Raw genomic sequence first — 72,089 nt, 5'->3', positions numbered from 1 at the left:
TCTTCTCTTATCTTCATTACGGGTCAAATATCGCCACTATTAATTAAACATATAATCTCTGAATTATTTAAACTTGTTCAGAGAATACAAGTCCTCAAATCACCTTTATATGGATAGTAAAGGTAATTTCAAAGGTGTGCATAGATACAAGAAGAAATGCAAACGACTGACTAACATCACCTGTAAATATAGATGCAGAAATTATAAACAAAATGTTATAAAGCCAATGCAGAAATATGCATGCTTACAAGCATATAAATGCATGTGTGTATATATAAATGAAGAGACAAGCTGCATCACACACTTATCCAATTTTTTTTAAAAAAGGAAAAATTATATAAGTATTTGATAATGAAAGAGACATCAACAAAACTCAACAATAACCTAGAACTTTAAAAAATCTTTTTAGCAAACTAATAGTAATAGGTGGGAATTCCTCTGGGTAAATTGTTCAAATGTATCTCAGCACATTTATTTTCAAAGAAGTATGAGAAACATTGCCTATTAAAAATAAAAACTGAAAATGGATACCTAGCAACACCACTTCTACTCAGTATTGTCCTGAAGGTTGTAAAAGGCACAATAAAGGGAAAAAAAGAAAGAATGTAAAGTTTGGAAGGAAGAAAACTAAATGTCTTTATTTGCATATTAAAAGATTGCCCATATAGACAGTCCCATAGAACCACAATTACTAGAACTTATAAAACAGATTAGCAAGGTTTCTTGATATAAAATCAGCAATTGGTAATAAAGTTTGTTCTACAATTTTAGCAATAACCACAAATCATTCCATGCACAAAGAAAATTTGCAAACTATTATATATAGAATGCAGAAACAAGATCCTAATGTTCAGCACATCAATGTGTATTAATATATACATATTAATATATAGTATGTTAATATATACATATTAATATATATTTATATATAAATTATTGTTCAGTCACTAAGACATGCCTGACTCTTTGCAACCCCATCAACTGCAGCGTGCCAGGCTTCCCTGTCCTTCACTATTTCCTGGAGTTCGCTCAAACTCATGTCCATGGAGTCAGTGATGCCACCCAACTATCTCATCATCTGTAACCCCTTCTTTCTCTTGCCCTCAGCATTTCCCAGCATCAGAGCCTTTTCCAATGAGTCAGCTCTTCACATGGGGTGGCCAAAGTATTGGAGCTTCAGCTTCAGCATCACTTCTTCCAGTGAATTATCAGGGTTGATTTCTTTTAGGATTGATTGATTTGATCTCCTTGCTGTCCAAGGGACTCTCAAGTGTCTTCCCCAGAACAATGATTTGAAAGCATCAATAGCCTTCTTTATATGGTCCAAATCTCACATCTATGTGGCCCACTGGAGAAGGGAATGGCAAACCACTTCAGTATTCTTGCCTTGAGAACCCCATGAACAGTATGAAAAGGCAAAATGATAGGATACTGAAAGAGAAATTCCCCAGGTCAGTAGGTGCCCAATATGCTACCAGAGATCAGTGGAGAAATAACTTCAGAAAGAATGAAGGGATGGAACCAAAGCAAAAAGAATACCCAGCTGTGGATGTGACTGGTGATAGAAGCAAGGTCCGATGCTATAAAGAGCAATATTGCATAGGAACCTGGAATGTCAGGACCATGAATCAAGGCAAATTGGAAGTGCTCAAACAAGAGATGGAAAGAGTGAATGTCGACATTCTAGGAATCAGCAAACTGAAATAGACTAGAATGGGTGAATTTAACTCATATGACCATTATATCTACTACGGAGGGCAGGAATCCGTCAGAAGAAATGGAGTGGCCATCATGGTCAACAAAGAGTCCGAAATGCAGTACTTGGATGCAATCTCAAAAACGACAGAATGATCTCTTTTCATTTCCAAGGCAAACCATTCAATATCACAGTAATCCAAGTCTATGCCCCAACCAGTAACACTGAAGAAGCTGAAGTTGAACGGTTCTATGAAGACCTATGAGACCTTTTAGAACTAACACCCAAAAAAGATGTTCTTTTCATTATAGGGGACTGGAATGCAAAAGTAGGAAGTCAAGAAACACCTGGAGTAAAAGGCAAATTTGGCCTTGGAATAAAGAATGAAGCAGGGCAAAGACTAATAGAGTTTTGCCAAGAAAATGCACTGGTCATAACAAACACTCTCTTCCAACAACACAAGAGAAGACTCTATACATGGACATCACCAGATGGTCAACACCGAAATCAGATTGATTATATTCTTTGCAGCCAAAGATGGAGAGGCTCTATACAGTCAGCAAAAACAAGACCAGGAGCTGACTGTGGCTCAGACCATGAACTCCTTATTGCCAAATTCAGACTTAAATTGAAGAAAGTAGGGAAAACCACTAGACCATTCAGGTATGACCTAAATCAAATCCCTTATGATTACACAGTGGAAGTGAGAAATAGATTTAAGGGCCTAGATCTGATAGATAGAGTGCCTGATGAACTACGGAATGAGGTTCATGACATTGTACAGGAGTCAGGGATCAAGACCATTCCCATGGAAAAGAAATGCAAAAAAGTAATGGCTGTCTGGGGAGGCCTTACAAATAGCTGTGAAAAAAAGAGAAGCAAAAAGCAAAGGAGAAAAGAAAAGATATAAACATCTGAATGCAGAGATCCAAAGAATAGCAAGAAGAGATAAGAAAGCCTTCTTCAGCGATCAATGCAAAGAAATAGAGGAAAACAACAGAATGGAAAAGAATAGAGATCTCTTCAAGAAAATCAGAGATACCAAAGGAACATTTCATGCAAAGATGAACTCGATAAAGGACAGAAATGGTATGGACCTAACGGAAGCAGAAGATATTAAGAAGAGATGGCAAGAATACACAGAAGAACTGCACAAAAATTATCTACATGACCCAAATAATCACGATGATGTGATCACTGACCTAGAGCCAGACATCCTGGAATGTGAAGTCAAGTGGGCCTTAGAAAGCATCACTACGAACAAAGCTAGTGGAAGTGATAGAATTCCAGTTGAGCTATTCCAAATCCTGAAAGATGATACTGTGAAAGTGATGCACTCAATATGCCAGCAAATTTGGAAAACTCAGCAGTGGCCACTGGACTGGAAAAGGTCAGTTTTCTTTCCAACCCCAAAGAAAGGCAATGCCAAAGAATGCTCAAACTACTGCACAATTGCACTCATCTCACATGCTAGTAAAGTAATGCTCAAAATTCTCCAAGCCAGGCTTCAGCAATATGTGAACCGTGAACTTCCTGATGTTCAAGCTGGTTTTAGAAAAGGCAGAGGAACCAGAGATCAAATTGCCGACATCCACTGGATCATGGAAAAAGCAAGAGAGTTCCAGAAAAACATCTATTTCTGCTTTATTGACTATGCCAAAGCCTTTGACTGTGTGGATCACAATAAACTGTGGAAAATTCTGAAAGAGATGGGAATACCAGACCACCTGATCTGCCTCTTGAGAAATCTGTATGCAGGTCAGGAAGCAACAGTTAGAACTGGACATGGAACAACAGACTAGTTCCAAATAGGAAAAGGAGTATGTCAAGGCTGTATATTGTCACCCTACTTATTTAACTTCTATGCAGAGTACATCATGAGAAACGCTGGACCGGAAGAAACACAAGCTGGAATCAAGATTGCTGGGAGAAATATCAATAACCTCAGATATGCAGATGACACCACCCTTATGGCAGAAAATGAAAAAGAACTAAAAGCCTCTTGATGAAAGTGAAAGTGGAGAGTGAAAAGTTGTCTTAAAGCTCAACATTCAGAAAATGAAGATCATGGCATCTGGTCCCATCACTTCATGGGAAAGAGATGGAGAAACAGTGGAAACAGTGTCAGACTTTATTTTTCTGGGCTCCAAAATCACTGCAGATGGTGACTGCAGCCATGAAATGAAAAGACGCTTACTCCTTGGAAGGAAAGTTATGACCAACCTAGATAGCATATTCAAAAGTAGAGACATTACTTTGCCAGCAAAGGTCTGTCTAGTCAAGTCTATGGTTTTTCCTGTGGTCATGTATGGATGTGAGAATTGGACTGTGAATAAAGCTGAGCGCTGAACAATTGATGCTTTTGAACTGTGGTGATGGAGAAGACTCTTGAGAGTCCCTTTGACTGCGAGGAGATCCAACCAGTCCATTCTGAAGGAGATCAGCCCTGGGATTTCTTTGGAAGGAATGATGCTAAAGGTGTAACTCCAGTACTTTGGCCACTTCATGTGAAGAGTTGACTCATTGGAAAGGACTCTGATGCTGGGAGGGATTGGGGGCAGGAGGAGAAGGGGACGACAGAGGATGAGATGGCTGGATGGCATCACTGACTCGATGGATGTGAGTCTGAGTGAACTCCGGGAGTTGGTGATGGACAGGGAGGCCTGGTGTGCTGCAAATTATGGGGTCGCAAAGAGTCAGACACGACTGAGTGACTGATCTGATACATAACTACAGGAAAAACCATAGCTTTAACTAGATGGACCTTTGTCAGCAAAGTGATGTCTGTACTTTTTAATAGGCTGTCTAGGTTTCTCATAGCATTTCTTACAAGGAGCAAGGATCTTTTAATTTCATGGCTGCAGTCACTGTCTGCAGTGATTTTGGAGCCCCCCTCCCAAAATAAAATCTGTCACAATTTCTTCTTTTTTTCCCATCTATTTGCCATGAAGTGATAGGACTGGATGCCAAGATCTTTGTTTTTTGAATGTTGCATTTTGAGCCAGTTTTTTTTTTTAATTTTCCTTTTTCACCCTCATCAAGAGACTCTTTTTAGTTCCTCTTCACTCCTGTCATTATAGTGGTATCATCTGCATATCTGAGGTTGCTGACATTTCTCCAGGCTATCTTGATTCCAGCTTGTGACTCATCCAGCTTGGCATTTCACATGATGTACTCTGCATATAAGTTAAATAAGCAGGGTGACAATATATAGCCTTGATATACTCCTTTCTCAACTTTGAATAAGTTCATTGTTCCATGTCTGGTTCAACTGCTGCTTCTTGTTCTGCATACAGTTTTCTCAAGAGACAGGTAAGGTGGTCTAGTATTCCTATCTTTTTAAGAATTTTCCACAGTTTGTTGTGATCCACAGAGTCAAACACTTTAGCATGCTCAATGAAGCAGAAGGTTTTTTTGGAATTACCTTGTTTTTTTATGACCCAACAGATTTTGCCAATTTGATCTCTGGTTCTTCTGCCTTTTCTAAATCCAGTTTGTACATACTGCTGAAACCCAGTTTGAAAGGTATTTGAGCATTGCTTTGCTAGTGTGTGAAATGAGTGCAATCATATGATAGTTTCAACATTCTTCAGCACTGCCTTTCTTTGGGATTAGAATGAAAACTGACCTTTTCTAGTCCTGTGGCCACTGCTGAATTTCCCAAATTTACTGGCATATTAAGTGCAGTGCTTTAACAGCATCATGTTTCAGAATTTTAAATAGCTCAGCTACAATTTCATCACATCCACTAACTGTTCATAGTAATGCTTCTTAAGGCCCACTTGACTTCTCACTCCAGTATATCTGGCTCTAGGTGAGTGATCACTTTACTGTTGTTATTTGGGTAGTTAAGACCTATTTAAAAAAAAAAATATATATATATATAGAGAGAGAGAGAGAGAGAGAGTTCTGTGTATTCTAGCCACTGCTTCTTAATCTCTTTTGTTTCTGTTAAGCTTGAAGTTTCTGTTCTTTATTGTGCCCATCTTTGCATCTCTAATTTTCTTGACGATATCCCTCGTTTTCCCATTCTCTTGTTTTCCTCTATTTCTTTGCATTGTTCACTTAAGAAGGCTTTCTTATCTCTCCTTGCTATTCTCTGGAACTCTATATTCAGATAGGTATATATTTCCCTTTCTCTCTTGCCTTTTGCTTCTCTTCTTTTCTCAGTTATTTGTAAGGCCTCCTCAGACAACCATTTTGACTTCTTGCATTTCTCTTACTTTGCTATGGTTTTGGTTACCACCTCCAAATATTACAAACCTCTGTCCATAATTCTTCAGGTACTCTGTCTACCAGATCTAATCCATTGAATCTATTTGTCATCTTTACTTTTTAATCATAAGGGATTTGATTTAGGTCATACCTGAATGATCTAGTGGTTTTCCCTACTTTTTTCAATTTAAGCCTGGATTTTGCCATAAGGAGCTGATGATCTGAGCCACAGTCAGCTCTAGGTCTTGTTTTTGCTGACTATATAGAGCTTCTCCATCATCAGCTTCAAAGACTATCATCAGTCTGATTTTGGTATTGATCATTTGGTGATGTCCAAGTGTAGAATTTTCTCTTGTGTTGTTGGAATAGAGTACTTGCTATGGCCAGTGTGTTCCCTTGGCAAAACTCTTGTTAGCCTTTGCCCTCTTTCATTTTGTACTCCAAGGCCAAACTTGCCTGCTACTCCAAGTATCTCTTTGCCTTCCTACTATTACATTCCAATCCTCTATGATGATAAGGACATCTATTTTTTGCTGTTAGTTCTAGAGGGTCTCCCCTAGTGGCTCAGATGGTAAAGAATCTGCCTGCAATGCAGGTGACCTGGGTCAATCCCTGGGTCTGGAAGATCCTCTGGAGAAGGGAATGTAAACCCACTTCAATATTCCTGCCTAGAGGATTCCATGGACAAGTGATCCTGGTGGGCTACAGTTCATGGGGTCACAAAGAACTGGACATGATTGATCACTAACACTAGAAGGTCTTGAATATCTTCAGAGAATCACTCAACTTCAGCTTCTTCAGCATTCGTGGTTGGAGCATAGACTTGGATTACTGTGACGTTGAATCATTTGCCTTAGAAATGAACTGAGATCATTCTGTCATTTTTGAAAATCACCCAAGTACTGCATTTTGGACTCTTGTTGACTCAGGGCTACTCCATATCTCTTAAGAGATCACTTTGGCTTCCTTGATAATAGTGGGTTTTGCTTAAACCAAATCATGGAGAAATTCAAATCATTTCACAGGACCTCTATTCCCTTTTCTTTCTGAGGCTTATACACAAACTCTACTGCATACCCATTTGTAAAAGGGGCTGGAGGATGGGAACAAGCTGCTAGCTTCTTTAAGAGAGAGAGATGGATGGGAAGAAAATATGTTGGGTTATGAGATCAGCTGTATGACTGACTTGACTATGATGGGGATGTATGGTGATGAAAATGTAGAGAAATCATAGTCTTATTAGTAATTACTGCATAGACAAAAGCAGAATCAGAAGTTTTTACTGAAACATCCCATCATTGCCTAGTAGCAAGGATACTATCTGAATTCCAAGAATTTTATGCATTCATACCTTTCTGCAGTGCCAGTTTCTTCATATCATTCCAGCTTTTTGGTTTTATTAGCCCTGCCTCAAGCCTTTACAGGATTCCCAGGTGACACTAGTGGTAGACTCCACCTGCCAATGTAGGAGACACAAGGATGAGGGTTTGATCCATGGATCGGGAAGATCACCTGGAGAAGGAAATGGAAACCCACTCCAGTATTATTGCCTGGAAAATTCCACGGGCAGAGGAGCCTGGCAGGCTATAGTCCATGGGGCTGCAAAGAGTAAGACACACCTGAGCATGTGTGCACGCGCACACACACACACACCCTTTTACACTGCAATCTACTTGTCATTCACTCTTTGCTACCTACTACTTCATTTCTCAAGCTGCAGTTTGAAGTCAATATAACAAACATTAGTCCCTGGCACATTCTGTATACTCAGATCTAAGCTAGAGGGCTCAAGGGGATTGAGATACAGTTGTCCTCAAAGAACACATGGTCTAGAGGGGAAATACACTTTATCTACTCATCTTGACTTTGAGATATTTAGACTAGCATCACAGTGTTTGAAATTTCTGTATTGACATCAGTAATATTTCTTAAGAAATATTCCTGAGTAAACTCAGCTTGGCATTCTCAAGAGACACTCCAGTTATAAAGAGTGAAATGTTAAATAAAAATGACCATGACAGAAACTAATTTTATTTCTTTTAGATTTCTGATGTAGCATGATGTAGACAGAACTTAGTAAATCTGATGGATAATTAAGAACAAGAATTAGATATGACCAGCACAGAAAAAAATATCTTTAGGTCGACTTTTTCTTCCAAAGCATTTCATCACCATTTATTGTCTTATTACTCCCTCCATTTTATGTAATTCCTTTTATAACACCCTAAACATGTTAGCTAGAAAAGAAAGATGAAGACTGTATGGACAATTTCTTGGATTTTGGCATGACTTTTCCACTCTGTAGTAGGAAAGAAATGTACAAATATATTTATATCCTTTGAAAATATGAAATTTGTCATTTGTTACCTTTTAGAGAATATTTTTGTATATAAACTATAATTTTGCAGGTGGCTTTTAATAAAAAGTAGAAAGCTAAAATTAAGCAAAGTGAAAAAAAAGCCACAAAAATTTGTCTTTTCTTTAAGCATTTATGATCAGGAAAAAAAGAAAAAGTAAGTTACCATGAATGTAGTAACAGTATTAGATTTTTAAGTTTTCCACCTTCATCATTTTAAAAGCCATCATTTTTAGCTATTTACATTCATTTTTTGTTCACTTAAAATTTCTTTGAAAATTACTGACATGAATGTAAGCATACTGTGATTTTTCTTAATTAACAGGAATTATTACTGAAAAGGCATAGAGATTTGTGGGAAGGAAAAAGAATGGTAAATTCTAGATAATTTTCATACATATCCCTAGCAAAGCTTAACGTTAATTGAAGAGTCTGGTTAATGTCCAGTGTAAACTTAATGTCAAGAAAAACCTATAAACTTTGCTCCCCATGGATAAAGGCTAGCTATTGAATACTGCCCAACTTTATCTGTTACATTTTTGTATAAAATTATAGTTTTTCAGGATCCCTTAACTTATTTGGGTTTCATTATATATGTCCAGTACTCTTGCCTGGAAAGTCCCATGGGCGGAGGAGTCTGGTAGGCTGCAGTCCATGGGGTCACTAGGAGTCGGACGCGACTGAGTGACTTCACTTTCACTTTTCACTTTCATGCATTGGAGAAGGAAATGGCAACCCACTCCAGTGTTCTTCCCTGGAGAATCCCAGGGACGGGGGAGCCTGGTGGGCTGCCGTCTCTGGGGTCGCACAGAGTCGGACATGACTGAAGCAACTTAGCAGCAGCAGCAACAGCATATATGTCTACCTCGATTATTAAATAAAAGAGTATAAGAGTGAAACAGTTATGAATTAATAAGGGAAAAAGACTTTATAATATGATGTAAACAATAACATTATTGAAACTTCCTCTTCCCATTTTACAAAAGCTAATTAGAAATAATGCATTATATGTCACTGTAAAAGAAACATCAATTAGCTGCTAGCATTGAGCATGGACAGATTGTGGTACATGTTAGAGTGTGTGAGTTTTAAAATTATGTTCAGAATACAGAAAAAAGTTTGTAAAAATAACAAAAACTAAAGCAAATGATTCTACAAGATTATTTTACTAATTTAGACAATTTCTGTCTCTTGGCTATATTTAATTCAGTACTTTCACTTTATAGCTCAATATTCTAGATAAGTCTACCTTTGGATTTTGTGACACATAAATATAGAGTATTATATTGGAAATCACATAACAGTTGTTTGTTCAGTTTGGTGTTTGGCCACAATTCTTAGTATTAATAAAATAAAATATTCATTATAGATAGTTCCTGAGAGACCTGGGGCCTGTATTGTGGAGCCACAAAGTCTGATTAAATGCAGGAAAGTACATAGCATTACTATGGGCTCTCAGTTGGCTACAAATCCAACTCGTCTTCTTTAACAGCTTAGCTTTTATCTCCTGTAATATGTCCTCAATTTGGTCACAGCATTGAAACAAAAGAAGCAAATCTGAAAACTCAACTACAAATCAATTCAATTTACTGTATGTCTTTAGTGGCTAAATTGCAGGATAATGCTCCTATTTATATAAAACACATACACATAAGTCAGCAGTGTGCTTTTACTTTGACATCAAATCAAATTATATGGATATTTAACTGAAAAATAATCCTATTCTAGTGAATTTTAAATTCAAGATACTTTTGATGAAAATAGATTGCTCTTATTGACATTTATTATTTTCAATTCTGAGTCACATTAATGTAATTCACCATCTAAAATTTCAATCCTATACATCTTTAACATGCATAAAACTGTTTAGCTGTGAATGTATTTTTATAAAACTATATGTTCTATACATGGTTTTGAAGTAAAAGGCAATATTCTTACCTTTGAGTCTAGCATGATTACTTGAAAAGAATATGATGCTCATTTATTTAAGATTAGTTAGTTCTTTAATATTCAAGCATAGTATCATACCAGTCAATTGCCAGGAGAAAAATGCTCTGGATATGGGCCTGCAGTTGAGGAGCTGCAAGAAGGGAGGCAGCCAGGATTAATAGATTTTTGGCAAGATGCATCAAGGAATTAGGAATTCTCACTCAAGCCACCTTACCATACCTGGGAAGTACTGTATTTGCACAGGGAGGTTTTTCAGATCAATGGGACAGCACCTGCTGTACTTTGCTTTGAGGTATGGAATTTTAGTTCCAAGAAGTGCTAACAAATATCTTATATCAAAGAGTGAACCAATAATGAAAGAAAATTTCCAGAGGGCAATGTTTTGCTCCCATAAATTCTGGGCTGTAACCAGAATGTAATTATATTTGAAAAAATTAATTTGTCCAAAGTGTGAAACCGGAAAATGTCTTATGCTGCAAATTACCTGGTCACTTAGTAAATGTACATGATATAAGCTTTATCATTTTACATTTTAATTTAAATACAAAATAGAAAGAACGTGTGTTCAAAAGATCCATATTTGGTCTACTCATTTTACCTCTCCAAGATCCATTTTCCTAAAGGCTAAGATAGAAATAATATCTATCTTATAGAACGAGTACATGGATCAGTAACAATGCCTGTAAAATTTCCTACAGTGTACTCAATGGAGATGCTAGATCAATAGGAAAGAATTTGTTTCTGTCCAAATCCTCAAATAGCATTTAAAAGGCACGTGAATATGAACACTTTACTATTTTCTGTTTACCTTGGCCTAATGCTTATTCTGTGACTCCTCTTCTACTAATGTAGACAGCAGCGATGTGGAAATATCAGTTCTATTATCTTCTTTCCAATCAGATCAGATCAGATCAGATCAGATCAGTCGCTCAGTCGTGTCCAACTCTTTGTGACCCCATGAATCGCAGCATGCCAGGCCTCCCTGTCCATCACCAACTCCCGGAGTTCACTCAGACTCACGTCTATCGAGTCAGTGGTGCCATCTAGCCATCTCATCCTCTGTCGTCCCCTTCTCCTCTTACCCCCAACCCCTCCCAGCATCAGAGTCTTTTCCAATGAGTCAACTCTTCTCATGAGGTGGCCAAAGTACTGGAGTTTCAGCTTTAGCATCATTCCTTCCAAAGAAATCCCAGGGCTGATCTCCTTCCGAATGGACTGGTTTGGATCTCCTTGCAGTCCAAGGGACTCTCAAGAGTCTTCTCCAACACCACAGTTCAAAAGCATCAATTCTTCGGCACTTGGCTTTCTTCACAGTCCAACTCTCACATCCATACATGACCACAGGAAAAACCATAGCCTTGACTAGACGAACCTTTGTTGGCAAAGTAATGTCTCTGCTTTTGAATATGCTGTCTAGGTTGGTCATAACTTTCCTTCCAAGGAGTAAGCGTCTTTTAATTTCATGGCTGCAGTCACCATCTGTAGTGATTTTTGAGCCCAGAAAAATAAAGTCCGAATGCTAAAATTCTTTCTACTTATTCATTTAATAAATACTTAACAATGCCTACTGTGTGCCAGTATTTGTACCAAGCAAAACAGTACAAAGATAATTAACTGTGCTCCTGTCACAGTAAAGTTTACTGTCTACTCAGTAGAGCCAGGAATGTAATTGCACATCCAAATATTGGTTTTGATGCTTAATAATCAGTAGCCACACAAAATAGTAGAACAAAATACTATATCCTACAATATGAAAATTCTGATTAGAAATCTCTCTCTTTTGTTTTTGTGTGTATGGAGAGAGCAGGGGAAGAGGGCAAGGATGAAACACCAAGGAACAAATATGTGGAGCAAAGCAGTCAAAATGTCATTGACCCTATCATTCTCCATATATATGAAATAATGATCAAATAAAAATGTAGCGGTATACAGCAGACAACTGGGAAAATATTATCATTATATAAAATGAGGAGGAAGAAATAATTTAAAAAAAAAGATCACTATTAAACTACTTGGCAAAATAAAACTGAAACAATAATTGGATGACTAGTAATGAAAGTGCCTGTTTGTAATGGCTTCACCAAATTTGAAGTTGAGTTTACTGCATCTGACCTTTCACGTCTATAGTGTATCTGTTCTCACTATGTTTTTACATATAATTAAAAGTTTATTCTTTGGGTTACTAGTATTTATGAAACTGGAAAATTTATGCCCTGTAATCTTCTGGTTTAATTTTGCTTTTTACAGTTTATTATGAAGAAGGCTAAGTGCCAAAGAATTGATGCTTTTGAACTGTGGTGTTGGAGAAGACTCTTGAGAGTCCCTTGGACTGCAAGGAGATCCAACCAGTCCATTCTGAAGGAGATCAGCCCTGGGATTTCTTTGGAAGGAATGATGCTAAAGCAGAAACTCAAGTACTTTGGCCACCTCATGCAAAGAGTTGACTCATTGGAAAAGACTCTGATGCTGGGAGGGATTGGGGGCAGGAGGAGAAGGGGACAACAGAGGATGAGATGGCTGGATGGCATCACTGACTCGATGGACATGAGTCTGAGTGAGCTCTGGGAGTTGGTGATGGACAGGGAGGCCTGGCATGCTGCGATTCATGGGGTTGCAAAGAGTCAGACATGACTGAGTGACTGATCTGATCTGATCTGATGGTATACCTGATGTATAATAAACTCATAATTTTAATATACAAATTTGATATGTTGGAATACATATATGTTATACATCCTTGAAACCATTATGACAATCATGATAGTGAACATATCTATTACCCCCGAAAGATTCCTCATGCTCCTTGGTAATCCCTTTCTCAAGCTCCTCCTCCCCACCATGGGCTACTCTGACCCATTTTCTCTCACTATATGTTATAGTGAGAGAATTGCATTTTCTAAAATTTAAATAAATAATCATAAAAATGTATTCTTTATGTCTTCTTTCATTCAGCATAATTATTTTGAGATTTACTCACGCTGTTTTTTTAATAGCTTATTATTGTGTTACCCGGTAACATTCCTTTGTATGGATATGCCATATTTGTTTATATATTCAGCTGTTGATGGATTTTTGGATTGTTTTGAGTTTGAGGTTACTCTGAGTAAATATGCTGAATAGATACACAGATACAAATCTCTGTATGGACATATACTTTCTTTCCTTTAGGGTAAATGGCTAGCAGGAGAATAGCTGGGTCATTTGGTGGTTATGTTATTAATTCTTCAAGAAACTGCCACACCGTATTCCAGAACTGCATCTTACATTCCCGCTAGCTGTGCATGAGAGCTTCATTCACTCCACATAGTTGCCAGTACTTGGCTTGGTAAATTTCTAAAATTCTCTCTATTGTAAGAGATGTGTAATGGTATCTCATTATATTTTATTTGGCATTTTCCAATTAGTAATTATAAGAGATTCTCAATTCTCTTCATATAATTATTTGCAACCACTACATCTTCTTAAATAAGATGTCTGTTCAGATTTTCTGCCAAACTCTTTAGTGGGTCATTTTGTTTTCATTCTAATGTGTTCTGAGAGTTCATTTTATAATCTGGATATAAGTCCCTTATCCAATATCTAACTTGAAATTATTTTCTTCTAGTCTGTGGCTTTAAGAGCTTGTAGCCTAACTCTCTTAAAAGACTGTTTTGGAGATCAAAGTTTGTAAGTTTAGAGAAGTATAATTGTAAGAAATTATTTTCTTCTAGTCTGTGGCTTTAAGAGCTTGTAGCCTAATTCTCTTAAAAGACTGTTTTGGAAATCAAAGTTTGTAAGTTTAGAGAAGTATAATCTATGTTATAAACATAGATGCAAAACTTCTAAAGAAACTTGTAAAGAAAATTCTAGCTAATTCAATCCAACAGTATATAAATAGAATAAAATATTATGACCAGGTGAGACTTTTAAACATCCATTTTTATTTAAAGTAAAAAATAAATAAATTAAAAATCCTGAAAGAGAACATGAAAGAGAATGTCTTTTCTCTGATAATGGGCACCTACGAATAATGTTGTGTTTCCCAGATGGTGCTGGTGGTAAAGAAACTGCCTGCCAATACAGGAGACATAAGAAAGGCAGGTTGGATTCCTGAGTTAGGAAGATCCCCTGGAGGAGGGCCTGGCAACCCACTCAAGTATTCTTGTCTGGAGAAACCCATGGACAGAGGAGCCTGATGGGCTACACTCCATAGGATCACAAAGATTCGGGCACGACTAAAGTGACTTAGCACGTACATGCACCAATAATGTTAAACGTCCTGCTTAATGTTAAAAATATGAAATTCTTTGCCCCTAAAATTGAGAATGAGAAGAGGACGACTCTTCTCAGCACCCCTATTCAACATTGTACTGAAGATTCTAATCCATGAAATAAGGCATAAAATAAGTGACATGCAAATTTAGGAAAAGCTACTAGAATAAGCAAGTTTAGCCAAGTTGCAAGATAAGACATCATGATTGTAGTCATGATTTAATTTCATTTGAAAGCAACATTTTTAATAGAAGAGAAATATGATTCTGCATGTGTGTTAAGTCATTTCAGTTGTGTCCAACTCTTTCCAGCCCCATGGATTGTAGCCCTCCAGGCTCCTCTGTCCATGGGATTCTCCAGGCAAGAATACTGGAGTGAGTCACTATGCCCTCCTCCATAGGATCTTCCTGACCCAAGGATCAAACCTTTGTCTCCTGTGGCTCCTGCATTGCCGGCAGATTCTCTACTGCTGAACCACCTGGAAAGCCCAGAAATATGATTACTTTAGAATAAATATAGCAAAACATGTGTAAAGTTTATACATTTAAAATTACAAACATAGCTAACACAATTTAAAGAAGACCCAATTAAATAGTAAGATTTTATCATGTTTCTAGTTCAGAGCACTCAGTACGATGATAATTTTTTTTTTTCTCCAAAATGTGTCTCTAGATTATATCTATAGATTCAACACAATCCTAATAAAAATCATAGCAGAATTTTTTGTAGAAATCTATACTTTTGTTTTAAAATTCATATGGAAATACTAAGGATCTTGAATAGCTCCAATAATTTTGAAAAAATTGGAGAGCTGGAATAAAGCAGCAACACTATTAAAAAAAGATGTGGGTTTTGGCTTAACTATAGTCAAATAGATCAAATAACAGAATAGAGAACCTAGTGATAGATCTGCATACAGGCATACCTCAGAGATACTGTGGGTTTCTTTCTGGACCACTTCAATAAAGTAAAGATTGTAATAAAGTGAGTCACAAAATTTGTTTGGCTTCCCAGTGCATATATAAAAGTTGTGTTTACACTGTAGTACAATAAAGGTGGAATACTATTATATCTAAAAATAATATACTTAGTTTAAACATTCTTTATTGGTCAAAATGCTAACCATCATTTGAGTCTTTACTGAGTCATAATTATTTTGCTGGTGGAAGATCTTGCCTCATTGTTAATGACTGTGACTAATTAGGGTGGTGGTTGCCGAAGGTTGAGGATAGCTATTTATTAAAATAAGATAGCATAGAAGTTTGTCACATAGATACTTAATGTGGCAGATCTATCTCTTCTTTTCATGAACAATTTCTCTGTAGTGTAATAGGCTATTTGAGAGAGTTTACTTACAGTAGGACTTCTTTCAAAATCAAGTCAATCCTCTCAAACTTGCTGCTGGTTTATCAATTAAGTTTATGTAATATTCTAAATACTTTGCTGTCATTTCAACAACTTCATAGCATCTTCATCAGTAATAAATTCCACCTCAAGAAACCACTTTCTTTGCATATTCGTGAGAAGCAACTCTTCATCCATTTAAGTTTTATCATGAGATTACAGCAATTCAGTCTCATCTTTAATGTCCACTTCTGATTCCAGTTGTCTTGCTGTTTCTACCATATCATCAATTCCTTCCTCCACTTTAATCTTGAACCCCTCAAAGTCATCCATGAGAGTTGGGATCAGCTTCTTCCAAAATCCCATTAATATTGATATTTTCACCTTTCCCCATGAATCATAAATGCCTTTAATGGCATGAGAATATGGATGTTGTGTTATCAGGCATGAAAATAACATTAACCTCATTGTGCCTCTCCATCAGAGTTCTTGATTGACCAGGTGCAATGTCAATGAACAGTAGTATTTTGGAAGGAAATTTTCTTTTTTTGAACAGAGGTACCATTTCACACCAGTCAGAATGGCTGTGATCCAAAAGTCTACAAACAATAAATGCTGGAGAGGGTGTGGAGAAAAGGGAACCCTCTTACACTGTTGGTGGGAATGCAAACTAGTACAGCCACTATGGAGAACAGTGTGGAGATTCCTTAAAAAACTGGAAATAGAACTGCCTTATGATCCAGCAATCCCACTGCTGGGCATACACACTGAGGAAACCAGAAGGAAAGAGACACGTGTACTCCAATGTTCATCTCAGCACTGTTCATAATAGCCAGGACATGGAAGCAACCTAGATGTCCATCAGCAGATGAATGGATAAGAAAGCTATGGTACATAAACACAATGGAGTATTACTCAGCCATTAACAAGAATACATTTGAATCAGTCCTAATGAGGTGGATGAAACTGGAGCCTATTATACAGAGTGAAGTAAGCCAGAAGGAAAAACACCAATACAGTATAATAACGCATATATATGGAATTTAGAAAGATGGTAACAATAACCCGGTGTACGAGACAGCAAAAGAGACACTGATGTATAGAGTCTTATGGACTCTGTGGGAGAGGGAGAGGGTGGGAAGATTTGGGAGAATGACATTGAAACATGTAAAGTATTGTGTAAGAAACGAGTTGCCAGTCCAGGTTCGATGCACGATACTGGATGCTTGGGGCTAGCGCACTGGGACGACCCAGAGGGATGGTATGGGGAGGGAGGAGGGAGGAGGGTTCAGGAGGGGGAACACATGTATACCTGTGGTGGATTCATTTTGATATTTGGCAAAACTAATACAATTATGTAAAGTTTAAAAATTAAAAAAAAAAAAAAACAGTGGGTGAGCTTAAAACATTCAGTATATGATATTGCAAACTGATGTATTGTCATTCAGGCTTGTTCTATTTATAGAACACAAGCAGAGTTAATTTAGCATCATCCTTAGGGACTCTAGGATTTTTAGAATGGTAAATAAGGACTGGCTTCAACTTATAGTCACCAGCTGTACTTATCCCTAACATGAAAGTCAACCTATCTTTTAAAGCTTTGAAGCTGGAGACTGACTTCTCCTCTCTAGTTATGAAAGTCTTAGATGGCATTTTCTTCCCAAAAAGGCTGTTTCATCTGTATTGAAAATCTGTTTTTTAGTGTAGCTACCTTCTTTAATGATCTTCACTTGATCTTCTGGATAACTTGCTGCAGCTTCTCCATCAGCACTTGCTCCTTTACCTTGTACTTTTATGTTTTGGAGATGGCAACTTTCCTTAAACCTCATGAACCAACCTCTGCTAGCTTCAAACTTTTCTCCTGCAGCTTCATCACCTCCCTCAGCCTTCATCAGATTAAAGAGTTAGGGTCTTGCTCTGGATTAGGCTTTTGCTTAAGAGAATGTTGTAGCCGGATAATGTCCTAGTCAGACAACTAAAACTTCCTTCATATCAGCAATGAGGCTGTTCTACTTCTTACCATTTGTATGTTCACTGGAGTAGTACTTTAATTTCCTTCAAAAACTTTTCCTTTGCATTCACAACTTGGCTAACTGTTTGGCACAAGAGGCCTAACTTTCAGCCCATCTTGGTTTTCAACAATTCTTCCTCACCAAGTTTAATAATTTCTAACTTTTAACTTGAAGTGAGAGATGTGGCTTAAATACTTAGAGACCATTGTAGGGTTAGTAATAGACTGATCGCAATAATGTTGGGTCTCAGGAAATTGGGAGACCAGAGGAGAGGGAGAGAGACAGAGGAATAGCTGGTCAGTCAAAACACACGCATTTGTTGATTAAGTTTGCCATCTTATATGGAAGTGATTTGTGCCACCTCAAATAATTGCAATACTAACATCAAATATCACAAATCATAGATCGCTATGACAAATATGATAATAATGAAAAGCTTGAAATACTAGAAGAATTACTAAAAAAGAGGCAGGAAATGAGAAAATGCTGTTGGAAAAAATGGTGCCAATAGACAATAAACTTCCTTGACATAGAGCTGTCACACAGTATCTGCAAAGTGCAATAAAATAAAAGTGAAAGTGAAAGTCGCTCAGTCAAGTCTGGCTCTTTGTGATCCCATGGACTGCATAGTCCATGGAATTCTCCAGGCCAGAATACTGGAGTGGGTAGCCTTTCCCACGACATGCCAGAATACTGGAGTGGGTAGCCATTCCCAAGAACAATTTATTTCTGAAAACACTAACGGAATTCAGTAGGAAAAGGTAACTATTTTCAACAAATGATACTGGAACAATTGGAAGTCTGATTTTAAAAAAGAGTTAATACAAATTAACTTCAACTTGTACCTTGTAATTAATCATACATGTAAATGTTAAACCTAATATTATAAACATTCTAAAATAAAACATAGGAGTACATTTTCAAATTGTTGCTTATTTATTTAATTTTGGCTGTGCAGGGTCTTCCTTGCTGCGTGGGCTTTTCTTTCATCGCGGTAAGCAGGGACTGTTCTCTAGTTGCAGTGCACAGTCTTCTCACTGCAGTGGCTTCTCTTGCTCTGGAGCACAGGTCCTAGGACATGCAGACTTCAGTAGATGTGGCACATGGACTCATTAGCTGTGGCTCCCGGGCTTTAGAGCCCAGGCTCAGTAGTTGTGGCACATGGAGTTAGCTGCTCTTGTAGCATGTGGAATCTTCCTGGACCAGGGATCGAAACTTTGTGTCCTGCATTGGCAGGTGGATTCTTGACAACTAAGCCACCAGGAAAGCCCAGGAATACATTTTTCAACCTTGGTTTATGTCAAGATTCTTAAGGTACAGCACCACAAATTTCATTATAGGAAAATATTGATGAAATGACTTCCTGAAGATACAAAATGATACTTTTTGAAAGTAAATAAAAAGACAAGCCAAAGACTGAGAGAAAATACTTACTAAGCATATTTTTGTATCCATAATAATTTTGTATCCATAATAAGCAAACTCTCAAAACTCCGAATTTTTAAAAAGTTTTAAATGAACAGAGAATTTGAAAAGGCACTTCAACAGAGAAGAGTAGCAGCAGCAAAAAATACATGAATACATGCTCAGTGTCATTAATTGTTATGAAAGTGTAAGTGAAACTTCAATGATAGACAACCTAACACTTACAGGGATGGGTAAAATGAAAAACACTGATTGAGACAAGAGTTGGCAATGCTCTGGGGCAACTGAAACTCCCATACCCTGCTGGTGAGAATGTAAAATGACACAACTTTGGAAAACTATTTGACAGTTTCTTAAAAGTTAAACCTACACGTGCTATACGACTGGCTGTTCCACTCTTGGACCATACACCTATGAGGGAAGAAAGCATATGTTCATACCAACAATTGTACATGAATGTTGACAGTAACATTATTTGTAATAGCAAAAACAACAGTAAAACAACACAAACATCTATCAATGGGTAAATGAATAAATTGTGGCACACTCACTCATTATTTTAAATTCTATACTTGCAAATACAGCGTTTGTTGTAACCCCAAATCATATAATCTCCAAGTCATGCTAGAATGAAGTTCCTTAGTCTTAATTCCCAAATTATTTTATTATGGATATATGTCAGAAACTAATGATACGAACTCGTGTTTGCATTCATATGCATTTAGTTCCATTTACTGAAGAAATATTTCTAATCTGAATGCTTAGCCTTCTTCATGATACTTTACTTTTTTGCACTTTTACTTCCCTAGGGTACAATTCTGTGATTTTACATAGTATTCTGGTAGAAAGGGTTGTGAACATTTTCAAAGGATAGCAGACATATGAAACTTTCTTGAGAAATTTGTGAATAATGAAAAGATTAATTCACAATTTTATACATCAAAGCACAACAATTCAATTTGTCAATACATTCATTCTAGCAAGTCAGATATGCAATTTCTCCATTCTATCTATTACATATAAATTAGGGGTTTTATTGATTAACTGTGGTATAAGAATAATGATTTTTCTGATATTGTCTACATGACTATTTAATTTGTAGCTTAAGAAACTACCCTCAGTTTCATCTAACCTTTTTAAAATGTTTTAAGTATATGAAAGTACAAATAAACTTGATATTTACTACAGACCAAAGATGACTTCCCTGGTGGCTCAGACGGTAAAGGGTCTGCCTACAATGCGGGAGACCCGGGTTCGATCCCTGGGTGGGGAAGATCTCCTGGAGAAGGAAATGGCAACCCACTCCAGTATTCTTGCCTGGAAAATCCCATGGACGGAGGAGCCTGGTTGGCTACTGTCCATGGGGTCACAAAGAGCTGGACATGACTGAGTGACTTCACTTCAAGGATGACATTAATTTTTCAAAAAACTCAATTTGACAAGAGGAAAATAACTTTTTAAAATATAATCAATCTTAAGGTTTTTTTTTTTAATTGAACAATATTTTTGTGATGATATTGTTTATTGGTTTACCAAATGTAGACCAGCTACTCTTTCTTGCTACTTCCAATTTCAAGACTGGAAAGGTTACATAATTCATTTTTCCCAGTTCTATGACCATATGATGGGCTTCCCGTGTGGCTCAGCTGGTAAAGAATCTGCCTGCAATGCAGAGGAACTGGGTTTGATCCAGGGATTGGAAAGACCCCTGGAGAAGGGAAAGGCTACCCACTCCAGTATTCTGGCCTGGAGAATTCCATGGACTGTGCAGTCCATGGGATCACAAAGAGTCAGACATGACTGAGTGACTTTCACTTTCATGGCCATGTGACACAGATCTGATCAATGAAATGTAAGAAGGAGCTACTGAACACTTTTAAGAATGATTTTGCATTTCCTAAAATAGAAATAAATGCAGCTGGTGTCATCATGTCTATCCTCCTCTTTCAAACCCACACATGAAGTCTAGAGTTGCTACAACCTTTGTGTCACTATGACAGAAAAAAAAAGAGAAACATGGGGATTCTGAGACCAATATTTCTGAACTCTTTTTTTCAGAATTTTTATTAACATGTAACATTATCATAGCTTCAGATGTACAGTACAGTATTCAATACATGGATATAGTGGTATGTTCACCTCAGTAAGTCTAGTTAACATGTCACCATACATAGACAGAAAATTTAGCTCTTTATTTATCTCTTGTGGCAGTTTCTTTTTTTATTTTTTAAATTGTGAAAGTGTGATAACATTTTCAGGAGACTTGGAAAATACAGAAAAAAGTTACATATTGTTCTACTGTATATTACAGTTATTTTTTCAGTAGATAAATTAAGATTTTTAGTTGGAGTTTCAATATAAAACTCTCAAAAGTGAATACAGTGAATAGACAGAAAAGTAGAAGGATATACTAGACCTGAAAAGCACTGTGAACCAATTCAACATAATTAAGATTTATACAATTTTCACACAACAGCATGATATAAATTCTATTAAAGTTCCCATAGACTATAAATCAGGGGACACTGGAACATATCCAGGGACATAAAACAAGGTACAAAATTGCATGGTCTATATATATTGAGATCATACAGAGTCTGTTCTCTTATCACTGTGAAATTATGTTAGAACTCAATATCAAAAATATTTGAAAATAACCCACATATTTTCAAGTGCAATATGACATTTACCAAGAGAGATTTTGACTTAGCCATTGAAAGTTTCAATAAAGTTAAAAGACTGAAAAAACATAGAGGGTGTTTGCAGAGAAGAAAGCATTTAAATGAGAAATTAATATCAAAGATACTTTAAGATCCCACTCATTCAGAAATTAAATGTCCACTTTTAAATGATAGGTGTATCTAAGAAGCCATAGAAGGAAAATTAAAAAAATACATTTGTATGAAAAGAGAATTTATTAGAACTTGTTACATGCAGCTGAAGCCGCTCAGTGCAACTAAATACAATCTGGAATCTTGAATAAGATATGAAAAAAATAATGGATGCCAGCAGAAAATTTTGTGAAACTTGAACCAAATCTATACTTTAGTTAATAATACTGTATCATACTAGTGGAGTCTATTTCCCCAGTCCTCCTATCAATGTTGTTCAACAGCTAGTTGCAATTTTGGTGCTGTATAGGAACAGATGAGTGCACATCCTTATACCCTGCCGTCTTGAAACTATCTCCCAGCTTTTGAATTTATGTTACAAGATGCATACTTTCTTATTCCTTCATATGTGAGAAGTGTTGACTCCTATTTGTTTAAGGCAGTGAAAGTCAGGATTGAGTCTTTTTTTGAATTTGATGTTATAGACAGCTAAATGTATTTTTAACTCATACATTTTTGTTTTGTTTATTTCAGGTTGACAATTTTAATGAGGATATTTTCTTTTACTTGCATTATGGCTATGGTTAGATTTAGGATGTTCATGAAAAGCAGAAAAAAAGCTGTGATTTCCTAATAAAACTCACAGCATAAAAGCAGCAATCAGGTTAATTCAAGTCAGGGGAATGTGTTACCAGGTTAATTCAACATGCTACTAGAAATTTCTAAGCTAATTAGAGAAACTCATTGTTCTTAGCTAGTATGAAAGTGAAAGTGAAATCGCTCAGTCGTGTCCAACTCTTTGTGACCATATGGACCACATGTGACCTACCAGGCTCCTCCATCCATGGGATTTTCCAGGCAAGAATACTGGAGTGGGTTGCCATTTCCTTCTCCAGGGGATCTTCCCAACCCATGGTTAGCTAGCATAGATTTTGCTATATCTCATGCATACAGATAAAATATTGGGCATGCTAAAAGTATCCTTAAAACAAAAAAATAATTCTTCATAGATATTCAATTGAAATTATATATATGTTAATACATATTCTGTTCCCTATTTACTTTTCTTTGTACTTTGTTGCAGTTAGTTACTCAGTCGTGTCCAACTCTTTGTGACCCCATGGACTGTGTAGCCTGGCAGATTCCTCTGTCCATGGGATTCTCCAGGCAAGAATACTGGAGTGGGTTGCCATTTTCTTCTCCGTCTTTGTATTTTATAATGATTACAATAATAAAAATCCTAAATCTCCATGTTAAAAATTTCTTTTCACAGAAGGTTTATAAAGTTAAGTTTGTTAAATAGGAAAAAATACACATAATGATAGTAGTAATAATTATAATTGAAATTTTTGAGTTCTTATTTTGTTCTGGATGCTAGTGTAATTGACTTATATATAAACCAATTATGAATTTATGAGTCCAATACTAATTTTACTTTAGTTTTATGTATGAGGAAACGAGGCCCTCAGTTTGGAAACAGTAAATCTTAAACTTTAGTCTACATTGAGGCAATCCAGTTGCATAAACTGTTGGCTTATTGTCTACAGAACATCTCATTTCTTCTTTGTTTAGATACAGGATATTTTTGGTAGAGGAAATGGTCCAACTTATAGTCCTAGCTCAGTCTTCAAGTAGGGATTGGAGATGTTTGGAATTTTTCAGAAATGGAAATATGATTTGGTATTCAAAAGAACTTTCATTCTCCGATGGACTACTGGAATTGGTAATTCACTTTCTCTGTTATTGTATAAAAAAGGTCTGGAGCAGTTGTGAAGAATGAACAGATTGATTTGTTAGTATTTATCTTTCAATCCAAAATATACAGTCTTAGTTTCTTAGTGACTTCCTAAGGTCACAGTTGGAAATTAATCCTTTTATCTCTCACTTCTTTCCTCCTTTCGTCTCTCTTTCTTCCTTCCATCCACTAGACAAGATTCTGGAAATTTGAAAAATAAATTTGACACATATTATATAATTTTATTATGAGTATTTTTTAAAAGAAGAGGAAAAGAAAATCAACTTGCCCTTAAAAATTTAGATCTGGTAATATTTTACATGTATTGAAAGGAAAAAATAATCTTTTTATTCTTATCAGAAAATTTTTAAAAACCTATATCACTTAACTTATTATTTGAAAAGCCTAATTTGGGTTGCTTTCTAGAAGAAAAAAATTATGTAATTTTTTTTAGTAAGAAAAATAGGTAGTCTCAAAAGTCAAACAGTAAAATTGAGAACTCATAAAGGATCTCACAATTGGGCATTAATAATGAATATTTATTGCTTGAATATAGGCCTTATTTAAGAAAAGAGATATCATGCACACCGGGTGTAATAAAGTTGTTGGTGGCCTAACGTGTTGCAAGTGTTTTGTCATCTACAGCACTGCATTCTTTAAGGATGTCTAACACAAAAAAAAACTCTCAAGTGAATTTATTGACTAAAACCAGTTCCACAGAACCAATTAGTATCTTACACAGGCTGCCCTGCAAGGCTTATGAGGCCATCCATCACCTGTCCATTTAACTATTTAGCATTTGTTCAAGCAATTTGTCACTGTGTCAGAATGCTAGCATTTCAGAATGGGAGTTTTTGGTTGAAAGAAATCTAACTCAGATACTGCAGATATTTCTCCTTTAATAAGGCTTAGGAAGATTTATGTTTCTATTATATTTAACCTTAAACATCTTGTCTAGAGGGTGAGGTTCTTTGTACTGCAAATATTTCAAATTTAAATCAAGTTTTTGTGTGAATTTAAAAATATCATGCAAAATGGAATTATTTTATAGTTTAACAATTCAAAGTGCTAACATTACAAAGTACCTTACCTCACAGGTTCAGTGATTACATTTTTATTACTTTTCCAATTCAGTCATTTGCTTTTATATTCATTTCTCATATCTATTAATTTCACACTCCCGAATGAATTATTTACTATTGAATGGAACAGAAAATGTCTGCATTGCTCATAACATTACGCATCTCAGGTAGATTTGGAATCCTAGAAATATCTAATAGTGGAAGGATTATTGCAGCATTTCAATTAAATTACATATAATTTGCAATCAAATCGTTACCCATTTGAAGCACAGAGTATTAATTATAATGCAACTTTGCTGTTGATTACAGATCCTAGTCAAATGCTTAATTTTTGTTTCATAAAATGCCAAATTCTACAATAGTATAATTTGAAATGTACTGGCTACTTAATATTGAGTAAAATGATGAAAATCACAAAGAGGACTGTAGCCAAAATATAATTTATAAAATGGGTCCATGTAGTACAACAATTACAGAAAATATAAGTTTTACATATTGTTTCAAAGACCCAGCCAGTTTACTACCTTAGGCATGCCAATCAAATGAAAATTATTCAGGTATCTAACCTTTAGATTTGATTCAAAAATGAGATGCAGATATATAGATGGCTTTTTTCCCAACTACCCTGTAAGTCTACCTGATTAAGATTTCTAATATGAAAGAGGCAGCTCTGATGCTGGGGACTCAAATGCCATTTCCTCATCTGAATGTTGTTAAGCAGTTCCCATGACATTTCTCACAAACTTTCAATGTGTGCTTGTCACTAAACTCAATCTCAGAGATGAAACAGAAAATGTAAACTCCTGAAGAAGGGAGCTGAGTAAAAAGCTTTCCTGAAGTCCTCAGAGTGCTGTATTTCCATGATCAAGACTTCAGTCACCAATTTCATCCCTTCCACCTAATATAGCCAGCCAAGAATTTGACATGGATGGATATTAGGTTGAAGTAAGGAATGCACAATAAAAATGTATATGTGTAGCTATACACACATGCATACATATGAGTGTTCACAATAGCCATTTTTAAGACATCGCAAATTCCATCATCCCCATCCATTCCTCGAAATTTTGTTACCTAGAAAATATATTTAACTAGTCAAGCATTCTTAAAATTCAGAGAAAAATGTTTTTAAGGGTTATTGGCTCAATAGTCACTATATTATATTCACACACATATGCATACATAATATACACACACATTTATTACCTTTTCACAATGTATTTGCAATCATTTTCAAAATAAGGGTAGAAAAGAAATAATTTTATATTTTTTCATCGGTATGTAAAATACTATCAAGATACTTCCTTAAGGATTTCTCAAATAAAAATAAGATATTTGGAAAACTTATTTAGCTGAAGGATTTATTAAAGAAGGGTATCAGAGATTATAGCTCATCAAAGGCTAGAAAACAACCTTTCAGAGGTGAGCAGACTAAAGTATAGCTCTTAGGCAAGAAACAAGGCTCAGGAAATCCTTGAGAAATTATCTCCTTGTGAGTAAAAGGAGTGGAGAGAAGAGAGAGAAAGATAAGAGTGAGAGATAATTGAGCTATCAATAATAATGAACTGAAGCAAAGTAAATCAAAATCTTAGACACAACTATGGAAATTCCAAAATGAGGAGGATGTACTGTGCTGATGACTTAAAGAGGTAATGGCTGTTTTTGCTGATTGTGGTTATGCAATTTTTTTTGTCCCAGAAGGGATTTCCCAGGTGGCTCAGCAGTTAAGAATTGGCCTGCCAATGCAGGAGACAGGAGATGCAGGTTTAATCTCTGGGTTGAGAAGACCTCCTGGAGTAGAAAATGGTAACCCACTCCAGTGTTCTTGCCTGGAAAATCACATGGACAGAGGAGTCTTGCATGCTACAGTCCATGGTGTCACAGAGTTGGACACAACTGAGCACGCACATGTACACAAGCATGTGTAATTACAGGGCAATTTTGTTCTTTCGTGAGTTAGTTCCGCAAGAATGAGTATTAGGATTGAATAATGGCACATGATCATGTACAAATATTGTTTTGCTTCTTAGTCTACTTTAGGAAAGGGATTGGGAAATGCATTGCATTCTTCTTCATATGTTACCAAATTCACAGACATAGCTATACAGAGATTCCACTAGTGGAGAGGACTCCCTTTGTACATTAAATAAAATAATAATAATAGCCATAACTACACTCCAGCCACTCTCCTTTATATATCAAAAGTCATTCAATCCTTTCACTATCTCTAAAATCATAAGAGTTTTAAGTTAGGTTACCAAAGTATCACAGTGATAGGGTGTGGTTTGAGCCCATAAAGTTCTCTAATTGCCATACCTTTAATATTTAAACTTCTTTCATGGAAACAGAGAGAAACTATTGTTTATTGAGTTCTTTCCTTTTCACAAGATAGTAACATTTTATATAAAAACCTCATTTAATACTTCTCACAATTCTGTAAGGTGAATGCTATTGTCCTAGTTAAAATATAAATTAATTATATTAATTACTATTGTCCCAATTAAAATATAGTAACTTATCAGAGGTTATAACACTAGTAATTGACAAAGAAAATATTCAAACTCAGATATATCTGGTCTCAAAGTGCATATTTGATTACTTGTTCAACCAGTGAACAAACTACTGTTGCATATACAAAGCCTCTGTTTCAATTTTAATTTTAACCTCAGTCTTTCTAGTACCTTAAATCTGTATGTCGTAGCATAAATCAAGATGATGGATATCCAAATTTTCCTTATGGTGATAGGAATTCTTGAGCTATGTAGGGACACATATTTCTCAAGTGAAAATGTAATTTATATTATGTGTCTTAAAGTATAATTTTGGAAGTTTATGCTGAAGCTTGGGAAAGAGTAGGTACAACATGAATGTAGATTTTCTTTTCATGAAAAACAGCTTGGAGTGGCCATCTTAAATTTTCTTTAAAAATCTTCAAGGAAGACAGGAGAAATAAATTTTATTCATGAACAATATGCAATACAAGATTTAATAATGAATACACTGACGTGAATATAAAGCTATTGCTATAGATGTACCAGTAGTAAGGAAATGGCAACCCACTCCGGTGTTCTTGCCTGGAGAATCCCAGGGACAGAGGAGCCTGGTGGGCTGCCATCTTTGGGGTCGCACAGAGTCAGACACGACTGAAGCGACTTAGCAGCAGCAGCAGCAGTATTATTTTAAAAAGACTGAATGAGACAGCTCTTTGAGGGCTTGGGTTCTTGCCTATTGAGCCATGCTTTATCCAGGACCAATAATAATGTCAATCACCTAGAATGTACTTGGACTGACTGTGTGCTGAAAGAGAGGGTTCAGCATAAGGGTGGCTAAGGAGTGGAGCAACATCATTTTCAAAGTATACCAATCAAAAGAATTCTGGAGGCTTCATCTGTCGATGGGACACTTTGTTTAAGTTTTCTAGATGGGGGGTAGAGTGAGAGTGGTACAGAGATATGAGAGGGAAAATTTTCAAATCTAGTGGCCTATTCTATAATCTGGAAATCTGGTGTTTGTTCACACTACCATAGTGTGATGATCATCACCACTAACTAGGTGGTAGTATCTATACAGAATAATTTGCAAGAAAGACCCTCAAATTCCTGTTTGGAGCAGAAGCAGGAAAGCAAGTGCTGGATACTATCTGAGCAAATACAGAGAAAAGTGTGTGTGTGTGTGTGTGTGTAGGGTGTGTTTGTGTGTGTCTGTGTGAGGCATATATAGGTGAGGATGCTTTAAATATTGGTGAGGGCTTCTCTGATAGCTCAGTTGGTAAAGAATTCACCTGTAACGCAGGAGACCCCTGTTCAATTCCTGGGTTGGGGAGATCCCCTGGAGAAGGAATAGGCTACCCACTCCAGTATTCTTGGGCTTCCCTTGTGTCTCAGCTGGTAAAGAATCTGCCTGCAATGCGGGAGACCTGGGTTTGATTCCTGGGTTGGGAAGATCCCCTGGAGAAGGGAAAGGCTACCCACTCCAGTATTCTGGCCTGGAGAATTCCATGGACTGCATAGTCCATAGTGTAGCAAAGAGTCCGACACAACTGAGCAACTTTCACTTTCACTTTCACTTTCCTTTAAATATCAGTGTCTTCCCCATCCCCTATAAGTAACATTTGACTTAAGCCAGAGCTAATATTGTCAAAGGAGCAAACATTCATGGATAAATGCCTCACATCTGGCAAAGTGAAGTTAGCTGACATTTACTTCATACAAAGGAGCAGGGATTAAATCAGACAGAATCTCATAGGATCAAATATTGGTATATTTTTCTCTGTTTTTCTGTTCCTTTTGAAGAAAACTAGGAAAATTCATTATCAACTACGAGGTTAAAAGGGGAAATCATACATTATTTATCTCTTTAACTTACTTTTCTTATTTTGTCAGTAGAAATATATACTAAAACATGGAAAGCACAGATATGAATTGTAGATAATTTGGAAAATTAGGAACACATAAACAAGAAAGAAAAATAGCTCTTAGTTCAGGGAGAAACACTCAAAACTTTGATGTTTTTTTCTGCAATATTTTCTTTAAATGTTTGAGCAGAGAGGTAATAGATACATTGGGAAAAAAGAGAAAGAGAGAGACAGGCCTAGACACAGATTGTAGTTGATATTTATCACATCCTTTCTTTTACTGTTATACCATTCATGGGATTCTCGTGGCAAGAATACTGAAATGGTTTGCCATTCCCTCCTCCAGTGGACCACATTTTGTCCGAACTCTCCACTTTGACCTGTCAGTCTTGGGTGGCCCTGCACAGCATGGCTCATAGCTTCTTTGAGTTAAACAAGCCCCAACGCCATAACAAGGATGTGATCCACGAAGGGGATTTTTTACCGACACCATTTTCCATCACCCACAGCTAACTTCCCAGCTGGTTAGGGATACTCTACTTGATGGTGTCGCTTAAATCATTTTTGAAGACTCTGAGTCCTTTATGATTTTGCGTTTATTGGATTACTATTTTTCTATTAGCATGTAACACTTACCAAAAAGTGCCCAGTAAAGCATTTATGTTCCATTCATAGTTTTCCCTCACTCCACTGAATACCAGAAGCCTATTTCTACTTGGTATTTTAATCAATCACACTAATAGCCTATTGGCAGTTTCAACTAAAAAATAAGAAAACCAATGTTGTATTCCAGTTTGAAAGTTTTCCGCCTTTAAGATATGACTCATAGGCAAAAAAGCCCAAGTGTGTGGGAAAAGAAAGCAAAAGTTTTGTAAGTTAATAAATAATATAGAAAGAGGAATCACCTGCATGCCATTCTTTAGGACTCAGGCCTGTGTGTTCTACGCTAGAAGAAATAACACTATAAATGTTAGTGTTTCAAAAAGTATACTTTATTGTATAGGGTAGTACCCAAACTTCACTGGATATTTTTTTCTCAGCAGGTGCTATAACTGAATCCTTAATAAATTACTCCATAATTATATCAGGCTTGCTGACACTAGTTATGGTAAATTTGATAGATAGGATGAGTGAAGTCCATGATCCATGAGCACTGTTTTTTTTTTTTTTGGCTATGGTTTGTTTGTGTCTTATGAAATGTACTCTTTGGTTAAAGCAATGTAGTTTGTGGTATCAAGATTGTAAATGGCTTCCTAAAACCGAATAGTGTCACTGCAGAAGCATTACAGAGAGGGAAATAAAATCTATATCCTCTTTCCCCTCCATAATTTTTCAGTAAGAGTCTAATTGATGTCTTTATGGAAGGACCATATCAGGGGCTCAGCAACAACCTTTGATTTTAGCATTTTGATACTTAGATATGAGTAGTGAAATTATCTTGAGGAGTGGGGAACCCTGTTACTGAGCCTGTGCATAACAAATTTTTCACCATGACCACTTTGTAGACAGATAGGGTCCTAAGGTGATAGACCTCAAAAAAATGGGCCATTTTGTCTATCTGGTTATGGAAAACTCATTTTCAGCAGACTTTTTGGTGAAAACTAACAGAGGAAAATTATACTCCCAAACAATGATCATTCAGAGAAATAAATCTACATAACATTTTAAAAATATTTCCTTATCACCAAATCTTGTTTATCTCAAGTCCCTGATAAGTCATAAAATTGACACGGCCCATGAACCATGAAAATGTGTTGCTCTGGCTATCATTTCTTCCAGGCAAAGCAGACAATCAGATATACTAGATATACTGTCTGAAGTATTGTTCACTGGAACAAATCCTATTTACCACTGTCCTTCAGGATCACCCCTGAATAAGTTGTAATATATTTTTAGACCACTTTTTCTGATGCCAGCATTTCCATCTGTAAACCAGAATGGAGATATTTTTCTTCCTCAATCAACTGATAATAAATAATTCCCCATGAAGGCACAGAAATTAGTGAAGGAGTAGGTATTATCAAAGCCTGAATTACTTACCAATGACATTTATTTATGTGTTCAGAACCTGTTAAAGTACTATATCATATATACTATATCCACTTAATAAGAGGTTGCTTCTGTATTCACCCATTGTGGCTTGGCACAACACAGTGCTCAGTTCAAATGGGCAGCTTAAGTTGCATAATCACGTGTGACTCAGTACCCAAATATTAGGATTGTATGAAGGTCCAATAAAAGAGCTGTTATTTGATTTTAAAATAAAATTATCTTTCAAGTTCCCATCCCATATCTGCGAGTCCCATTCCTTTCCAGTTAATTCCTTAGCATTTATGTGAAAGAATTAGTGAAGCTCTTGAAGTCTGTGTCATTAGCAGCATCTTCAGTTGCCAACAGAGCCACCAAAATAACTTTTTGAGAAAGCTGGTTTTATGGTTCCTTTTCTCATTGTCTCTGTGAATAAGTTGGCTTCTAAACCCTCTCAAGAGACACAGTTCAGGTTAGGATGAAAAATGGCACGTAATAATCCATTCCAACATCTTCATTTTCTTGAGTTTTATAACTCTTCCCTCCACATTAGGCCAGAAATGTTATGTTCTGGTATGTCAACTTCATTGATTTCCCCATTATTGAGTCCAGGTTTCAATCAGCCAACTAAGATCACTAGCATCTTGAGGCTAGTGCATTAAATCCAAATCTCATCTTAAATAAAGCTCTCATATGAATAAAGTTGGTCTGATCCATTGTTACAATTTATCCTCCTAAGACTAAAACCCTAAGAAGAATTAATTTCCACATACCTACTTCAGGTGATTTTCCGAACCCAGAGATCGAACTCACGCATCCCATGTCTCCTGCCTTGGCAGGCAGATTCTTTACCACTTCGCCACCTGGAAAACTTATATCTCAGCAACCTGACAATAAAAATTAGTAATGTCAAGTTGAGTCTTTAAAAGGACAGACACTTTCTCATAAGGCAATTGTCTCGTGCCAGGTGACTGAAGTCATACAGGCTAGTCTCCAAAGACAGTGGTAAAGGAGGATATTTCTGCTGATGAGGAAGATTAAGGGGAAATTGGGGTTCCAGGTTCTCAGCTTCATCCAATTCTCCCCAGATGTCCATGTTCCAAGTTTCAGGGTCCTACTCTATTCCAAATAATGGTCTAATCATAACATTAGAGGTATTTGGATGTTTCACAACTTACATAGTTATTTTTTCAACTGAAGCTATATGTTTCGGTCCCTGTCACATAAGGTCACAAATAATGATAAGAGTTATTATTATTATAGACTATAGAGTCTTAGTTGGGACTGCCATATAGAACTGAGGCCAAAGAGAGAGATTGTGTCATGGAACAGAGATAAACTCTGTCTCTACGCCACCAGAAACACATGGAGAAGAGTAAGTATTTTGGCTCAGAAAAAGCTTCTTCATACCCACAAATCATACACCAGTTCTTGTAGCTGGCTTAATATATCAAAAAACCAAAAGACATGTAACATGTGATGTGTTACAGAAAAAAAAGTGGTAAATTGTGTACAATTATCTTAAAGTAAACATTTAGTTTCCCAGCATTGTACTACAATATATTTAGCTGGTCTTCTACAATGGACATTTGGGCTGTTGCCAAGACATATTTTAGTGAAAAATACACAATACAGTTGTTACTTTTTGACATGTATGAAAAGCTTTTCCCAGTATATACACCTAGGATAGGATAGCCATAGATTTAAAATAATGTGAAATCCTTCAACTATTTCACCTTATTTTCTAGGTTTATAAGAGCTTTTGTTAACTTTACATCCTTGCCATAACTTTTACAAATTTAGAGGATATAAAATCATAATTCAGTGGGGACTAAGCATGGAAACATTTTCTTTCACAATTAGAGCAGTGAGGGTTCATATGGTAGAAGAAAAATGTTGGTAAAAACCACTCTAGATAAAGAAGCCAAAGATTTGAGAGGTCACGTATTTGCTGAGTAATCATTACAGATTACAAAGCCACCCAGATAATAGCAAGACAAGATGAAGGAGATAGTAGAAGTAGGTGTCAATGTCTGAAATAGGAGCTAGTGGTTTCTGATGTTATCATAATAGCAGTTTGAGGCTATTATATGCAGGTTCAAGAGCACTGGACTAGAGACATTTGTGAAATTAAGAAGGTTATTAAGATAATTTTTAAATAAAATCGTGATATTCTCTCAGTTGGAAAACAAGCAGCCTTCACTAGAATGAACACCAGCAGATGTTTCAGGGGAGATCAGAGTTCAATAGAGGCTTAATATTGGGACAAATGATAAAGAAGTAGGGGGAGTAAAGGACATTTGTACCGTGTTTTGAAAACAATAGTTCTAATACTTTCTTTTAATTATATTTATAGATGATTTGAATCCATCCTAAAACAAATGCCATACTATAACTGCCTTTTTTAGAGCTCTTAAAACATGTTTAAGGCTTACACTATACACACACACACACACACACACACACACACACACACATATATATATATATATATATATATGTTGTATTCAAGAATGATAGGGTTTAATACTCTTTCATTCCTTGTATTCACTTGAGAAGTAGTCAGAGAATGATATTCTTGGGTCATAAATATTTTCCTCAAAACAAAATGGATGACTTATTATTTTAGTATCTTCTGTCATTTAATACTATAGGTGAGAATATTAAAAGAAGCCCTAATTTTTGTAGTAAACAGATATCTTACAGGTTTGTTTCTTTTCATTTTTAAAACTTCTGCTTAGTTTTTTTTTTGCAAGATTATTTTTATATTTTTGAAATGTACATAAACTCATAACTGACGTAGACATTGGTACACTTCCATTAATCTTCCCTGAAACCCTGTTTAACCCTTCTGTCTGCAGACATGTGACGTGTTTTACTTTCCTCTGTCGTATTTTTCACTGTAGCTGCCATTCCACTGTGCTCTGAAGGCTCTCTAGAGATCAGCAAGAATCTCCAAGTTTAATTCCTTTCTTGGTGCTCCATGCATGTGTTCTCTGCTTCTTATTTTCATCCTTTTGCCCCACTATCCCTATACTGGGACACATCTTTTCTTCATGTCACTTTCTACAGCACAAAGAACTGTTATTCATATTCTCTGTTATTTCCTCTTCCTATAGTATAAGAGGATTTTCTCCCTGCTGCTATATTTAATTTCATTTCAGTATTTCCCTATCTCATCCATCTCTGTTTTATTTCAATCTGACTCTCAGCCAGAACTTTTGTCATATGTCTTTTGTCTTATCATTCCACATTTCATTTCTTGTTACAGAGAATCCAAGTTATATTGCATTATATTGAAGACACAGATATATCCTAACATTTATTCTTTTTCTTACAGTAAGATTTTTTTCAAACCTTCATTCTTGAATGGTATAACTATATGTATTTTTTTCTTTTGTAATCATGGAATCTTTTCACATGCTAAAAATGTGGGGGTTTTTCTTCTCTGTTTAATAATATTAATACCAGAAATATCTATTTAAGGATATCATTTGAACCAAGTGGAAAAATTCTCCTACTTCTTCCCATCTTCTGGTATATTGCTGTTAAAATCTGCATCACAGACACAGTGATACAGGGCTCTGTTTCAAATATTTATCACATGTAGGTTCATGAAACTTTGACACCATTCTGAAAACCTACAGTGAATAATTTACCCTGATTTTTACCTGGCTATAGTTGAGAAAATTTTCCAGGTTTATACATGTAAAAGTATGAGACTAAATTTGAGTTAAACAAAACATGAGAGCTGTGATATACATGTTTATATGTTAATATTTTTATTTTTAAAATTTAGTTTCTATCATATTTTTCAGATATTAGAATTCCATATACATATTCCATATAAATATGGAATCCTAAATCAGAAAAATATAAATTATCATTACATATTGTTATTTGTAGATTTTGAAAGTGTGAAAATGTTAGTTGTTCAGTCATGTCCAAGTCTTTGCGACCTCATGTACTGTAAGTCGTCAGGCTCCTCTGTCCATGGGAATTCCACTGGAGAAACTTGCCACGCCCTCCTCTAGGGGATCTTCCCAACCAGGGATCAAACTTGGGTCTTCCACATCACAGTCAGATTTTTTACCATCTTAGTTATATAGCAGAGAGTCAGACATGACTGAGTGATTAAGCACTACATACACACACACACACACCCTGTCTGAGTTTATTATATATGTAAACTCCTTATTTATGATGAAAAAATCAAGAAATCACTACTATGAAACCAATAACTGATGAATAGGACATTTGTGTTACAGTGAAAATGGATTTGGAAGGTATTAAAAACTAGAACAATTCTTCCTCTTCTCCAGCATGAACATCAAGGCAGGGAATCATCAAAGACCAGAAAACTAGCACATAAAGGTTATGTCTTGTATCGTGTATCAAAAAGATGAGGGCAGAGAATTTCCTGAGATGTACAGATGCTCAATCATATATCAGGCATACAGTTGCTCTGCAGTCTCCCGTGTGCTAGAGAAGTCTCCCGTTTTGAACATAAGATCACTACAGCAGTTGTGAGTATCACATATAGGAACAGTTATGGATTACCGTGAGGAAGGGGACACTTTGGTGAATATCTCTTTATTTTTTATGAAAAGCACTTCCCAAAAGTTGCCCAGAAAGGTTCCACTGGTCAGGATTTGGTTCCATTACATGCTTTAGTGACAAGAAAAAGAAGGTTCATATTCAGAATTGTTAACCTCCGAGATAAAAGCCAGTCTCTACTAGCAGGGAAGAATGACATACATGTAGTTTATGGGCTTATACCACTTAGAATCAGACATGAATATATCGTTTCCTGGGACTAGGAGAAAATGTTCAAATATATCATCTGAACCTCCAGAACTACCACCAATAAAGTCAAAGTTCTTTTGTAAAAATTCCCACACAGAAAGGATGTTTGGATCTGATTGATTTCAGAGATTTTATAAAATTAGTGCGTGGGTTTTTTGTATTGGTGTGGTGAATAGGCTAATCTATTATCTTTGAATTAATTTATATTGAAAGAGTCAAGGAACTTTTAATCCATCATCCTCAAAAACTTATCCTCTAGGGTTTAAAAATGTTTCTATATCCATATTTACACAAAACCTAGAACAAGGAAAAATCTTAATGTTGTATTGGTGTTGGCTTAATGTTGGCTGGTGTTATAACAAATATAATTTCTCCTTCTTGTTTATGTCATTAAATCATCTGTCAAAGCCAAAGACTGCTTTTTCTCATCTTATTAGATAAACCTCACCTAGGTCCCACCAAAACAGAAATGTAAGCTGGAGAGGTAGTTGATATAAAATTGTATTATCAGTTCAGAGATCAAGCTACCTGAGTTCCATAAGTGGAAAACCTAGAGTAACCTAACAGAGGAACCTCATATCTGCATCTTTCCTTCTCTGGAAATTGTGAACCTCAGCAAAGATACTCAGTATTTTTTCTGTCATTCTGTTTGGGCACAACCTAATGTCACTAGGCAACCTGTGGCAGGTCCTACATGTTATTGCCTCTAGTACATCTACCTGTACTCCTGACTGCCTTTCTGTTTATTTTAACCACTGACCAAATAAGGATATACAGTCATCATCACTGTTTTCCAATACTACATTGGATTAGAAGAAAAAAATGAAACCATAGCATACACTCCCTTTGTTCCATATCTCAATTCAAGGCTTCCCTTGTTTCTATATCCCACTACAAATCAGAAATTTTTAGTGTTATTCTGCTTAGGTGTTCTCTCACAGCTCCCCTGGAATGGTTTGTTTTTTAGGAGAAGAAGTAGGTGTAAGATGTCCATGGAGACTTCCTCAAGCCTAGTTCAATATGCTCTATATCTCATACTAATTCCTTCTACCTATATGTATAGTTTCAGCAGAGCTGAGGGATTTTTTTTTTCAAATTTGAATATTCTATTAGTAATTTCAGTAAGAGCTGAGTGGAAAAATTGGGCAAAACTGTTCCTTTCTGCATCTTAACTTAATGTCTTTTATTCTTTATTTTGTTCTGCTACAATTGAGGGGAAACAATTGGAAAAACATTTTCACCTCTGAGAGATAAAAAAAAGAGATACTTTCATCCAACAAATATTTCTCTGAAGCTCACAAAACAAATGTAAATGAACTCAGTTTTCCATCTGTGGGTATGCTGTGTTATTGTTGTTCAATTGGAGATGTATACAATTTTTATTGAAAGTAAATCAATTTCAGACTATTCCTTAGTATAAGAATGATTTCTCAGCAGACAATACAGAGAGAGCATTCTAGAACCAAGAGCGTAATGGCATGCTTTGTATCCTTTCTCCTTTGAGAGCTTATGACAAAAAATAAAAGCAATGAATAGAGTTCAATTAAAACATCCACCAGTCTTTTCCCCTTCATTTCAGGAACACTCATGCTCTTCTTTTCTCTGATTTCCAGAGAACATCATAATAAACACTTCCTCTAACTACATGGCATACAGAAGTCCTGAGCAGACACAAAACATTTAAATAAAATAGATAAGATGTCTAAAAGTAAAATAAATTGATAAACACTTAAAGCTAATAAATACATTTGTAAAATAAAAGAGACAGCTCTAAGAACTCTTAATGAAAATGATTGTCTGTATTAAATCTGATTTTTTGCAGAGCATATCCTTGGGAAAACATCTATTGAAAAATCTTTAAGACAGACTTGACAAAAAGTAAATCATGAGAAATTCTGAATTATAAAACATACAATTATTCTCCAAATTATGATAAAGATCCTCAGGTTCTCGCACAGGAAAGTTTATGAAAATGAATGCAGCCATTCTCGAAATAATTTTGGAAGTGTTTCAGATCAGATCAATTCAGTCACTCAGTCGTGTCCGACTCTTTGTGACCCCATGAATCACAGCATGCCAGGCCTCCCTGTCCATCACCAACTCCCGGAGTTCACTCAGACTCACGTCCATCGAGTCAGTGATGTCATCCAGCCATCTCATCCTCTGTCGTCCCCTTCTCCTCCTGCCCCCAATCCCTCCCAGCATCAGAGTCTTTTCCAATGAGTCAACTCTTCGCATGAGGTGGCCAAAGTATTGGAGTTTCAGCTTTAGGATCATTCCTTCCAAAGAAATCCCAGGGCTGATCTCCTTCAGAATGGACTGGTTGGATCTCCTTGCAGTCCAAGGGACTCTCAAGAGTCTTCTCCAACACCGCAGTTCAAAAGCATCAATTCTTCGGCGCTCAGCCTTCTTCACAGTCCAACTCTCACATCCATACATGACCACAGGAACAACCATAGCCTTGACTAGACGAACCTTTGTTGACAAAGTAATGTCTCTGCTTTTGAACATGCTATCTAGGTTGGTCATAACTTTCCTTCCAAGGAGTAAGCGTCTTTTAATTTCATGGCTGCAGTCACCATCTGCAGTGATTTTGGAGCCCCAAAAAATAAAGTCTGACACTGTTTCCACTGTTTCCCCCTATTTCCCATGAAGTGATGGGACCGGATGCCATGATCTTAGTTTTCTGAATGTTGAGCTTTAAGACAACTTTTTCACTCTCCACTTTCACTTTCATCAAGAGGCTTTTGAGTTCCTCTTCACTTTCTGCCATAAGGGTGGTGTCATCTTCATATCTGAGGTTATTGATATTTCTCCCGGCAATCTTAATTCGTTTGTGTTTCTTCCAGTCCAGCATTTCTAATGATGTGCTCTGCATAGAAGTTAAATAAGCAGGGTGACAATATACAGCCTTGACAAACTCCTTTTCCTATTTAGAACCAGTCTGTTGTTCCATGTTCAGTTCTAACTGTTGCTTCCTGATCTGCATAAAGGTTGCTCAAGAGGCAGATCAGGTGGTCTGGTATTCCCATCTCTTTCAGAATTTTCCACAGTTTATTGTGATCCACACAGTCAAAGGCTTTGGCATAGTCAAGAAAGCAGAAATAGATGTTTTTCTGGAACTCTCTTGCTTTTTTGATGATCCAGCGGATGTTGGCAATTTGATCTCTGGTTCCTCTGCCTTTTCTAAAACCAGCTTGAACATCAGGAATTTCACGTTTCACATATTGCTGAAGCCTGGCTTGGAGAATTTTGAGCATGACTTGCAAGTGTTTAGTGAACCTTAAATTATGCGTATTTTACAAACCAGGAACTCTATGCCCCAGTATTTACACAGTCTAGCAAAATTTAAGCTAAGTAAATAGACACATATGAGAATGTTCATAACTCTGTATGTGTATGTGTTTCTTGTATGTATTTTGAACAGTCTTCTGTTCAGCAGTAAATTAATGACTATATAAAATGGAATATAAAGAAACAATATATTATAGCAGTTAAAATAAATTGTGTCTACAGATACCAACGGACTTCCCAGGTGAAACTAATGGAAAAACCCTGCCTGCCATGCCCAGGAGACATAAGAACACAGCTTTGGTCCCTGGGTCAGGAAGATCCCCTGGAGGAGGACATGGCAACCCACTCCAGTATTCTTGCCTGGAGAATCCCGTGCACCGAAGAACCTGGCCGGCTGCAGTCTATATGGTTTCAAAGCCTCGGATGAGACTGAAACAACTTAGCATGCACAGACACCAGCAAGAATCTGAAGATGGGTCAAAGGCCAATATTAAGACAAAAAATAAAACACAATTACAGTGCCTTTAATATAATTTTATAGACATGAGATCATGAAGAACATTATTTTTTAAATAGAGATTTATAAATTATTTTAAGACATACATGAGTTTTCTGTAAATTTTTGGTAAAAATGGGGATAGGAAAAATGAGATGAAGAAAGATAAAGAAATAAGGTAATATATAAGGATTCTACTTGGGAACAAACCAATATTCTGATTCTGAAAGTTATGGTCTATTTAATTTTGTCAACCTGAGGTCAAATGTAAAAACAATTAAAAATGGAACATACTAAGGTAGATTAATCAATTCTTTTTGAGGGATAAACTCAGAACTAATATTAGAACCTTATAGTATAAATTTCAAGGTTTGTTTTAGAGTTAATCATAAAATGTTTATGGATATATACCTCAAATCCCCCCACCCACAACACACAGAGAGACTGCAAAACATCCACTTTTACCAATGCCCTAAGTGTCCATATACACAATGAACATTTTTCATTCATGATTCTATATGATGTTTTAAAGCATTTGCCACTCTTAAAACTCCCTCCTTATTGATATGCTTTCTTCTCTTAGTTTGCATGTTTGTTCATTGTCCTGATGTTATTACTTCCCGAATCGTTCCCTCTCATTCACTTTTCCTGGGCTACTGCCACCTTACAGACCTCCCACTCTCCTTTCAATCCATGCCATTTATCTTGGGACCTCCAGTCAAAATCTCTCATGTACAGTAGGATACCTCAACAGACCCTCAAACATATTTAAAATCTGCCAAACCTGGGTGTTCTCTAGCATTCCCTAACTCAGTGAACAGCCACATCACTCCAAAATCTCCTTCAGCACCTATTTCTTATAAATCCCACCTATTCAGTTCACTGGGCACTAATAATTTGTGTCTTTTTTTTTTTCTTCCAAATTTGTCAATTTTTCTCATCACCATCACTCACAAAATATCTTTCCTGGAACATTTCAATAGCTTTCTGACTGGCTTTGTTGCTTCCACTCTGATCACTGTAAATCTGTTCTCCCCACAGTGGTCCCCAACATTTTTGGCACTAGGGTCCAGTTTCGTGGAAGATAATTTTTCCATGGACCAGGGGTGGGGGATTGTTTGGGGATGATTGAAGAGCATTACATTTATTGTGTACTTTATTTCTGTTCTATCGAATCAGCTCCACCTCAGATCATCAGGCATTAGATCCTGGAAGCTGGGGGCTACACAACAACCAGAATGACTGTTCCAATACTAAAAATTCTTTTATTCTATTTGTCTGCTTAAAATCCTTTAGTAGCTCCCTGTTATACATAGCACAATAGCATAGTACAGCGAACAACCTTTCAGTAGGTCCTACAAGCCATGCCTAAGCTATCTTTTTGCCCTTCTCTTTTTCTGATGTCCTGAGCAAGCCAGCTGGGTATTGACAGAGGCAACTTACAGAACTCATCTCCAAAACTTGGTCCAGCCAATCTTATCCATGCAAATACACATGTGGATAGCTTCTATAGCTCAAAATTGCATGTGAACTTCAGATTTAAAAATTTTGGCATGTAACTCAAATGGTTTTAAAACATTCTATAAAATTAACCTATAGTATATATGGCAGGATTTGAGTCATAGGCCATGAGGTGGCAACTTCTGTCTTGCAGAGACTGCTGGTTCCATCAGAATACATTTATTGTTACATGTTACCTAAGGGTTTTTCAGACTCCAAATTTCTTAAATTTCTTCATGTATGATTATAAATATTAATGCCACACTGGAAGGATTTATGAATTTGATGTTCTACTTTAATTTTTCAATAATTTCCATCATGATTAAGTTAACAGATGATCAAAAATTAAGAACTAATGCAGAGATAAGGAGACACAGATGGTGTATAAATGAAATAATTTATGTACAATTTCAACTTTAACAAGTTAAAAACAGGTGTTTCCAGAGAATAAAACACAACAGAGACCCAAGGTGGGAGGCAGAAAACCTGGAATGCAATAATGCTAAAAATTAACTTTGTCTAAAAGCTTCCCCAAATTAAAAGCAAATTATTAGCATGAGAGAAATAGCTCAGAGGGAATATTGCTGAATAAAGCAGGGGCAAGTACTCTCACCTGAACAAATTTGATTAATTTCCTATTTTAGCTCTATATAATTCTTCATGGCAATTGAAGTTGTTTTAGAAAGAATTTTAAAGGCAGTACTAAAATAATCAAGACTAGAGAGAAAGGTAATTGTCGAAAACAAGTAAATGATATCACAATTCTTAATTTCAAAGTAAAGTCAATAAAATAAAGCTTTATATAAAATAAAAATATTCCCAACTAGAAATATCACAAGTGAAAGTGGGAGCAGCTTAAAGTTTTATTTGGAGCCTTCTCTCTTTAGAATTATATTGTTAGTTAAGTAAACTTTTAAATATAGAATCTGAGTCCCATATGGATAGGTATCTTGCCTATAGTAGGAGCTCAATAAATTTTTCAGGACAAATTCCCCTAATTAAAAGACAAGTGAATTCCTTGCCATCCAAGAGTAAGAGATTTCTAGTAAGAAATTTTTCCTGAATCATGTCACCTAATATCTTCTCTTGGATCTTCCAGGAACAATGATCTGTTTGGTCCCTAATTGAATCTCTCATAGACCTGCTGTTTTCTCCTGTCAACACACAAGCCTTGTTCATTTTTTAAAAATCTCAATCCACATTTTACCTCACCCCAAATTTCCATCCTCACCTTGCTTATTCAGTTTGTAGAATCAACTTATCTTCCAGTTTTCTTTTAGAAACAAACTCCTAAAAAGAGGGCTTTATGCTTTAATACCGTAATAGTGAGAGATAACTGTGTATTTTGTAACAATATAGAAGCTTTTGTTGGTATAAGAACCAGTTAAATGGTGAAGTTTTATATTCAAAATTAAAAGTTTAAACCATCATCTCTTTCCTACTCCATGTTTTAAATTTTATTCCTCTAAGATATTTTGCTGAGTAAAAGCTAACATTTGTGAAGCGCTGTGCTGAGTATTTTATATGTATTATCTAATTTTATTATGCCATAATTATTTGGAAATATATTAAGATATATGTGGTTAGAGTTAAACTTTCAGACAAAATTAGGGGAAGTACAAGTTGCCAACCATGAATTCAGCATCCAAACTTCATCCCCTGCTAGAACAAGCAGGTCAGAATGCAGCAGTTAAAAGAACTGATTGCCAGAGTATTTTTTCAGACTCTTCATCTACTTCATTACAATCAGAATATATACCATAATTTTAGTGATACAGCTATCAAAAGTCAATTTTTTGTAAGTTGCTGCTGCTAAGTCGCTTCAGTCGTGTCCAACTCTGTGCGACCCCATAAACAGCAGCCCACTAGGCTCTTCTGTCCCTGGGATTCTCCAGGCAAGAATACTGGAGTGTTTTACCATTTCCTTGACCAGAGGATCTTCCCGACTCAGGGATCAAACACACATTTTCTGCCTGCATCTCCTACATTGCAGGCAGATTCTTTACCTCTGAGCCACCAGGGAAACCCATTGTTTTTTAATTAATTTTTATTAAAGTATAGTTGATTTACAATATTGTGTTAGATTTAGATGGATAGAACAGTGATTTTGTTATATACATTTCAGGTTCTTTTCCAATGTAGGTTATTATAGAATACTGGGTATAGTTCCCTGTACTGTATAGTAGATCCATGTTGTTTATCTCTTTTGTATATAGTAGGAAAGGAGAGGGAATGATAAATTAAGAATTTAAGAGTAACATATACACCTTATTGTGGATTAAACCTCAATTCAAGCATCACCCCGTCTCTCGCTTTACCTGACTCCCATAGGTATTCTGTCTCTTTTCTGTGTTCCCATAACATTTTGTCTTATGATACTTTTCACCATCCACTATAATTTCTGGTTTTATTAGTCTGTCTTGGCAAAGAAAGTTAGTTCATTGAAGTTATCATTCATCTATGTACCCTCCAGATTTAGCATAGTATCTAACTCTTCGTAAATGCTCAAACTCAGAAGAGGAGGAAGTAAAGGTGGAAAGAAGATGAAAAGGAAGAGAAGGAGAATAGAGTAGACAGCCAAGTTCTGAAAAAGAAGAGTATAATTATATTAGGAAGTGACGGAGATTAGGTACTTAAGGTAAGAAAGACTAGAAAAGATAAGGAGCAGAAAGGAAAGCTAATTGAAGCTTTGAGCTCCTTGAAGACAACAAATGTGATTTCCTGGAATTTCAAATGGCTAATAAGTAATAGCATATGTATTTCTGAAGCTCTGTGATATGAAATAGTAAATAAATAATAATTAGGAAATATTAACATGCAGAATAATATCTTGTAGTGGGAACTAATGATAGAGCCAAGCTCTTTTATATGCTCAAATTACATACTAAAGTTTAAAGCCCAATAGCAGGAAATCAACTGCTTGTATCATGAATGTATAATCAGCATTTAATTTGCTAATTAATTATGCTTCCTTTCCAGCAGTAATTAAGATGTGTGATTGCTTAATTTTGTGTACACTGATCATGTGTATCTGAAGATGTAGGCTAATCTTCATTCTTATCATTACTACAATCACATCTAATATCCTTACTTGAACACTGTCACTATCAAAGGAAAGCCTTATCTTTCATCTCTTTCTAGTCTTTCTCATCTGCTTCATCTAATTAATAAACCTATAAGTGAAACTTCAACAGGTATGTCACTATGCATGTATCTTTCTATCTTGTGATCTCAACCTGTTATACAGTAATCTGCCATTGGTTTATTTCCATTATTTTCAATGTTATATTTATTCTAAATGCAGCTGTAAAATTAATTTTCTCTTCCCTAAGTTCATATTATTTTAGTTACTTAAAGAACAATTTCCTGTTCACAAGAGAATTGAGATGAAACTGTTATTTTTTGCATTTTTTAATTTCTGTTGAATGGCTCCCTTATATCTAGTTAACAATCTGTGTCTAAACTTTTAGAGGAGAACTGCAACCTTTCAGTAAAAACTGCCCTTCCATCTGGGCCTTGTTCCATTTTTAAATCTAAGGCATCTTCTTATTTGACTGCCTATTGATGAAATGTTCTACAGCTTAAAGTTCAAACATGTACGCTATTTAATTACTTTAAGATCCAAGATGAAGCATCAATTTCCAACATGTATGGTGTGTTTATGTTAGTCTGCAAACTGAACAGAGTCTATCTTTTCCTCAGATGTTGATTTTCTATAATAATGAAATATACGGAGGGCCTGGGCATATATAAAAAGGTGCACAAAATAGACAATAAATGAAGTGATGATAGTGTCAAGATAGTTTCTACGGTTTTAATATAATTTATAGTATATTCTGAAAAACTTTGATTGATTTTTTCATTGTTATAGTAAGAATTGGCCACAAATTTGGCTTAACCAATTCAGCTTAATTATCTTATAGTTTTGTAGGTAAGAAGTCCAACATTGGTCTGACTTGGCAAAAATCAAATCAGGTTGCATGGCTGCATTCTTTTCTGGGTTTTAAGGAATAATCTGTTTTCTTTTTTTATCCTAGCTTCCAGAGATCATGCACATTCCTCAGTTCATGCCCCTTTCCTTTTCTTCAAATCCAGCAGAAATGGGTAGAGTTTTAATCATGTTGCCTTTTCTCTGATTCTCTGTGCGTGGGAAAGATTCTTTGCTTTTAAAAATCCATTTTACTGTATTTGATAACCAATAAGGACCTACTGTATAGCATAGGGAACTCTACTCAATTTTGGCAGTCTGGATGGAAGGGGAATTTGGGGGGGGAATGGATCCATGTATATCTATAGCTGAGTCCTTTTTCTGGCCACCTGAAACTATCAAAACACAGTTTTGATATACTCATTTGTTCAGCTATACTCAAAATGAAATTAAAAGTTTTTAAAAAGATTTTAAAAATTCATGTTACAATATTGTGCCAACTTGGATAAGCCAAGCTGATCTTCCTATATTGTCTTTAACCATAATCAAATCTGCCAAGTCTCATTTAACATATTCCCAGATTGCATGCTAAGGAGTAGCCATCTTGGTGGGAGCAGGGAGATCATTCTGCCTACTATACTCTTAAATATATGTATCTATAAACATCTCTTATGTATCTACTGAATACGTTGGCAATGTGAGCTGGAGTAATTCAGGTGCTCAAAGATATCATTTAAAATGTATTATGAGTATGTTAAAAGAAAAAAAAATGCAAGCATTAATAAATGATGAAAATTTTGTTTCATCTCAAAACTAATGTCAAGCCCATTCCTTTTGCCAAAATAACCGCTATATCAAAACTTTATACATTTACATATGTGTCCACACATGTATAAGTAGGATCACACATCTATTTAGCAATTGCTTTCTTTATTGAATAATAAATAGGCTTCCCTTGTGCCTTAGACAGTAAAGAATCTGACTGCAATGCAGGAGACCTAGGTTTGATCCCTGGATTGGGATGATCCTCTGGAGAAGGGAATGGCTACCCCCTCCAATATTCTTGCCTGGAGAATTCCATGGACAGAGGAGCCTGATGGGTTACAATCCATGGGGTCTCAAATAGTCAGACATGACTGAGCGATTTTCACTTCCACTTTTCTTTTCATTATTTAATACGTATATAATTGTTTTTACATATCACTACATATAGACTCATGACATTCCACAGTCTAACTTTAACACAATTTATTAAATAACTCAGGAATTTAAAAAATTCAAATAATCAATATTTTTTAACTTTAAAAACAGTATCTCAGTGAGCATTTTTGGATTTAAAACTTTGAGTACACACATAGATTAGTTAGGACTCAGGCTGCACATGACAAAAATGCAATTCAAACAGCTCAAGAACAAAAACAACTTGTTGTTGCTCAGTCTCTAAGTCATGTCTGACGCTTTGTGACCTCATGGACTGCAGCACTCTAGGCTTCCAAGTCCTTCACCATCTCCCAGAGTTTGCTCAAATTCTTGTCCATTAAGTTGATGATGCCATCCAACCATCTCATCCTCTGTTGTCGTCTCTTCCTTTTGCCTTCAATCTTTCCCAGCATCAGGGTCTTTTCCAATAAGTCGGCTCTTCACCAATTTGTTGGCTAGTGTGATTGGGAAACCAAAAGATTCATATAATTTAAAAACTGTTAGATTCATAGGTTAAACAATGTCATCAGCATCTGTCCATCCATCTCTCCACTTTTCTTTATTTGGTGTAATTCTGAGATAGATTCTTTCAGTATGGTGGGAAAACTGTATCCAGCTGTCTAAGCAAACATCAAAGAAGAGAGAGTAACTTTCCCAATTATTTTGGAAATATCCAGTAATGACACTGATTAATCCAATCTGAGTCATGTGCATCCAGGAGAAATATAAGATGAGAATGTGAAGCAATCATTGTGAATAAGAAAGTGGAATATTCTGGTCTTCAGACTTCAGCTCCAGGCCTCCAGCTTCTGTAGTCCCAGTTATTGTCAGATCTTATTTTCACTGTGGTTCTAATTCCCTTTAGAGAGAGCAACTTCTGGAATCTGATAACAGTACCTCTTCTATTCGTCTCTTGAGCTTCCTGCTGTTCTAATTTCTAGGTTGTTCTACCATCTCTTCTTTGAATCCTCAGTCCTTCTATCACCTATAAGCTAATTCCATGTATTAAGACACTTTTGTTTGAAATGCCTAGGATGGTTTTTATTTTTCTCAATTTAAGCAATTATAATTTTACTTGTGTAGAAGAATTTTAAAGAAAATTAGCTATGGTTTATGTGTCAGACAGTTGTTACTGCCAGCTATTGCTAGACCCTTTTACAGTCCTTGAAGACAAAATATAAAACAAGGAAATGTCCGTGTTGTGGAGGTTACACTTCAGTGAATGAAGACAGATAATAAATAATGTATGACACATACATAAAATATACTTTAGTTTAGAAGTCAATGAGAGGAATGGAAAAGTAAAGTAGGGTAATGTAAATTTTAAGTTTAGTAATATATGAACATAGTGGATTGTCAGGATAGACTCTAAGGAGAGGATGACATTTGAAGGAGGTGAAGTAGATTATCTGGATAGAAACATTCCAAAGAAAAGAAATGATCCAGGCAACAATTTTAAAGAGGAAACATATTTAACATGTTCAAGAAAGAACAAAGAGGCCAGTATGGCTGTACAGGAATTATTTAAGCATGAGTAATATGAAGTAAAATTAAAGAAATAATGGAAAACCAGACCATATTGGCTGGAATTTATAAGACTTTGACTTTGGAAAGGGAGGGTCTAAGCCAGTATAGGATGAATAAAAGATACCAGTTCAGAAATGATTGCAGCTGCCAGCTGAGAAATGATGACAGCTTAGAACAAGATGGTAGCTACAGGAGTGATAAAAATTGGCCAGATTCTGGATCTGTTTTGAAAGAAACCAAGTAGATTTATGTGTAGCTTTTGGATATGTAAGACTAAAGGTGGAGTTTAAAATTACACCAAAGTTTGAGGTCTAAACAATGGGCAAAATGAATTTCCATGTGTTGTGATGGTGGAGAGTATGGGGATATCAGAAGTCTTATATTATGTTAAATCTGAGATGTTTATCAGATATCTAAGTGGAAATGTGAAGGAGGCACATACAAAATGGAACTCATACAGAGATTGCGGATGAAGATATATATTTTGGAAAACTAATCATGTTGATGACATATGAAGCCTTAAGAAAGAAAGATCACCAAGTGAGTGTATCTAGAAAGAAGAATGAAGTCCAAGAACTGAGCTTTAGTGCGTGCTAAGTCGCTTCAGTCTTGTTTGACTCTTTGTGACTCTATGAACTGTAGCCTGCCAGGCTCCTCCGTCCATGGGATTCCCTAGGCAAGAAATACTGAAGTGGGTTGCCATGTCCTTCTCCAGAACTTTAGTGGGATTATACAATGTGTTAACATCAGGGAATGGGAATCTTTGTGGCCATCTCAAAATTCTTCCTATCAATTGCCAAATGTAGCCCCAAAATGGGAAGCTTTAGTTCTGATAAACAACTAGTAAAAATTAATTTAAGAATGAATTCTAAATTCTTGGAATTAAGTAGAATGATTGAATTGGGGTCTGGCAAAGGCCTCTGCCTAACCATCTATGGCTTGTAGGATTGAGTAATATACTATAAACTTTATTGTCAGAGTGCTCAAAACAGAGGGCATACAGTACTCAAAATAATAGGGAGAATGAAAAGGATTTACTAATAGGAAAAACAGGAAACCAAGGAACTGTGCTAACCTGAAACTCAAGCTATAAAAAGAAAAAAGAAAATTTCCAAGGAAGGGCACAATCAGTTGAGTAAAGTGTCTTTTGGGGTTAACAGTTAAGTCTAGCAATATAGTGACATAAATATTAAATACAATAGTGATATAAGCACTATTTCTATTACACCAATAACCTCTTTTTATAGAGGTATATTATTTTATTGCTTTTAAAGCAATTATCAGAATTGGAAGCAATTTTTGCAATGCAATATTCTGTTTTTGTGACAATTTCCACCAAAGAATAGAAGCTAAGATGGAAACTTCTCTGATATTTATTAAAATAATTTCATAAGTTGCAGTTTAGTTAATGGATTCCTTTTCCTACCAATTTTCTAACTTCTTCAAAATAATATAACTGCCTGATGTTTAGTTAGTTTGGGATATTTTGGTTATGTTTAAGGATATCTCATTGAAGGGACAGAGAAGGCAATGGCACCCCACTCCAGTACTCTTGCCTGGAAAATCCCATGGACAGAGGAGCCTGGTAGGCTGCAGTCCATGGGGTCGCTAAGAGTCGGACACGACTGAGCGACTTCACTTTCACTTTTCACTTTCATGCATTGGAGAAGGAAATCGCAACCCACTCCAGTGTTCTTGCCTGGAGAATCCCAGGGACGGTGGAGCCTGGTGGGCTGCCGTCTATGGGGTCGCACAGAGTTGGAGATGACTGAAGTGACTTAGCAGCAGCAGCAGCAGCATTGAAGGGAGGAAAGTCAGCAACTCCACACTGAGTACCAGCATATATGAATATCTCTATGTCATCGAAAAAGAATACAAACCTCAGGAGCTCCCCAGGAAGCCAAGGGATCTGGGAGAATGGAGTGATTTCTTCTAGAACAATGGTGCCTGGCAAGGGACTGAGAAGAGGAAGGATACCCCTGCTTCCAGGTAGGCTGTGCCAGAGGGCTCAAGTTTGGTTTCACCACATTTCATGCAGGACTTTACACCAGTAAACTCTTGATTTCTGTGAAATACATGCAACTTTCTGCACTCAAACATGGTCATTTTCTTCTGTTTAAAGAACTTTTCTTCTCTGGTATGAACTAAAACTGATCCTGCTGAGAACTATTCACTATCCATCTACCATAATCATTTAAATGAGTATTTAAACTTTAGTGTGCAATATACATGAACACACAGAGCCTATACCATAAACCTATTAAGATAGGATGTAGGTTATGAAGGATATCTGTTTTATAGAAGTCTTTTAAGAATTTTTTCTTGGTAGATTTTTAGAAATTTGATAAACTGTGCCCCAATAGCCAGATATTTGTTGTGCCATATATACAAAATAGAAGAGAAGAGACAACAGCCAAACCACAGTAACAATTTTCATTTCAGAAGCTGAAACAAATAAAACTGATAGAACAGCAACATATAGCGACCATTAGTTAAGATATTTACATCATACAGGGAGATAACAAGGGAATATTTCATGCAAATATGGGCACAATAAAGGACAGAAATGGTATGGATGTAACAGAGGCAGAAGATATTAAGAAAAGGTGGCAAGAATACAAAGAAGAACTATACAAGAAAGATCTTTCTGACCCAGATAACCATGATCGTGTGATCACTCACCTAGAGCCAGATATACAGGAATGTGAAGTCGAGTGGGCCTTAGGAAGAATCACTATAAACAAAGCTAGTGGAAGTGATGGAATTCCAGTTGAGCTATTTCAAATCTGAAAAGATGATGCTGTGAAAGTGTTGCACTCAATATGCCAGCAAATTTGGAACACTCAGCAGTGGCTGCAGGACTGGAAAAGGTCAGTTTTCATTCCAATCCCAAAGAAAATCAATGCCAAAGAATGTTCAAAGTACTGCACAATTGCACTCATCTCACACGCTAGTAAGATCAGATCAGATCAGTCACTCAGTCGTGTCCGACTCTTTGCGACCCCATGAATCGCAGCACGCCAGGCCTCCCTGTCCATCACCAACTCCCGGAGTTCACTCAGACTCACGTCCATCGAGTCAGTGATGCCATCCATCCATCTCATCCTCTGTCATCCCCTTCTCCTCTTGCCCCCAATCCCTCCCAGCATCAGAGTCTTTTCCAATGAGTCAACTCTTCGCATGAGGTGGCCAAAGTACTGGAGTTTCAGCTTCACACGCTAGTAAAGTAATGCTCAAAACTTTCCAAACCAAGCTTCAACAGTATTGCACTGTGAACTTCCAGATGTTCAAGCTGGATTTAGAAAAGGCAGAGGAACAAGAGATCAATTGTCAACATCTGTTGGATCATCAAGAAAGCCAGAGAGTTCCAGAAAAACATCTACTTCTGCTTTATTGACTATGCGAAAGCCTTTGACTGTGTAGATCACAACAAACTGGAAAATTCTCCAAGAATGGGAATATAAATCCAATTTACCTGTCTCCTGAGAAATCTGTATGCAGGTCAGGAAGCAACAGTTAGAACCAGACATGGAACAACATACTGGTTCCAAATTGGGAAAGGAGTACATCAAGGCTGTATATTGTCACCCTGCTTATTTAATTTATATGCAGAGTACATCATGTGAAATGCTAGGCTGGATGAAGCACAAGCTGGAATCAAGACTTCTGGGAAAATAACAATAACCTCAGATATACAGATGATACCACCCTTATGGCAGAAAGCGAAGAAGAACTAAACAACTTCTTGATGAAAGTGAAAGAGGAGAATGAAAAAGTTGGCTTAAAACCCACCATTCAGGAAACTAAGAGTATGACATCCGGTCCCATCACTTCATGGCAAATAGATGGGAAAACAATGGAAAGGGTGAGAGACTTTATTTTGGGGGGCTCCAAAATCACTGCAGATGGTGACTGCAGCCATGGAATTAAGAGACACTTGATCCTTGGAAGAAAACATATGACCAACCTAGACAGCATATTAAAAATCAGAGACATTACTTTGCCGACAAATGTCTGTCTAGTCAAAGTTATGGTTTTTGCAGTAGCCATGTATGGATGTGAGAGCTGGATTATAAAGAAAGTTGAGTGCTGAAGAATTGATGCTTTTGAACTGTAGTGTTGTAGAAGACTCTTGAGAGTCCTTCGGACTGCAAGGAGATCAAACCAGTCAATCCTAAAGGAAATCAGTCCTGAACATTCCTTGGAAAGACTGATGCTGAAGCTGAAACTCTAATACTTTGGCCACCTGATGCAAAGAACTGACTCATTGGAAAAGACCCTGATTCTGGGAAAGATTGAAGGCAGAAGGATAAGGGGATGATAGAGGATGAGATGGTTGGATTGCATCACCGACTCAATGGACATGAGTTTGAGCAAGCTCCCGGAGTTGGTGATGGACATGGAAGTCTGATGTGATGCAGTCCACAGGGTTGCAAAGAGTTGGACACGACTGAGCAGCTGAACTAAACAAGGAGATATAATGAGATAAGTGATAGAAACTGTGACTTACATGGGCCTCATTATATTGACACAACTGTTTGTTTGGGGGGATGATTTTGTTGATCAGCAAATCTGATTGCCCTGTGTTCTGACAATTGGTAAAAATGTCCCTTACCTAGTCTTTGTCAGTACAGAGACACAGTAACACCAAAGGAATTGTAGTTGGCAGCTTCCAGCATGTTTTGCTGTTCTTTTTACTCATCAACCAGGTTACGAATAGCCTGAATAACCAAGATTTTCTGTCTTCTTGGTTTGAATCAAGCAAAGTCCATGTGCAATAATATTTGTTTTATTTCCAGTCTTATTGAGATATGATTGACATATTATATTAATCCAAGGTATAAAATATAACAATGGCATACATGTACACATTGTGAAGTGCTTACCCAAATAAGTGTAGTTAACATCAGTCACCTCACATAACTAACATTTCTTCTTGTGATGAGAACTTTTCAGATTTACTTTCTTAGCAATACTTTGGCACTTTTTAAATGGGATAAAAACCAGACTGTACTTGGAAACTTCTCTGAGTAATTCTTAATAACTGTAGCCCAGGAATCTATATGGAAAATGATTAGCTAGAGCAGAGTTGACATTTTAAAATAGCCTTGGAGAGTGGTAAGGCAGAATGGTAGAATGTGCTTTAATAATAGAATGTGGATTAGTGTCCACATTCTATATGGAGTTAAACATCATTACAGAAAGTGTTTGGGTTCTCTTGTTTCATGGTTCCACCACTTTTCATAATCATTTCCATGAATATTACCAGAATTTCCCTCATTTTTCTTTCAGAAATCAGCCTGTGCCATAAGCACAAATAGAAGGAGAGGATGCAGTCACTTCAACAACAAATGGTAACTTTCTTGATCATGTTCAATGTAGCATAATGGTTAAAAGTGTAATAGTGTTTGCATAAATCAGAACTAGAATAAAGTCAATTTGTAACACTTTGAGCGAATTTCCTAACACTCTAGACCTCATTTTACTCAAATGTATTAAGGAAATTATAAAAGAATCTATCTTTTTAAATTTTTGGTGAAAATTAAATAAGACAATGAATACAAAAGACTTGGCTCCCAGGAATCATGCATATAAATTGTTTCTATTATTATAATTATTATCCATGTAATTAATTTGGATCTCAGTAACTTCAGAGCATCAATCTGTTTTTTCTTTCTCTCTACTTCCAGCCAAAGGAGCTTGGGACTTTAATTGGACCCTTTCCTACTATGTAAAAACTAATCAAAACAATTTAATTATATTTGGCTTCTAAGTCCCCTAAAATGTTATTTTATGAGGGCATATGATCTGGATGCCAAAGGCAGTAGAAAATCACTTGGGTAATGTATATGTTGAGTGAGTTTAATAAGCCAGGGTAAAGGAAACTTCCTTCTCTCTACTACTCATCCAGGCATGATTCTGGGGTATGATACTTGCAATCTCAGACTTTTGATCAAGTATTGAGTTAGTAATGACTTTATCGGAAGGAAAACTCAATCCAGCTTGAATTAAAAAAGAACTTCTTATAATGTACAGAGCCTAACCCTGGGAAACACTTCTGTTAGAATACATTTAATTCATGATACAAAAATTAAATAAGAAACAAGAAAAATAAAAGTGAGTATGTATCTCTTAGACTATACCTTTGGACCATATGTTTTTTTAGCTTCTGTTTCTCCATCAGTTTGCTTCGTTTTCTTCTTTCTATCTACTATTATTTACTATTTCATATGCTTGGTCTACTTAGGATAAAGGCTAGACTGCTATTGAAAAAAAGAGGCCCAAAGTGAAGGAGCTTAGAAAAAAAGATTTTTCTTTTTTTCTCTCAGATATAAATGTCCCAAAGTGAGCGTCTGAAGTCAGCACTCATTTAAAGACCCAGATTCTTTAAAAACTCTGATTTCTATATACCCTCTGATATTGCCTTCTGAAGTTCAGGCTAGATTATGGGTTTATGTTCCAACACTATGGGATGCATGGATACAGGAATACTGTAATGTCTTAAGACAAAGGTAAACATTTCAATGGTGACAATTTAATACATGGCCACATTTGGTATGAGAGAGACTGGAAGATATTGTTTCTACTTAGGCAGCCATGTGAAGACCACTATTTTCTACCTCACAATTTAAGACTCACAAAGTCAGTCTCAGCACTAGAATTTATTTGCCCTAATTTCAAGAGACCAAGAAAAATGACTAATTTTGAATCCCATTTCTAAGTTTTCAGGAGAGAGAATCTGAATGTATCCAAAGTTATATTTGTTTTAGTTGTTTAGTCACTATGTCATGTCTGACTCTTTGCACCTCCATGGACTATAGACCACCAGGCCTCTGTCCATGGAATTTCCCAGGCAAGAATACTGGGGTGGGTTGCCATTTCCTTCTCCAGAGGTCTTCCCGACCCAGGGATCAAATCAACATCTCCTGCATTGGCAGGAGGATTCTTTACCATTGAGCCACCAGGGAAGCCCAAAAAGTTATGGGGAGAGATAAGTAATATAAAACAAATATTGTGTAATTCCCTTGAGATCTGGTGGTTAAGACTCCATGTTTCCATTGCAGATTGCATGAGTTTGATCCCTGATTGGGGAACCCAGATCCCACATGCATGCTGCACAGCCAATAAATAAATAAAACATGGTTGTCAATATCCATATCTAGTCAGAGAGTGGGTCAGTGGAAGGAGTTACAGGGTGAACAGATAATCCAATAGTTATTTACTACCTATGTATTTGAATTTTAAATCTGTGAAGCTAATAAAATAAAGACATCAAAACAGAATAATATACTCACAAACAGAAAACAACAGATCAAAAAATAATTGATAAAAATATTTTTATCTAGAATACTAACAATCTGAATTCTAAAAGACACCATAAATAGTCAAGTGGTAGCCTTTCAGTCACATATGACACTCTGTGACTCCATGGACTGTAACCCATCAGCTTCTCAGTCCATGGGGATTCTTCAGGCAAGAATACTGGACTGGGGTGGCCATTCCCTTCTCCAGGGGATCATTCCAACCCAGGGATCAAACCCACGTCTCCTGCATTGCAAGTGGATTCTTTACCATCTGAGCCACCGAGGAAACCTGCAAAGCACCATATTCAAGTTCAGTTCACTTTATAAACCTAAAGGTATTTTACTGAAGGACACTTTAGCCATAATCTATTCTATTAAGACATCAAAGTAGAGAAGCTGTTATTATTTTTAGTTGATGAAAAGGAATTTTAATCAAACATATTTTTATTTAAAAAACATAGAACTAAAAAATAGATGGATTTACTATTTAAAAAATTCTGTATCTCAAAGCTCTTTGGTCTTTAAATAAGTCTGGTGCTAGACTGTCTTTGTCTAACTTATAAAGCCTATAGACCACGGACCCAATCTGATCCATGAATTAGCCATGGAATCATAGTCCTTGATTCAGTCTGTCATGATATGGATGTCAGAAGAGTCTCTGGTCTCCTCCTAAATTGTGTGTGTGTGTGTGAGAGAGAGAGAGAGAGAGAGAGGGAGGGAGAGAGAAAGAGGGACATAGAGGGAAGGAGACAAAAGATTCTCTTCTAAGTGTAAATTGGAACTTCTGGAATTCTATTTAACTATAAAAATGGAAAATTTCTTTTACAAAGATAACTAAGTATCTCTGATGCTTCAGCTGCTTTTATTTACTGCTCAAAAACAAAAACAAGGAAAGCTAAATATTTTGCACAGCTTTGGGTACTTCAGATACTTTATGGAACATGAAATAAAGAAGGAACTATTTAGGTTATTCTTGATTGAGAATTCCTTTTTGATCTTTTACAATATCAACTAATTTCATAATTGGATTACAAGTTGCAGCACTTTGAAATACTGTCTAGATATATGACTGTTTGCAGTGAAATAGAACTCCAAACATAACGTATAGTACTCAGCTATTCACACATATTATTTGTTCTTATGTGAAAAGGAGTTATTGATTCTTATATCTATCAATATATCAGTTTTATAGTCATGCAATCAAATTTCAGGGAGACTTTCTAATTCAGACTTGTAGATACATTAGACATAAAATATATTTAAATCTCAGCAAGCAGCACTAGTCTCAAAACTTGCATTGATATCTACTCTCTCTCAATAATAAAGTTTCCCCTTCTATACAACATAGCCTGTATTTCTGAACCCCATAATGGCAAATTAAGAGAACAAACATGCACTGAATATATCTGCTTTACTTCAAAATTACTATGGTATTTCCTATATGTATTATTCAATCCTTGCTTTGCTAAGCATTAATTTAGTACCTATATTCTAATTGTTCATGTATTTCTAAAATGCTTAGCTAAGGGGAGCCCTGCCAAGAAATGCCATGATCAGTTGCTTCTAGGCCTTATAAATAACTGCTTATGTAAGCCTACAGACAGACCATCTTTATATAGTCCTGATGCAACCGTGTATATGGAATGCTTAGTCATCATTATGTAACCCTGAGCAATGAAGCTGCATAATGCTGATGGCATAACAGCTTATATTTAAGATCCAGATATTAGATCTAGTATTCTGGCTTGAAAAAGGCAAGTTTTGCAAATAAGCAATGGAGTTTCAAGATGACACAGTTGGAGTATAAGAGGATGTTTTTTAAGCCTCCAGTCTCTGCTTCTCACAGCATGGCAAGATCTCACCCAGGGAGGCAGAATTTCATCACCACCAATGCCAGCACATTTCCACTTAAGAAACTGGAAAAACATGAGTCCTTACACACTGACACCCATACACCTCTGACTTGATATCCCCTGGTAATTAGAAAAGGATTCATTTAACATATTTTAGTTAACTAATTTCTTTAAAAATTTATTTGAGGTTTTGGCCAAACATCAAATCCAATCCTTGATAGTACAATTTGAGTGGCACACTCTGACACAAATAGTAGAAACTCAATGACAGGTCATTAACCAAGTTAATGTATAAGTATTTACCACATTCTTAAAAATATCTCTATTACCTCACTATTGGATTCAATAGCGTTGTAAATATCCATCCCTCTCTCCATCCATAGTTTTTCAGACACTATGTCTATCAAGCCTAATCCCTTGAATCTATTTGTCACTTCCACCGTATAAGGTCAGTTTTCATTCCAATACCAAAGAAAGGCAATGCCAAAAAATGCTCAATCTACCACACAATTGTACTCATCTCACACGGGAGCAAAGTAATGCTCAAAATTCTCCGAACCAGGCTTCACCAGTACATGAACTGTGAACTTGCAGATGTTCAAGCTAGATTTACAAAAGGGAGAGGAACCAGAGATCAAATTGCCAACATCCATGGGATCATTGAGAAAGCAAAAGAGTTCCAGAAAAATATCTACTTCTGCTTTATTGACTATGCCAAAGCCTTTGACTGGGTGGATCACAATAAACTGTGGAAAATTCTGAAAGAGATGGGGATACCAAACCACCTTACCTAACTCCTAAGAAATCTGTATGCAGATCAAGAAGCAACAGTTAGAACCGGACATGGTTCCAAATTAGGAAAGGACTACATCAAGGCTGTATATTGTCACCCTGCTTATTTAACTTATATGCAGAGTACATCATGTGAAATGCCAGGCTGGATGAAGTACAAGCTGGAATCAAGATTTCTGGGAGAAATAACAATAACCTCAGATATGCAGATGACCTACCCTTATGGCAGAAAGCAAAGAAGAACTAAAGAGCCTCTTGATGAAAGTGAAAAAGGAGAGTGAAAAAGTTGGCTTAAAACTCAACATTCAGAAAACTAAGATCATAGCATCTGGTCCCATCAGTTCATGGCAATTAAGTGGGAAAACAATGGAAACAATCAGAGAATTTATTTTGGGGGGCTCCAAAATCACTGCAGATGGTTTAGTGTGGCCATGAAATTAAAAAATGCTTGCTCTTTGGAAGAAAACCTATGACCAATCTAGACAGCATATTTAAAAGCAGAGATATTACTTTGCCAGCAAAAGTCCGTCTAGTCAGAGCTATGGTTTTTCTAGTAGTCATGTATAGATGTGAGAGTTGGACTATAAAGAAAGCTGAGCACAAAAGAATTGATATGATTTTGAACTGTGGTGTTGGAAAAGACACTTGAGAGTCCCTTGGACTGCAAGGAGATCGAACCATTCAATCTCAAAGGAAATCAGTCCTGAATACTCATTGGAAGGACTGATGTTGAAGCTGAAACTCCAATACTTTGGCCACCCATTGGAAAAGACCCTGATGCTTGGAAAGATTAAAGGTGGGAGGAGAAGGGGATGACAGAGGTTGAGATGGTTGGATGAAATCACTGACTCAATGGACATGAGTTTAAGAAAGCTCTGGGAGTTGGTGAGGACAGAGAAGCCTGGCGTGCTGCAGTCCATGGGGTCTCAAAGATCTGGTCACGACTCTGTGACTGACCTGAATTAGCTGATCTCTCCTTCCAATATTTCCTACCATAATTCAACACTATTTTCAGGTTCAGTTCAGTTCAGTTCAGTCGCTCAGTCATACCCGACTCTTTGCAATCCCATGAATTGCAGCATACCAGGCCTTCCTGTCCATCACCAACTCCCAGAGTTCACTAAACTCATGTCCATCGAATCGGTGATGTCATCCAGCCATCTCATCCTCTGTCATCCCCTTTTACCCAATCCCTCCCAGCATCAGAATCTTTTCCAATGAGTCAACTCTTCTCATGAGGTGGCCAAAGTACTGGAGTTTCAGCTTTAGCATCAATCCTTCCAAAGAACACCCAGGATGATGTCCTTTAGAATGGACTGGCTGGATATCCTTGCAGTCCAAGGGACTCTCAAGAGTCTTCTCCAATACCACAGTTCAAAAGCATCAATTCTTCGGTGCTCAGCCTTCTTCACAGTCCAACTCTCACATCCATACATGACCACAGGAAAAACCATAGCCTTGACTAGACGAACCTTTGTTGGCAAAGTAATGTCTCTGCTTTTGAATATGCTATCCAGGTTGGTCATAACTTTCCTTCCAAGGAGTAAGCGTTTTTTAATTTCATGGCTGCAGTCACCATCTGTAGTGATTTTGGAGGCCAGAAAAATAAAGTCTGACACTGTTTCCACTGTTTCCCCATCTATTTTCCATGAATTGGTGGGACCGGATGCCGTGATCTTCGTTTTCTGAATGTTGAGCTATAAGCCAACTTTTTCACACTTCACTTTCACTTTCATCAAGAGGCTTTTGAGTTCCTCTTCATTTCTGCCATAAGGGTGGTGTCATCTGCATATCTGAGGTTATTGATATTTCTCCCGGCAATCTTGATTCCAACTTGTGTTTCTTCCAGTCCAGCATTTCTCATGATGTACGCTGCATATAAGTTAAATAAACAGGGTGACAATATACAGCCTTGACGAACTCCTTTTCCTATTTGGAACCAGTCTGTTGTTCCATGTCCAGTTCTAACGGTTGCTTCCTGACCTGCATACAAATTTCTCAAGAGGTAGATCAGGTGGTCTGGTATTCCCGTCTCTTTCAGAATTTTCCACACTTTATTGTGATCCATACAGTCAAAGGCTTTGGCATAGTCAATAAAGCAGAAATACATGTTTTTCTGGAACTCTCTTGCTTTTTCCATGACCCAGCGGATGTTGGCAATTGGATCTCTGGTTCCTCTGCCTTTTCTAAAACCAGCTTGAACATCAGGAAGTTCACGGTTCACATATTGCTGAAGCCTGGCTTGGAGAATTTTGAGCATTACTTTACTAGCATGTGAGATGAGTGCAACTGTGTGGTAGTTTGAGCATTCTTTGGCATTACCTTTCTTTGGGATTGGAATGAAAACTGCCCTTTTCCAGTCCCGTGGCCACTGCTGAGTTTTCCAAATTTGCTGGCATATTGAGTGCAGCACTTTCACAGCATCATCTTTCAGGATTTGGAATAGCTCAACTGGAATTCCATCACCTCCACTAGCTTTGTTCGTAGTGATGCTTTCTAAGGCCCACTGGACTTCACATTCCAGGATGTCTGGCTCTAGGTCAGTGATCACACCATCGTGATTATCTGGGTCATGAAGATCTTTTTTGTACAGTTCTTCTGTGTATTCTTGTCATCTCTTCTTAATATCCTCTGCTTCTGTTAGGTCCATACCATTTCTGTTCTTTATCGAGTTCATCTTTGCATGAAATATTTATTTGGTATCTCTGATTTTCTTGAAGAGATCCCTAGTCTTTCCCATTCTGTTGTTTTCCTCTATTTCTTTGCATTGATCGCTGAAGAAGGCTTTCTTATCTCTTCTTGCTATTCTTTGGACCTCTGCATTCAGATGTTTATATCTTTCCTTTTCTCCTTTGCCTTTCATTTCTCTTCTTTTGACAGCTATTTGTAAGGCCTCCCCAGACAGCCATTTTGCTTTTTTTGCATTTCTTTTCCATGGGGATGGTCTTGATCCCTATCTCCTGTACAGCGTCATGAACCTCATTCCATAGTTCATCAGGCACTCTATCTATCAGATCTAGGCCCTTAAATCTATTTCTCACTTCTACTGTATAATCATAAGGGATTTGATTTAGGTTATACCTGAATGGTCTAGTGGTTTTCTCTACTTTCTTCAATTTAAGTCTGAATTTGGCAATAAGGAGTTCATGGTCTGAGCCACAGTCAGCTCCTGGTCTTGTTTTTGCTGACTGTATAGAGCTTCTCCATCTTTGGCTGCAAAGAATATGATCAATCTGATTTCGGTGTTGACCATCTGGTGATGTCCTTGTATAGAGTCTTCTCTTGTGTTGTTGGAAGAGGGTGTTTGTTATGACCAGTGCATTTTCTTGGCAAAACTCTATTAGTCTTTGCCCTGCTTCATTCCGTATTCCAGGCAGGCTTCTAAAAAGAGACAGTTTTTACTGTACTTTTCATAATGAAGTAAAAAGCAAGATCATCATCTCAGAGTGAGGAGAAGGTGAATTGTAAAGTTGCATGGAAAAGAGATACTGAATCACTGTTTAAGATAAATATTCTTGGAAAACATTGTAGGGTTGTTGGATAATGAGAATACTCATTTCATTTTTTATTACTTTTAATATTTTAATGAAAATATTAAACAGACCTAAAACCACAACTTCTGGAAGAACCATTTATTCTTGCCAGTCTTTTATCTCTCCTCAAACTTATCCTTGGCCTCTTCTCGGGCCTTGCATTTGAGAGCAGGAAGACATCTTTGTTGACAGCAGTTTTGTCCAAGGGGGTATCCACAGCATACCTTGTGGGCATGAGGTGATTATAATTACAAACTTTCGAAAAAGACTTGATCTTTGACCTCTTGGCAATTTTCTTTTTGCCCATAGCAGCTATCACTTTGCAGAGATAGCAATCAATTCCAGCCACCAAAGCACCACCTTCCCAAGTTTCATGACTTGCCCATTTCAGCAGCTACCATGGATACTCATTTGAAATGTATGATCCTAAATTTAAAGTGTACTCAGTTAATATAATATTTACCCAACATGTTCAACTGCTCCTAAAAAGCCCATGCAATGATTAAATACTTGGGATTTATTAGAATCACTTTTCCAGGCAAATATTATAGAAGGATATAGGATTTAATGGCATTTATAAGATACTTGTTACAGTGATGGATCATGGAATCTAACCTGAGCCAAGAGAAAAATAGAACTTGAGGTATTAGGGAAAAGGATTAAAGACTTAAAGGTGGCAGGTTTGAGATCAGAAATTCTCATTGAGGTTGAAGAAATGCTGGAATGAAATATTGAAGTGGAAGGATAGTCATCAGCAGATAATAAATCAAAATTTTGAATGAGGTGCTGTTATTGGTGATAACAAGGACTAGGTTATATTTGAAGAGTGGTGGATGAAATGTTAGCAAATCCAAGGAGATCAAGATGCAAGATCCTCAGTAGTTAGTTGGACCTTCCTCACGTGTTTTGACATTAGGCAATATTCACAACAGTGCAGGAATGAAAATATAGGCTGACAAATACCTTAGACAGTTGGCTTCCAATAGTTAACATAAGAAAAAAAGGGATAAGGACATGACAGAGAATACTGAAACTCTTCTAAATCAGGTTATACAATTAGTGTAATGTTAATAGACTAAAAAGAGAAAAATATCTCAACGGATGTTGAAATGCCATTTAATAGGATTTTAAAAATGTATATAAATATAGTATACATATATATTCATTTATATATATTGTTATATATATAGTTCAGAGAAGGCAATGGCACCGCACTCCAGTACTCTTGCCTGGAAAATCCCATGGGTGGAGGAGCCTGGCAGGCTGCAGTCCACGGGGTCGCTAAGAGTCGGACACGACTGAGCGACTTCACTTTCACTTTTCACTTTCATGCATTGGAGAAGGAAATGGCAACCCACTCTTGCCTGGAGAGTCCCAGGGATGGGGGAGCCTGGTGGGCTGCCGTCTATGGGGTTGCACAGAGTCGGACACGACTGAAGTGACTTAGTAGCAGCAGTATATATATAGTTACCATAATTTAACATTATCTTAAACATGCTGAGACAACAATTACAAAAAATAAATAGAAGTGTAATATGAAAATTGGAAAATAAGAGGTAAATTTGTATACATTTATATTTTTTCATTTATTGGTAAATTTGAAGGAAAAAGTAGGTGAATTCCATGGTCTCTCCTAGGATTAATGTTCTTCAGTGCCTCAATATTTCTTCTCTAGTATCTCCAAGAGGGAAAGTTTAAGGGTCACTGAAAAACTGCGTGGTTTTTGCTTCTCCCTCTTTGTATCACAAAGGTAATGTCCATTGACTGAAAGAATGAAATAAAAACACTGATGATTATATAGGGTCTTTATATGTACCTACATTTATCCTCTTCACGAATAATTTGTTTTGCTTTTTTATATTGATATTGTATTTCTGTATACATCAAAATTGTTTTCTAAATGGTAGATGGCTACTTGTTTGATAGGAATAATTTAAACATAATTATAATAAAGGCTTAAGCTTGACTTTCAAGTTTTCTTCTCTAACAATTAAATATGCATTTATTTAAGCAATCATGGTATAAGACAGTAGTGGATGAGAAATGAGGATAATTAGGGAATTAAATGATTGAACTGGTTTGAATAGTGTTTGAGTTTCACTCTACCTAGAAAATGTATGTTCTCGCTTATATTTTGTTCTTATTCCTTTCATAATTCTTCTTTATGGTTTTCCTTTCCATTTTATAATATTTATCTAAAATTGTGGGGGAAAAAAAAAACTTCAGTTGAAATAGCAGAACCACTGATAAACCCAACAAAATTTGATAAATAACTACCTTGCACTAAGAAGTTTCCAGATATTCTTGAATCTGTAGAGAACCAGACAGGACTAATATAACAAAATTCCATTCCTTGATCTATGCCTCAAGGACAGAATGGAAATTAGTCAACAAGCCCAAGCAGACATGAATGGATGCTCTCATAAACAAAATGCTGGAGGCCAGCTACATCATCTCCAGCAGTATTTCCTAAATTCTCTTTTTACTGTTCTAGACCAAGCACATTGAATGATATATCACCTTTCTGGAATGTCAGAGAGGGATAGTGATTACAACTAGGGAACATGTTAATCAGTAGAATTGATATGTTTGTGTCTATATTCCCATTTTTTTCCTCTCTTCTTTTCTTTTCCTTCTCCTTTTCCTTTATATTTCAAGTTTGCCCATCACTGAATTTTTTGTGGCCTGTATTTCTACCCTTCCTACATTCCATTCAGAAGCAAACACTGTATAGCTAGGAAATCAGAAAAGTCAAGCACTTTCATATTTTTATTAATTTATAATATGAGAAGGAGTTTTCATGCATACCAAAATTTTTAAATTATGCTATATTAGTAAATTGTGTTATTAAGCACTATATGTGATACATAAATAAGAGAGTTTATCCTCATCTTCATGTAGTTTTCAGTCTGTTGTAATAAGACATTTACTCAAAGAAAAATTAAAGGAAACCTGATAAATATTTTCTTTAAAAATAAATAAACATCGTACTATTGATTTTAAAGGAGAGATAGCTCAAGTATGTGGAAACTAAGGACAAAATAAGGATAAAAGTGATATAAAATAAAATGAAATTTGAGTAAAATTTTGAGGAAATGAGATTATCAGTTCATTTGCTCAGTCGGGTCCAACTCTGCGACCCCATGAACTGCAACACGCCAGGTCTCCCTGTCCATCTCCAACTCTCAGAGTTTACTCAAATTCATGTCCATCGAGTCAATGATGACATCCAACCATCTCATCCTCTGTCTTCCCCTTCTCTTCCCGCTTTCAATCTTTCCCAGCATCAAAGTCTTTTCAAATGAGTCAGCTCTTCTCATCAGATCACCAAAGTATTGGAGTTTCTGCTTCAACATCAGTTCTTCCAATGAATATTCAGGACTATTTCCTTTAGGATGGACTCGTTGGATCTCCTCATAGTCCAAGGAACTCTCAAGAGTCTTCTCCAACACCATGGTTCAAAAGCATCAATTCTTCAGCGCTCAATTCTTGGCTTTCTTTATAGTCCAACTCTCACATCCATACATGACTACTAGAAAAACGATAGCCTTGACTAGACAGAACTTTGTTGGCAAAGTAACGTCTCTGCTTTTTAATAGCTGTCTAGGTTGGTCATAACTTTTCTCCCAAGGAGTAAGCATCTTTTGATTTCATAGCTGCAGTCATCATCTGCAGTGATTTTGGAGCCCAAAGAAATAAACTCTGCCACTCTTTCCACTGTTTCCCCATCTATTTCCCATGAAGTAATGGGACCGGATGCCATGATCTTTGTTTACTGAATGTTGAGCTTTAAGTTAACTTTTTCACTCTCCTCTTTCACTTTCATCAAGAGGCTTTTTAGTTCTTCTTCACTTTCTTCCATAAAGGTGGTGTTATCTGCATATCTGAGGTTATTGATATTTCTCCCGGCAATCTTGATTCCAGCTTATGTTTCATCCAGCCCAGCATTTCTCATGATGTACTCTTCATATAAGTTAAATAAGCAGGGTGACAATATATAGCCTTGAGGTACTCCTTTTCCTATCTGGAACCAGTTGTTGCTTCCTGACCTGCATATAGATTTCTCAAGAGGCAAGTCAGTGGTCTGGTATCCCCATCTCTTTCAGAATTTTCCACAGTTTAATGTGATCCACAGATTATCAAGTGCTAGTAAAACATGAAAATAGGAAATAAGTATATCTGGAATGTAACTAGCAACCAAGTTTCACTGAAGAGTATGGCAATGGTCACTAGTGATAGGAAGGTACTGGATATAAAAAGCTTAGTTTCAGAAGGGAAACTGATATGGAATTTATTCACTGTAATTGTAAGCCAGATTTGTTGTCCAGTAGCTAAGTCATGTCCTACTCTGTGACCCCCATGGCCTGCAGCATGCCAGGCTTCCCTGTCCTTCACTACCTCCCAGAGTTTGTTCAAACTCATGTCCATTGAGTTAATGATGCCATCCAACCATCTCATCCTCTGCCACCCCATTCTCCTCTTGCCCTCAATCTTTCCCAGCATCAGGGTCTTTTCTAATGAGTCAGCTCTTTGCATCAAGTGAACAATATTGGAGCATCAGCTTCAGCATCAGTCCTTCCAGCGAATATGGGCTACATGATTTTTAGGGCTCAGTGCAAAATAAAAATTCATAGCCCTTAGTTAAAATAGTATTAATAATATTAAGACAGCTATAGCAGATCATAAAACCAAGTGTGTGGCCTTCTAAGCATGGGACCCTATGAGACTATACAGGTCACATAACCATGAACTTGTCCTGTTGGTTAGTCACTGGTCCTGTTGGTGAGTTGTGGAGTAAATGAGAGAACATTTTGCTAGGGAAAATATATCTAGATGGAGTATCAAGATAAACAGGAGGGTAAGAAAATAGGAAAAGGAAAACAATCAAAAGACAGTGAAATTGTAAAGTGAAATGAAGTCACTCAGTCGTGTCCGACTCTTTGTGACCCCATGGACTATAGCCTACCATGCTCCTCCATCTGTGGGATTCTCCAGGCAAGAATACTGGAGTGGGTTGCCATTTCCTTCTCCAGGAGATCTTCCCAACCCAGGGATCGAACCTGGGACTCCCGCATTGCAGGCAAATGCTTTACCAACTGAGCCACTAGGGAAGTTCAAAAAGCTTAAAGAAGCCTAATTATTGGGAATAAAATTTTATGGTATGTAAAACAAAGTGGAAAAAAAATCATCCATAATACTTAACAGATAATAGCTAGCTAAAAAGATAATAACAGAATTAAACCAAAGATGAGTCTACATTTTCATCTTGGATGACTAGAAGAGAAAGCAAATACCAACAACAACAAAAATCAGAAAGAGGAGCTGATTTTAAGGGGACACTGGAATGATGCTGATCTTAATTGAGGGATGCCCAAGTACAACAGGATAGAAAAATATATGAAGTATCCAGGGAAATGCAATCAGATACTAGAAGGGGGAAAAAAAACTTATTAAGGAAAAGAATAAATATTTTAAATTTATATGGCTTAAGCAGATAATGATTGTCCTCTTTTAGGTTAAATTGTTCAAACAATTAATTCTTACAATCAATGGAGTAAATTATTCTCAGATGCTATACTGATTTTCACATCCTAGACTCACATACATTGTCATCTATTTGAAAGTCAGAATTAAAGGTGAAGGTGAATGAGATAATTGATGAAAAGATATTTGAGTAAGAAAATAGTTTAGCTTGTAACCTTGAAGATATCAACACCTAAGACTAGAGGAGAGAAAGGGGATCTAATGAAGAATATTTTAAAAGGTCAATCAGAACAGTAAAGACTCACTGATGTTATAGGTGGGAAGACTTTGAAAATGTAGATATATGGAGACAAAGCATGTATAATGTTGTAGAGAAGTCAGGAGAGATAGTTTCATTGGAAGCTCACGAATTGGGTGAGTAGGTTTCTGGTGCTGTGTGTGAACCAGCAGCTCCAGGGACAGTGTGCAAACTCCAAACAGATTGAGAAAGATATCAGAGGAATATGTAACATGTCAGGAAATTCAACCTATGTTGTACAGTGTGGAGGTGACCCCTACAGTTGGACTGGGCAAGATGGGTGACAGAGGAATAAGAGGAAAGTGAGAGATTCTATGAACAATATTACAAATGCAGTCCAATTCTAAAGGTGGGGAAGGGTACAGAAAGGTAGATTGGGGTAAACTGGAAGAAAAAGGATGAGTTGAAGAATAGAAGGTTTAAAGATACCAATGATACCAAGGACCAGCTGTTGTAAGAGAAAGAGAAAAAAGGCAGCGAGAGTGAGAGGGGAGAGAGAATAGAAGATATTCTGCTAAATTTCAGATTTTATTACCATAGTGATGAGTTAGAGTTAAACAGATTTGCAAGTTTAAAAGAAGCCCCAAATATCCTTTTATAATATGTTTCGTTTCTTCTTATTCTTTGATAATGCTCATTGGGGTTACGTTATTGGCATATTTTAATTTTCTTTTTTTATATAATTTATTTTTTAGTTCAGCTTCTGACACTTCAGCTTTCTGGTTCCTTATTTGAAGATCTATACCTAAGAGTTGTGCTCTGACTTTTTTGTTCTGAATCTATTTAAATGAATTATATTTAGCAAGTATTTTCTGCAATCTGAGAGCTAATGATGCAGGCCTTCACTTCCACTGTCTCATTTAAATTTTACTCCCATAAAGAACAAGAAGCCTTGGGTAACTGGGAAGGTAGAAGAACTGAAACAAATCTTCTATCTTTTGGCCATTATACTTGCATTATAATAAATCGGAGTGAAGAATTTACTGTGTATCCAGACTAGGACAGACAGGGAGCCAGAATTATCTTGGCCATTTCTCTGAGCTTATAAAATATATACACACCCTTAATTCTAACTGGAACAAATAGATATCTTGTATTCTTCCACCTGCAGTATTGGGGAAATTTTTTCTTTTGATAACTGTACTCCAGTGTGGCCAAGGTCACCTACGCCTGCTACAAATGCAGAGTGTACTTGCTGATACTCTGAAGTCACTTAAGAAAAATCTCTCTATTTTTCCTGTTGGAAATGTCAGGGATGGCATATGTGAATATTGTGAAAAATACAGAGACAAAGTTTTCCCTTGACTTGTCTATAATCTTGTCTTCCTTCCCCTGGTTTGCTCATTACTCCTACAGTTCTCCCACTGAATGTGATAATACTCATTAAAGAGTACAATAAGTAATTATTTACTTCTCTGAGTCTGCCTTTAGGCATTGAACACTCTGATAGGAAGGCTTCTGCCCAAATGATGTTGGTATAAGTAATTCATAATACAGTGCCTGAAATGCAATAGACCTTCAACATTTGTTAAGCTAATGGTAGATATGTACACATAATCTGAATCATGTGCCATAATGAGATACACTTTCCAATTTCTCACAGATCTAGGACAAGATTCCCCATCATGGGGACCCAAATAACAGTCTGTAAATGGTTCCCGTCATAGACGGTGACTCTCAGTGTTTCACAGATATGAGAAACCATAGGTAAAATTATGGAACATTCTGAAGTGCTAAGAAATTGGACAAAATAGGATAATGAGAATTAATGATGAAGTGGAGTTAGGGGTCTCTTCTCCATCCAGGGTTCATCTCAGTAATATTTTTCTCCCTGTGAGAACATTTTAAAAGTTGAATCATACAGTATGTAACTTTTTGAGAATTTTTTCTTTTTTTCACTAAGCCTAATACCATTGAGATCTGTCCAGGTCTTTGCATGCATCAATACTTTTTATTTATTCAGTACTTTTATTGCTGAGTAGTTTCCATTGCATGATATTCTATTGTTACAGAATTGGTTTAACAATTCAGTTATTCAAGGACATTTGAGTTGCTTCTAGTTTTAGGTTACTATGAATAAAGTCACTATGAACAATTGTGTATAGGTTGTTGCGTGAACATAAGTTTTTATTGCTCTGGGATAAATGTCATAGGGTATGATTGCTGACTTATTTTGAACATGTATATTTAGTTTTAAAAGAAACTACTGAACTATTTTCCAGAGTGACTGTACCATTCTTCATTCCTACCAGCAATGTGTGAAAATCATTTCTCCCCAGCCTCAACAGTGTTTAATATTATCACTGTTGGTTTTGTTTTCATTTTTGCCATTCTAAGAGATATTTAGTGATATATCATTGTGGCTGTAGTTTGCATTTCTTATATAGCTAATGATGTTGACCATCCCTTTATGCATTTGCCCTCCATATCCATTTTACAGTGAAATATCTGTTGATGTCTTTTGCCCATTTTATAATTAGATTTATTTTTTTACTATTGAGATTTGAGAGTTCTTTTTAAAGTCTACATATGAGACCTTTGTTGAATGTGACTTGCAAATATTTTATCTTAGTATATACTGTGTCTTTTCATCCTCATGATAGGGTCTTTTACAGCATAATCTTTTAAATTTTTGATGAAGCTCAATTTTTCATTTTTAAAACAAATCACAATTTTAATGTGATTTCTCAGAACTCTACACCTAGCCCCAAAAATATTTTTCTTATGCTTTCTGCTGGTCCCTAATACTTTAAATAATTACCTACCCCAACAAATGTTTTCCTGAAAAGCTGCAGTATTACAGCAGCAAATACATGGTATATTGAGATTTAGATATAAATTGAAATGTAAAAAAAAAATTGTTGAAAAATTATGTCACTTAATATGAAAATAACATCTCATTGTTATTCTGTTTCAAAATTAAGTTGCTGAGAGAAGACTGTCAAAAACATATGTTCATGGAAAGGACATCACTAAGTGGATTATAACCAAAAACTTGTATAAAATTTTCTGTATGTTCTTTTATATAATAGTTTAATTAACTAATTAGTTAATTGTACCCACTCATTTGCAAGACACATATATACACTGATAATCCCATAACCCATTAATTAAATTATCCCATTAAAAGGGTCACATTTTTTAAAGTGAGGGTAGAGAATAGTATTGTAAAAAAAAGTAGGTTAGGCATAATTGCTTCTATTAAGCATAAAAGTTAATTCTGTATTTCCTGGAGTGGCAAGCATAAATGAAAATATAATTAGTTAGAAAATTCTCATTATTTATTAGTAAGAAATAATACTAGCTGGTTAGGAGAAATTGTTCATTTTCTGTAAAAAATCTCAAAAGGACTAATTACATAGATTTTTCTATCACTGTCATCAAGTGAAAAAGGAATACTGTTTTCAAATATAGTTTTACCAAGAAGCGGAAGAGATATTCATATAGACATATTGACCTTTCATAAAATTAGTTCTCAAAAGAGCTGAGGAATATTTTTTAATTACAGAAATTTCTGAGGTTGCAATTTCATATACCAAAAGAAACAGGGTCCAAAGAATGAATCTTCCTTTGTTAACTTCTCTCTAATATTCCAACTACCTCAATTTAAGCTAAGAAATTTTTTAGAAAAACTGGAGATCAGATTATTAAAGATCAAGGTCACAAAAAAGGAGTAGAAGTATCTGATATCCACAGAGTACCAACTGCCTGATATATGATTTATGTTCACAAGAAAATGTTGGGAAGAAAGAAACACACACACACACACACAAAAAGTGTTCTAGTTAATTAGCTAGATAAATGAATAATTGTTCAAGAGATTCAAGGAAGTTTGGAATTTCTTTTAATATACTATCTGTTGTGTGAGTGTGTTTCTTTGACTGTTACATTGTGCTTAGATTAGGTTTTTATTCTGATTATATTTTAGAACCATGTTACCACATGTTGAACAACAGAGCAGTTGGACCTGCTATTAAAGTTACTACCATAAACCAGAATTTTGTTTTTATTAAACTATTCAGACTTTATGTATAATATATAATATGGTTATGATTCTAGACAAACATGAAAGAGTCCAGCAATAGCAAGGGGATATCACTGTGATAATAATTTTGGAACAGAATCCTTTAAGACTTGACTCAGATACTAGACTGACACATACTGTGAGTTTATTAAACTGGAGAAATTTAAATACCTTCTGAAGCTATGAGTTGGAGATTAGATTTTATACCAGTTTCTGAGGGCAATGAGTTTGCATTTTTGTTACTGTTTTAATAGGTAGGTAAAGGTAATGTTATGCCTGCCTAGATAAACTCTAAATTCTACCTGGCTACATGAAAAGATGGGCACATTAAAGGAAAGAAATATACATGGCCATCACCAGATGGTCAACAGCAAAATCAGATTGACTATATTCTTTGCAGTCAAAGATGGAGAAGCTCTATACAGTCAGCAAAAACAAGACCAGGAGCTGACTGTGGCTCAGACCATGAACTCCTTATTGCCAAATTCAGACTTAAATTGAAGAAAGTAGGGAAAACCACTAGACCATTCAGGTATGACCTAAATCAAATCCCTTATGATTATACAGTAGAAGTGAGAAATAGATTTAAGGGACTATGTCTGATAGAGAGAGTTCCTGATGAACTATGGAATGAGGTTCGTGACATTGTACAGGAGACAGGGATCAAGACCATTTCCATGGAAAAGAAATGCAAAAAAGCAAAATGGCTGTCTGGAGAGGCCTTAAAAATAGCTGTGAAAAGAAGAGAAGCAAAAAGCAAAGGAGAAAAGG

At 36.3% G+C, this 72,089-nt stretch overlaps 1 non-coding gene and 1 pseudogene across 1 annotated transcript; both read right to left on the bottom strand.

Annotated features, from left to right (window-relative positions):
• Positions 1–15,586: 15,586 nt before the first annotated feature.
• On the bottom strand, positions 15,587–61,819 carry LOC133245175 (tigger transposable element-derived protein 1-like; annotated as a pseudogene).
• Positions 61,820–66,551: 4,732 nt separating this feature from the next.
• Positions 66,552–66,623, bottom strand: TRNAC-GCA (transfer RNA cysteine (anticodon GCA)). The gene has a single exon. It is a non-coding gene; the product is annotated as a tRNA-Cys (tRNA).
• Between the last annotated feature and the right edge of the window lie 5,466 nt (positions 66,624–72,089).

The sequence above is a fragment of the Bos javanicus genome, chromosome 3 (assembly GCF_032452875.1).
Source record: "Bos javanicus breed banteng chromosome 3, ARS-OSU_banteng_1.0, whole genome shotgun sequence".
Taxonomy (NCBI): domain Eukaryota; kingdom Metazoa; phylum Chordata; class Mammalia; order Artiodactyla; family Bovidae; genus Bos; species Bos javanicus.
Note: the sequence above shows the minus strand (reverse complement) of the source record. Positions and strands in the feature narration are given on the sequence as shown.